At 36.2% G+C, this 72,089-nt stretch overlaps 1 pseudogene; it reads left to right on the forward strand.

The window, feature by feature from the left end:
- Nucleotides 1-8,698: 8,698 nt before the first annotated feature.
- LOC116558410 lies at nt 8,699-9,565 on the forward strand (annotated as a pseudogene).
- The last annotated feature ends 62,524 nt before the right edge of the window (nt 9,566-72,089 follow it).

Below are 72,089 nucleotides of genomic sequence, written 5' to 3' on the forward strand. Positions count from 1 at the left end.
TGATCTTAGTTAATTCTTGTCTTTTGCTAGCTTTTGAGGTTTTTTGATCTTGCTCCTCTAGCTCTTTCCAATTTTGATGATAGGGTGTCAGTTTTAGCTCTTCCCTTGTTTCTACGATTTCCATTTTTTTGCATTTGCTGAAGAGTGATTTACTTCCAATTATGTGGTCAGTTTTAGAGAAGGTGTGATGTGGTGTTGAGAAGAATGTATATTCTGTGGATTTCGGGTGGAGAGTTCTGTAGATGTCTATTAGGTTTGCTTGGTCCAGATCTGAGTTCAAGTCCTGGATATCCTTGTTAATTTTCTGTCTGGTTGATCTGTCTAATATTGACAGTGGAGTGTTAAATTCTCCCACTATTATTGTGTAGGAGTCTAAGTCTCTTTGTAAGTCATTAAGAACTTGCTTTATGTATCTGGGTGCTCCTGTATTGAGTGCATATATGTTTAGGATCATTAACTCTTCTTGTTGCATAGATCCTTTTACCATTATGTAGTGCCCTTCTTTGTCCTTTGTGATCTGTGTTGGTTTAAAGTCAATTTTATCAGATACTAGGATTGCAACTCCCGCTTTTTTTTTTTTTTTTTTTTTTTGCTCTCCATTTGCTTGGTAAATATTCCTCCGTCCCTTTATTTTGAGCCTATGTGTGTCCTTGCATGTGAGATGGGTTTCCTGAAAATGGCACACCAATGGGTCTTGACTTTTTATCCTATTTGCCAGTCTGTGTCTTTTGATTGGGGCATTTAGCCCATTTACATTTAAGGTTAATATTATGGGTGAATTTGATCCTGCCATTTTGATGCTAGCTGCATGTTTTGTCCATTAGTTGATGCAGTTTTTTTCATTGTGTCAAGGGTCTTCACCCTTTGCTAAAGTTTTGAGTGGCTGTTACTGGTCGTTCCTGTCCATGTTAGGTGCTTCTTTCAGGAGCTCTTGTAAGGCAGGCCTGGTGGTGATGAAATCTCTAAGCAATGGCTTGTCTGTAAAGGATTTTATTTCTCCTTCACTTATGAAGCTTAGTTTGGCTGAATATGCAATTCTAGCTTGCAATTTCTTTTCTTTAAGGATGTTGAATATTGGCTTCCACTCCCTTCTGGCTTGTAGGGTCTGTGGAGAGATCTGCTGTGAGTCTGATGGGCTTTCCTTTGTGAGTAACCCAACCCTTCTCTCTGGCTGCCCTTAGCGTTTTTTCCTTCACTTCAACACTGGTGAATCTGACAGTTATGTGCCTTGGAGTTGCTCATCTTGAGGAATATGTTTGTGGTGTTTTCTGAATTTCCTTGTTATTGGTCTATTGAATGTTGACTTGCCTTGCTAGGTTGGGGAAGTTCTCCTGGATGATAACCTGCAGAGTGTTTTCCAGCTTGGATTAATTTTCTCTGTCACATTTAGGTACACCTATCAAGGGTAGATTAGGTCTTTTCACATAATCCTTAATTTCTTGGAGACGTTGTTCCTTTCTTTTCACTCTTTTTTTCTTTAATTTTGCCTTCTCATTTTATTTCATTGAGGTGATCTTCAATCTCTGATATCCTTTCTTCTGCTTGGTTGATTTGGCTATTCAGACTTGTGTATACTTCATAAAGTTCTCTCGTGCTGTGTTTTCAGCTCCATCAAGTCTTTTATATTCTTCTCTAAGCTGTTTATTCTAGTTAGCATTTTGTCAAACCTTTTTTCAAGGTTCTTAGTGTCTAAACATGTTCTTTAAGCTCAGATAAGTTTGTTACTATCTACCTTTTGAAGCCTGTTTCTATCAATTCATCAGATTCATTCTCCATCCAGGTTTGTTCCCTTGCTGGTGAGGAGTTCTGATCCCTTGGAGGAGGAGAGATGTTCTTATTTTTGGTGTTTTCATCCTTTTTATGCTGGTTTCTTCCTATGTTTGTGGATTTATCTACCTGTGGCCTTTGTATTTGATGACTTTTGGATGGGTTCTCTGACTGGACATCCTTTTTGTTGATGTTGAAGCTATTTCTGTTTTCTAGTTTTCCTTCTAACAGGCCCTTCTGCTGCAGGACTGCTGGAGGTCCACTCCAGACCTTGCTTGGCTGGGGATCACCTGTGAGGGCTGCAGAATAGTAAGGGTTGCTGCCGGTTTCTTCTTCTGTTATCTTCATCCCGGAAGGATACCAACCTGATGTCAGCTTCAGCTCTCCTTTATGTAGTGTCTCTTTGGATATGCAGTGGTTGGGAAACTGTTTGAGGAGACAGTCTGTCCATTGTAGGAGCTCTAGTGCTGTGCTGTGAGCTCCATTGTTCTATTCAGAGCTGCTGGGCAGGTACATTTCAGTCTGCTGCAGCAGAACTCATAACCACCTCTTTTCCAAGGTGCTCTGTCCTGGGAAGGTGGGGCTTTATTTATAAGTTGCTGACATGCTGCTGCCTTTTTTCAGAGAATCCCTGCCCAGCAAGGAGGTAGTCTAGTCACAGTCTGCCAGCAGAGGCGTTGCTAAGCTGCCGCGGCTCTGCCCAGCTGCTGTGTAAACTTCCTTGCAGTTTTGTTTACAGAGGTACAGTTAGAACTGCCTCTATAATGGCAGTCTGCCTCAGTAATGATGGACTGCCTCAGTAATAGTGGACTGCCTCGGTAATGACAGGCTGCCTTGGTAATGGCGGACTGCCTTGGTAATGACGCACTGCCTCAGTAGTGGTGGACTGCCCAGGTAGTGGTAGACTGCCCAGTAATGGCAGATGTGCTTCCCCACACTGAGCTGGACAGTCCTGGGTCCAGCTGCACTTGCTGCCAAGTTCTTAATCCAGAGCGTTTCAGATTGTTGGTCTTTGAGGGGGTGGGACCTGCTGAGCCAGATCTCCTGGCTCCCTGTTTCAGCCCCTCTTTTTCAGTTGAATGGGTGGCTCCGTCTCCCAGGCGTTCCAGGCAGCAGCTGAAGTGGCCGCCCAGTTTTGTATGAGTTTTTGTGCAGAAACTGGCAACACCAGCTGAAACAGCTGTGCTGGAAACTCGTGGTGCTTTGTGGCCCAGGAATCTCCTGGCCTGTGGGCAGTAAAAACTCATTTGGAAATGCAGTGATCACTCACCCTCTGTGTTATTCTCCCTGGGAACTGCACTCCAGAGCTGTTCTTGTTCAGCCATCTTGGATCTCCTGTCTCTTTATTTTCAGTTAGTCTTCCTTTTCTAACCAAATTCTTAAGTTTTTCTTACTTGAACATATATTTTTATATTTTAAACTGTAAACTTCATTCTAATTTTAAGGTTTTCTATGCACCAAGTAAAACAAAACAAAAAACATACATTATTAAAATGTATTAAATATTAGCTTTCCCTTTGTGCATTAGAGCCATCCTCAACAACTTAGCTCCTCCAGTCACACTTCCCTGCACTTGTGTTGGGGCTCAGAACACAATACCCCAATGTATGATACCTTGGCATACTAAGCATTTTAAGCTGAAATTGAGAGGATGACGGAAGCAAAAAGGCCACTGTCTGACCTTACCTTTCTCTTTCTCTGATCTTTTACCTCTGGTGAAGCATGGTTATAGAAGAATTCTCTGACCTACCTTGCTTGAAAGTAGGTTGTATGACCCTCCATTCCAGAGGGATCCAGCCCTATACCTGGAATCTATGAAGAATCTGGACAAATAGGCCTTGCTAAATTCCTCCCAGTTTAGTACTATTGGATTATACCCTTTTATCCTCCCATCACACTTCTGCAGGACCACCTATAAAAATACAGTTTTCTCTGGGCCTTTAGGACTTCATTTCTGAATGCTCCAGTGTCACATAATATTTTAGTTAAATAGAATTACAGTAAATGCTTTCCTCCTGTTAATTTGTCTTTTATTATAGGGGTCTCAGCCATCAATATTGCAATGAGTGAGGAAAAGTATTACAATTGACCCTTGAACAGTGGAGGGATTAAGGGCGCAGACTTCTGTGCAGCCAAAAGTTCACATATGACTTTGACTTTCCAAAAACTTAGTTACTTGTTGTCTGGAAGCTGTACCAATAACATCAACAGCCAACTAACACACATTTTGTCTGTTCTACGTATTGGATGCTGTATTCTTATAATAAAGTAAGCAAGATAAAAGATGCTACTAAGAAATTCATAATGAGGGAATATTTAATATTCATTAAGTGGATCATAATGAAGGTCTTCATCCTCATTTTCTTCATATTGAGTAGCTGAGGAAGAGGAGGCGTTGGTCTTGCTGTCCCAGGAGTGGCAGAGGTGAAAGAAAATCCACATGTAAGTGGACTCACAAAGTTCAAACCTATGTTGTTAAAGGGTCAGTTGTACACAGGTTCTGGGAAGTAGGATGTTGAAGCATTTGGGTGGCTATTATTCTAAATATCAAACACTTGAAGCAATAAAACAACTATCAGCAGAAAAATACATAAAGCAATAGCTTCAGAGACACTGAACATAAGGTAATGGATGACAGTGATCTCTGAGATATAAAAAACAAAGGAGGAAACAGTGATTTTTCCAGTATTGACACAGAACAAGCAGGGAAATCCCAGGCAAAGCCTGAGTTGAGGAGTGGAGAATCCTGGGAGATCAGAGTTGCCAGCATACAGGAAAAAATACCAGAGAAGAGAGAGGTACATAGATAACTCCAGAGATTTTTAGACGTCACCTTAGGGAATTCAGCTGAGAGCCAAACAGTGCATGTATGTGAGGACACTACCCAAGCCTCAGGAAAAAGCCATTAGAAAGGATTAGGAAGTGCCTGGCTTTCACATAGGGTCAAGAGATGTGCCCTTTTTCAGGAGACTGGCAGGAAAATGAACAGTTAGGTACAATACCAGTAAGTTTCTCGGCTCACTAACTCTAGGCTGAGTACTGCTCAATCACATATAACAAATCTTAAAAGCATAACCCAAACTTACCATTTTCCAATTAACTGCAACCCAAAACAAAACTCAAGAACGTGGAAGTACAAACATCTACTACTTACAAGTTGACATTCACATTATCTGGCATTCAATAGAAATGACCCAGGCATACAGAATAGCAGGAAGATATAAACCATAAAGAGAAAGAAAACAGTCAATTAAAAAGAACTCAGTGAGGCAAGGTGAGACAAAAATACAGTGATAATTTAGCACTGTTAACTACCTAAAATAAAACAGAATTATTACAGATAGAGTAAGTCTTAGTGTTCTGTACCATTGTAAGATAACTATAGTTAATATAGTTACAAATTGCTGGAAGGAGGACATTTAATGTTTCCAGTACAAAGAAACAATTATTGAAATGATGGATGGATATGCTAATTACCTTGATCTGATCAGTATACCTTATATGTATGGAAGCATCACTATGTATCCCCATGAATATGTCTAATTATTTGTCAGTTAAAAAAGACAAAACATGGCTGGACGCAGTGACTCACACCTGTAATCCCAGAAAGTTGGGAGGCCGAGGCTGGCAGATCACTAGGTCAGGAGATCGAGACAATCCTGGCCAACATGGTGAAACCCCGTCTCTACTAAAAAACAGAAAAATTACCTGGGCGTGGTGGCGTGCATCTGAAGTCCCAGCTACTAGGGAGGCCAAAGCGGATGAATTGCTTGAACCCAGGAGGCAGAGGTTGCAGTGAGCGGAGATTGTGCCACTGTACTCCAGCCTGGTGACTGGCAACAGAGCAGGACTCTGTCTCAAAAAAAAAAAAAAAAAAAAGACAAAACACAGAATAATTAGCTAAGTTAACAGAGCAGCATAATATATATGTTATTGGGATCCTCAAAGGTGAGAGTATGTGTGCAGAAAATATAAGCAAATAGTGACTGATGCCTTTCTGAATTTAATAAATCTACAAATAGAAGAACCTCAGTGAAGTCCAAGCACAAGAAACATGATACCGAGACATATAAAAATCAATTTCCCTAAAAGCAGTAGTAAAGATAAATCTTAAAAGCAAACAGAAAAAATGACACATTATGACAAATGAACAAATTTTAAAATATAGGAGTTTTGCTGGGGGGTATCAGGAACAATGCAAGTGAGGAGAGTTTAACAACATCTTAAAATACTAAAATAAAATAGTTACCAACCTAGAGTGTTATCTCCATTGAAAATATCTCACTAAAATGAAGGCTAAGTGAAGAGTTTCTCAGAAATATGAAAGCTGAAACAATTCCTCACTGCCAGAGTCCCAACCTGAGACCCATCAAAGAAAATCCTTCAAGAAGAAGTAAAATAAGAGCAAAATTGAAATACACATCTATACAAAGGAATCAAGCCACAGAAAATGGCAATTATATGAGTAAATACATGTGTTAGTATTCTAGGACTGCTGTAACAAAGTACTTCAATCTGGATATCTTAAAACCACAGAAATGTATTGTCTCACAGTTCTAGAGCTAAAAGTTCAAAACTGAGGTGTTGAGAGGGCAGTATTTTCTATGAAACATTTAGGGAAGAATTCTGCCTTGCTTCTTCGTAGCTTCTGGTGTTGGCTGGCCATTCTTACCTTCCTCAGCTTGCAGGTGCATCGCTACAATTGAGGCAGGAGGCAACACACAACTCCAGAGGTGAGGCTTGGACAGTGGACCAAACTGAGGACTACCTAAAACAGGGATGTGGTGGAAGCAGCTTTTCATAAAACATGCTTACCAGTGTGTGTGCCATGTCAGTTCACCATTGCCATGGCAAAACCTGGGAGTTACTGCCCCTTTCCATGGCAATGACCCAACAACTCCAAAGTTACTACTCTTTTTTTTTCATTCGTGTATGAACTGCCACTTAATCTGCATGCAATTAAAAGCAGATATAAAAATGACAATAGAACTGCCCTGAGCTGCTACTCTCTGCCATGGAGGCTGTCCTACTCTGCAGGAGCAGTCATGGAAGCTGTTTCCTTCCACCACTGGCTCGCCCTTGAATTCTTTCCAGGGCGAAGCAAAGAACCTTCCCAGGCTAAGCTCCAGGTAGCTAAACTCCAGTGTGGAGCACACCAGCCCTGCATCACTGTGTGTACCTCTGTCTTTACATGACCTTCTCTCTCGGGTATCTGTGTTTCTGTATCTCTATATCTGTGTGCCTCTTCTCCTCTAAAAAAACATCAGTCACATTTGATTGGAGATCCACCCTACTTTAGGATGGTAACAATTAACATGACATCTGTCGTGACCCTATTTCCCTTGCAGTTAGGACTTCAACATATCGTTTGGGGGAATACAATTCAACCCATAAAAAGACATAAGGATTTTTTTTTTACTCAAATTTCTTTAAAAGAGAAATGACTAAAATAATGCAGTGTGGATTTATTCTACTTCAAAACTCCAGGCATTCTGTTCCATAGGTATAATTATTTCTATGTTGAAGTTATTTCAGTTTAAAAAGTATATATTCATGGGTGCTTTTTTCTGTTATTTAATTAATTTTAGTTGAGCTCTCAAGAAAATCTAGCCAGCACCTACCTGATGTGAACCCTTGAATATTGTACGTATATTAAAGTCACAGCATTAAAAATAAGTTGGTAACTCAAAAATATGTGGCTAAACAGAAGGCAGTATTAAACTAAATAGAGAACCCCAGGAATGTAACAGATTCCATAGACAAGAAAATGCTTCTGGCTCAGTGGTTTGCTTCAGTTTGTGGGAGAGAATCCTGTAATATATACACCAGTAGTGAAGGAGAAATCTCACAGACTTCCAGGAACAAAAAATATGAAATCAGACCTTAAAATATCAAATGCCTTTTTTTCTTCCAGCAGTCTCTGCCCCTACAGATTTTATCTCATAGTGACTACGTTTTATTAATTGGAGCAGGAGAAAAGAGGGTGAAGAGGGTATTTTCTTACTTTGCCATTTGAAAATCGTAAAACTTTGCAATCATAATGCCCCTCTGTACACTGCCTTCTCGGCTTCATTGCCTGATTGCCTTCTGTTACGTGCATTAGCACTACTACCCTTGAATTGGCTGGTGCTCTCATTCCTAAGTGAAAACACACATGTGTATACATGCACACACACATACACACACACACACACACACCCCCCACATATACATCACTGAACTTTTGGTTTAACCACCCAGCCACAGTTTCACGGTCATAAACCATTTAAGTCAAAAGCAATCACCATTACCCTAGACACCACCATCATAAAAGCATGGAATTACTTGACCTGGGTCAAAATGTGCCTCTTCCATGCTCCTTGGACACTTGGAAAAAGATTTCTATTACTTATTCCCAACACCTGGAAATGCTATATTTTATGGAGAACTAGGGGGAATTTTAACTTGTTATAATCTCAGAAGGGAGATCTCAACATCTCAAAAGAGAGCTCCCACTCTCATTATCACAGAACAGATTAGGTCAAAGTGGCTTAACAGATTCTATAGAACAAAACTGGCCTACAAGGACTGATTCCACAAAAATTAATAATAAAAGACAAAGCAAGGATAAATTCAGAATGGAAATAATTAGGCATTGATAACACTTCTGAAATTATTTTTGAAACAGCAGTAGCTGTTTGCAATACTTGTCACAAATTAAGCCTTGAGGACAATTAAAATCCATCTACATCAGCTGGCAAATTAAATGTGCAACAAACAGTAATGAAATGGAGCAAAGGAAATGCAAATTTTGTCAGAGGCAATTTGAAGATCCTCAAGATTTTATAGACCACCTTAATAGACACAGCTATCCAAATGTGTATTTTTGTTTGCATTTTAAATTTAGTCATTTAAGCTGCCATTCAGCTTGCCCAGCAGACAAAAAGTCACAGGGTGTTTCAAGCTCAGTGTAGTTTTCCAGAATGTCATGAGCTTTTTGAAGATCTTTTTGTGCTCTATGAACATGAAGCTCAGCACTATTTAAGTAAAATACCAGAATCATCTGCACAACCAAGTGAGACAATGCTTTGGGATGTTCATACAGATTCAAATTCTAATCATTAGGAAAAAGACTCATCTAGTAATGAGAAACAAATTGCCTGCCAGTTTCTACTAGCCAATCAAGGAAAGATTCTACAGAACCAAAGACATGTATAGAAAGCATGGAAAGGAAAACTGTTTAGTTCAGAATGGAAATGAATGTTCTGATAACACCTTCAAATATAAGCTTAATAGACCAAAAGATGCCTGCCATAGTGCCAAATTCTGAAAATAATTGTAGTAGTGATTTAGTTAATGGACACAGTGAAATAGAGCAAACACCTTTAATTTCGTCAGATCCTGCTTTGAAAATTGATAGGACAGAACATGGTTCCATTATACCCAGTGTTATACCACGAGAACACAATACGTTGCCAGTATCTCAGGCACCTCCCCAACCAAATCTGACAAGTGAACATACTTCATATGGCTTAATTTTAACAAAATCATTTACCTTAATCAATGGTATTTTAGTATGCCAAAATTCAGAAAATTTCTGACTGGTAGAGTAGATGCCTGTTCTGATCAAGTTAATCTGTGTTTAAAAGAAAACAGTGAAAAGACTAAGATGTGGCAAATGCCCGACCACCTACTGTAAGGCAGAAGCCCTTGAGGCTCATCTTGAACAAAAGAAATGTCACACATTCTTTGGATTTGATTCAAATAGCAAAAGTGCCTGATAAAAATGTTTCAGAAAGATCCATCAAGCAGTAGTGTGAAAAAAAACACTATATGACAATGCATCATCAATTTGCTCTTTCCTTAATGGCTGTAATTTTAGAGTGATCTTGGATTACTAAAGTTCAGGACAAAACACATTTTCTAGAATGAACTCACAGAGATGTGCTGACTTGGACTCCAAAAGAGTTATAAAATTCCCAAAGTACCAGTTTTCCAGAAAACCACATTTTAAAAAACTTTATGATAATTAATAGCAATATGTTCAGCTTTACTTATATGAGAAATACATTAAGCAGCTAGTCAGAAAACCACCTATGGCCTTACAGAAAGGGAAAAGTTAACCTATTACTAAAAAGTGTGGGGGGGGAGGAGGGCTGGTTTATAATTGTAAACAATTTAAAGTATTTTACAAATGGGGTTTGTTTTCTTGTCACATATAAACAGATTATGTCCCCTCCCTTCTGGTCAAACATAGTTTAAGGAATCGGTGCTGTTTGGTTTGTGATAGTATTTAGAAATTTACAGGTTAACTTGGCACAGGGCTATCAACTGAAGATTTTAACTGGTTTCCAGATGATTAATTACGTCAAAGTTCAGTGAATGGCATGGCAGCCTTGAAAATTAAACAAAACAAAACAAAACAAAAAACCATAGTACTTTGCTAATCAGCTCTTGAGAGAACCTCCCACTAATCACTTTTGTGGTACAAACTAGTTACATTTAAAGGGCACGGTGTCAATAAAAAAGAAATACCATCAGTAACTCTGGGGAGAGATGAAAGGAATCTAAGACCTTTACAGGCCTTGTAGTTAAAGGAAAACACTGAAATGCAAATTCTTCAATGTGAATAGTGGTAAAAGCACAAAGGGATATTTCTGTTTGTATATATGTCAGGACATTGCTTGATGATTCATAGTAAGAAACTTTAGACATTAATTTTAGTTATCTAAGTACAATCCTATTAAAATAACTGGCTCAAAAAATCAGCTAAGAATCAGATTGCAAATTCGTTCATTTTCTATTAGGAGAGGTAATTCCAAATAAGCTGTATTACTCCTGTTTTTTACATCATTACTGATGGATATGGTCTGAATAGCAATTTTTATATGTAAAAGGAAGTATTTACACAAAAATTTGCACAACAGGAACACAATAAGAGATACATCCGAGCATTGTTTTCCTTGGTGATAAGTTATTTTCCTGAAGAAGATTTTAACTTAATAAATTGTTTTAAAAAAGTAAATATTTAAAAAGAATATTCTCTCACACGGTTTACACTTGTCCATTAATGAAAGGAAGATGGTTAAAGACTCCCTTTTACCGAATAGTGTGTAAATCTAAAACAGGGATTAAAAAAAACAAAATGGTAAACTGTTTCAAAACAGACCACCTGATGTCCTAATGTCAAACATTCCAGTTATTCTAAATAATAAAATCTTTGTTCAAGGCAGATAATCTCATCAGACACTATATTAGAGCTTCTTTAATGAGACTACCTGTACTGTGGAAGTGAGAAATTTCTTCCAGGTAGCAATATTTTATTAAATTATAATTTCCAGGTAATGCTTGATCAGATTTTTTTTTATTTCCCCATTTTATTAGTTTATTTGTAATCAGCATTCACAACTACGGCAATGATGGTCATTAAGTACATTCCAAATCTAATTTTGTTTTTGTTATGAGCTTACTAATGTAAGCTCACATATGTTATGAATTTATATATATGTAAATTTATATATGTAAATTTATGAATTTATGGAATTAATCTATGAATTGTGGCTGTGGAATTTACACTTGGTAACTAAACACAGTTCATAATCAAGTTTTAAAATAATTTAAGGTCAACTGAAAATGTTTTCTATATTTCTTGATACTAAAAATGTAATGATTTTTATTTCAGTTCATTCTAAATATATAGTCTTGTAATAAAGTGTCTGTTTGGAAAAAAAAATCCATCTACATCAGTTGGCAAGCAAACCTATTAACGGACGTTAATTCTGTAACTGACCCTAAATTGAATGGATTGCTATGATAAGAAAAAGAAAGTAATAAAGCTAAATGCATGGCTTTATAAACTGAATACTTGGAGACCACAGAAAAGCTAGGAGGAAATCACAGGGGCGGGTAAGGAAGCCAGGGTATAGTAAGACTGGGTGAGGCTTTCATTAAAGGCTTAATGCTGGGACCCTTACTGTGAGGAAGATCATTGAAACAAGTTCTCATATTGACCTCATATTCAGAATTAGCTACCGGCCCAAACTTATGATAGGCCAAATGCCCAAATTAAACTCCGACTTCTTGTGACTATCCTGGATATGCTAATCCTGAAATTTTGTCTCTGCTCTATCAATGTTGTTACAACAAGCTAGTTTTATATTCTTGCATAGTAAATGCACCCAAATCAATCACCCACATAGGTGTAAGCAATTCCACTCTTAGAAATCAAGAATTTCCTACTCTTTGTAAAGTTTTTTTTGTTTGTTTGTTTTGTTTTTTTTTTTTGTTGTTGTTTTTTAAGACGGAGTCTTGCTCTGTCACCAGACTGGAGTGCAGTGGTGTGATTTAGGCTCACTGCAACCTCTGCCTCCCGGTTTCCAGCGAATCTCCTGCCTCAGTTTCCTGAGTAGCAGGGGTTACAGGTTCATGCCCCACCATGCCTGGCTAACTTGCATTTTTAGTAGAGATAGGGTTTCACCATATTGGCCCAATGGTCTTGATGTCTTGACCTCGTGATCCACCCACCTCGTCTTCCCGAAGTGCTAGGAGTACAGGCATGAGCCACTGTGCCTAGCCTATATCTTAAATTTTTTAATAATACACACATTTTGTCCCTCACCCTACAAATATTTTTGGGTTTTATTCTGATCAACATGCAATATACAGAATACTTTCTCTCCATTATCTTATTAGGGTAGAACTAGCTTTGCAGCTTTGGACATCATTTAATAGATGTGAAGTTGAATACAGAAAGGAAGAAGAACAAAATTCCTCAGTGTTTGTTGCCTTAACTAGGTCCTCCCCTCAGCTCATTGTCCCTCTGTCAACTTGCAAGAGACTGACTTTGTTTCATTGTGCTTATGTAGTTAGATTATGAGGCTGATCATTTAGTGTCCATCAGACTGTATATTAGTAAATCTTCTCTCAAGTAGCCCCAATATCCTTTGTGGCCAGAGGAAAACATTCAACTAATCGATCCAATTTCTCTTGAAAAGAAAAAAAAGCTCAAAGTTCTGATAAAGAGTCACTGTAATACCTGTTTCACCAATTAAAAAACATGTTTGTATTTGTATGGCACCCCTGGGAACCTAATGCAATAATAACAGCTTCTTTTCTATATGTTCCTAATCTAGATGCTATATTTTTTTATGCATCCCACCTACTGTTAAGTATTTTACAATGATAAATTTATGCTCTATTTTTTATTCTGTCCCATCTCACCCTGCTAGGAAATTTTTATTTGATGTTTTTCATATCAAAGCTTCCAAGCTACTTGCATTACAAGGCCACGTGGAATGTTCTTTATTCTCTCAAATTCTCAAAGGGATGTGGATGGTACTGTGTTTTTAGTCATTCTGTAGTTATGTATATCAGTTAATCTTCCATTGTGCTTCTTTCAGAAGAGGACTATAAACAAGATGGCTTCATTTAATTTTTAAAAATCTAACCCAAAAGGGTCATAAAGGATTTAAAGTAAAACTAAATTTTAAAAATCCATATTTACTCCTTACGGCAGAAAAAATAGCCTTTATCTTCCAAAGTAAAGCCACAAGTCAACTCTGAGTTCAAACATACACATAATCTTGGGCACGGATAGCTATTGTTATTGACAGCTCCTGAGACAAGCATCACTTGTTAAGCCTCTTTTACTTGAAATAGGACTGTCATTCCAGAACAAGTATCTTGATCATAAAACTTTTACCCTGGAAGATCAGACCACATGCCCAAAGGGTTTCTCAGAGACTGTAAGGAACTTTTCATACCAAATTATTTTTTGGACTTCCTAAAAGGCTGTGTGAAGTCACTTAGGATATTCTTCTCTAAATTCATAGAAGCTAGAAGATTACACACAAGAGCAAAAAGGTGAGATGACAGAAATAGTGAAATACAATTAGTATGCTTCCAATTTTCCAGTGTGGCTTAATAGTATTGTCAACCAGCAATTGGCAAGCCCATAATACAGGCAATCTTTCAATGAAAAAAAAAAGGCAGATCAGTCTTCGCCGTGATTGCATTTTGTTACACGCCTTGATTTTATCCAGAAGACATGACTACACTTGGACTACATACCTCAGTCAGAATCTGCTGGGATGCTGGAATGACACGGTATGTTAGTCTGTTTTCATGATGCTGATAAAGACATAACTGAGGCTGGGAAGAGAAAGAGGCTGAATGGACTTAAAATTCCACATGGCTTGGGAGGCCTCATAATCATTGTGGAGGCAAGAAGGAGCAAGTCACACCTTACATGGATAGAGGCAGGCAAAGATAGATCTTCTGTAGGGAAACTCCCATTTTTAAAACAATCAGATCTCATAAGACTTACTCACTATAATGAGAAAAGCATGAGAACGACCCACCCCCCATGATTCATTTACCTCCCACCAGGTTTTGCCACAACACGTGGGAATTGTGGAAGTTTATTTTTATTTATTATTGCATTTTAGGTTTTGGGGTACATGTGAAGAACATGCAAGATTGTTGCATAGGTACACACATGGCAGTGTGATTTGCTGCCTTCCTCCTCATCGCCTATATCTGGCATTTCTCCCCATGCTATCTCTCTCCAACTCCCCACCCCCTACTGTCCCTCCCCTATTTCCCCCTACAGACCCCAGTGTGTGATGCTCCCCTCCCTGTGTCCATGTGTTCTCATTGTTCAACACCCACCTATGAGTGAGAACATGCGGTGTTTGATTTTCTGTTCTTGTGTCAGTTTGCTGAGAATGATGGTTTCCAGGTTCATCCATGTCCCCACAAAGGACATAAACTCATCATTTTTGATGGCTGCATGATATTCCATGGTGTTATAATTCAAGATAAGATTTGGGTGGGGACACAGCCAAACCATATTATTCCATCAGTTGCTTCTCCCAAATCTCATGTCCTCACATTTAAAAACCAGTCACACCTTTTCAACAGTCTTTCAAAGTCTTAATTCATTGCAGCATTAAATGAAAAGTCCACAGTCCCAAGTCTTATCTGAGACAAGTCCCTTCCACCTATGAGCCTGTAAAATCAAAAGCAAGTTAGTTACTTCCTAGATAAAATGGGGTTCAGGCACTGGATAAATACACCCATCCCAAATAATAGAAATAAACCTAACCAAAGGGGTTACAGGCCCCACACAAGTCTAAAATCCAGAGGGGCAGTCAAACCTTAAAGTTCCAAAATGACATCCTTTGACGTACGTCTCACATTTAAGTCACACCAATGTAAAAGGTGGATTCTCATGTTCTTGGGCATGGGAGCTGTGGCTTTGAAGGATAGTCATCCTACAGCTGCTTTCACAGGCTGGCATTGTTTGTGGGCTTTCCAGGCACAGGGCACAAGCATTTGGTGGATCTACAATTCTGGAGTCTAGAGGATGGTGGCTCTCTTCCCACAGCTCTACTAAGTGGTACCAAGTAGGGACACTGTGTGGGGGCTCTGATCCCACATTTCCCTTCCTCACTGCCCTAGCAGACGTTCTGTGTCAGGGTCCAACCTACAGACCCTCACCCAGTGAGAAACAAATGCACTCAAACACAGAATACAGTGAAAGAGTAGGCTACGGGTCTATGACCACAGACACTGCAGAGAGAGTTAGCAGCCATCCCCCTGACTGGCTGGCCCTGTGGGATTTGATTTTGTACAGATAAAAGGACAGAGGTCTTTGGATAAACACCATTAGAGGGTAATTAACTTCTGTCCCCTGAGTAGAAGGCAGCTATGCATGCATGGATGATCAAAGGTTTGCTAATGGAGGTAGGGGTAAACAGACTTACCTGGGGAAGCCTCTTTACAATGCCTGGTATTTATGTCCTAATGCCCTAGGGTAAGAACCAGCAGCCTTTGGCCCATTCTGTCATTTGAACCTATGCAAACTACCTGGCCTTCCAAAGGTGTTCTGTGACTATTTCCTAAAACTTGCTCTAATATATTTCCTTTAATATTTTTGCCACCACCCTCACTGAACTCCCACACCTCCCATTTTTCTGTGTGTGTGTGTGTGTGTTTTTTTTTCAATCTGGCTTTAGTCATTGAAGAATGGCAACGTGTGCAGCAACAGGTCCATCAGTCGAGGTGGTCATTGCTCTTATTCTGGCTTTGCATTCTAGAATCAGCAAATAACATAAGGCAAACATGACTATAATTAGCAACATTATTTTCCAGTCTAGGAGCAGCCTGTAGTGGTACTTGGCATCTCAGTTCACTGTATGCCATTAATGAGGAACCTTACTGGGTATATGTTAATTTATTTTTGCCAAGCAGTTGCACTGTTAGAAGCTGGAAAGGGGGTGATTGTCTAAGTAACAGGGCAGAGAAAAAGGCAGATACAGAAGATGGGCTCAACAGAATGTGGCAGACACAGGTTGCAGGCAAAGTGAGAGAATAAAAAAAAAAATTATGTGGAGCGAATGGTGTCTGCGTCTGGAGCAAGATTCATTCCTCCTTTTGAGTTTCCTTCTTTAGCATTGCCCAAGTGATGTCTGGGCCAGTTTTGTCCACAGAAGCAACATTGTCCAGTGCTGTGGGTCCTGTAGGGTCTTTCCTAGGCTGGCTAAACATTTTTCTTCTTCCATCCTTTGATGAGGACATAGTCTTGAGGCTGGCGCTGGTGTACTGGAAACTAAGGGTGGTACCTGTGCTAAGAGACCTTTTATAATCTTTGTTAAAGAGCAGGTTAGTGCTTTAAGGAAAACCTGTTGCGCTTTATTTTAATGTCTAGTTTACATAAAAACTGGATGATACTTCTTTAAATTTAGTCAATATGTTTACACACAGAATTTCTTTTACAACTAACGTTTTAAAACTTGCTTAAACCTTCAAAAATAGATAACATTTCTTGCATAAATTCCTTTTTATAACATATTTATGACTTTCACAATCTTCGACATGCCTTAACTTTGTTTTATTACCTTCATTACTAAAGGTGCATTCTTAGGTGTATAACTTTCTTAATATTTATTTCATTTCTACTTTATCTCTCTACTTTGTGTTACTTTTTGTGTCTCTCTTTGAGCTGTCTCTCCTCATCTCTTACTCATTCTATTTCTCTCCAATCTTTCTGTTTGTCTTGAGAGGTTTTAGCAAAATGCTTTCCTATAGCTGATTGAAATTTGTCATCTAAATTTTAAAAAATTAAGGGTAAATAAGGCTTGTGCTAGTAGTGTTGCAAGGTCCTTACCTACACACCCCCTTTATTGAATATATTTTTAAGAGTGGAGTGGATATTGCAGTATAATTTGTTTTGCTAGTCTCTGGGTAAGTTAAAATTGCTTAAATAATTTTCTCAAATTTTGATGGAAAAACACACTACTGAGTGGCTTGGTCAAGCAGTGATGTCATAATCTGATGATCTGCTTGTTAATTGCCATAAACCAGTGGGCCAGACAATAAGCTGTGGACTTGAATGTGTACAGTAATAAAAATAGAACGTGTATGTTGATCTTGCAATTGCTGAAGTCAAAGAAAAAAAGCATACAGGGCAGTCTCCAGTTTATATCGCCCAGTAATTTCTGATAATCATTTAATGTGTGTAAGTTGGTAGTAGTTAACCTTTTGAGGGCTTACCAGGAAGTTAGTATGTCCCCAAGATATTTCCAAGGAAAGGACATTTGTACTTTTTCAGGTGAAATAATTAAATGTCTTAGCTGTGTACTCTTTATGAAAGAGGTATATAAATTTAACAGTACTGGCTCTGTGGAGGCTGCCAATAACATAATCCATGAAATGAATAATCTTACAATTAGGAAGTTTGTTTCTACTGGAGAATATAACCTTATCTACATGATAGTGACACATGGCAGGACTGTTCAGAATCCCTTAAGGAAGCACTTTCAAATGAAAATGGCAAGCTGGACTTTCATTATTAATAACTGATAATGTAAACACAAATTTTTCTGTCTTGTTCTGCTAGAGGAATCATGTAAAAAGTCTTTGAAGTCAATTAACAATTATAGGCCAATCTTGAGGAATCACCATGGGGGAAGGGAGAGGCCATTGAACAGGTCCCGTAGGCTGTAGATGAGCATTAATGGCACGTAAGTCATGCAAAACCCTCCATTTACCCTGACTCACTGGCCTTGTGGGCTTTTATTTTGTGTAGATGAAAGGACAAAGTCTTTGGAGAAACAGAATTAGAGGGTAATGAACTTCTGCCAACCCCTCAGTAGAAGGCAGTTATGCAAATGGATGATCAAGGTTTACTAATGGTGGCGGGGGTAAACAGACTTATCTGGGGAGCCTCTTTATAATTCCTAGTATTTACTCTTTGTCTTAATGCCTGAGGATAAAAATCACCTGTCTTCTACCCCTTGTTTCATTTGAAACGATGCAAGCCCAGCCTTCCAAGGGGTTTTGTGACTATTTACTATAACACTCTCTAATATTTTTCCTTTAATATTTTTGCTAACAACCTGACTGAACTGCCACAGTTCTCCATGAGGGCCTTACCTCTGCAGCAAATTTCTGCCTGGGCATCCACACCTTTCCATACATCCTCTGAAGTCTAGGCAGAGGTTCCCAAACTCCAATTCTTGACGTCTGTGCACTGGCAGACTCGATACCACGTGGAAGCTGCCAAGAATTGGGGCTTGCACCCGCTGAAGCCACGGCTGGAGCTCTGTGCTGGCCCCTTTCAGCTACGACTGGAACAGCCTGGAAGCAGGGCATCATGGCCCTAGTCTGCACACAGCAGGGAATCCTGGGCCTGGTCCAGGAAACCATTTTTTCTTCCTAAACCTCCAGGCCTGTGATGGGAAGGTCTGCTACAAAGGTCTCTGACATGCCCTGAAGACATTTTCCCCATGGTCTTGGAGATTAACATTAGGCTCCTTGTTACTTAAGCAGATTTCTGCAGCTGGCTTGAATTTCTCCTCAGAAAATGGGATTTTATTTTCTATTGCATTGACAGGCTGCAAATTTTCCAAAGTTCTGTGTTGTGCCTCCCTTATAAAACTGAATGACTTTAAATAGCATCCAAGTCACCTCTTAAATGGTTTGCTGCTTATAGATTTCTTCTACAACATACCCTAAATTATCTCTCTCAAGTTCAAATTTCCATAAATCTCTAAGGCAGGAACAAAGTGCCTCCAGTCTCTTTCCTAAAACATAACAAGAGTCATCTTTGCTTCAGTTCCCAGCAAGTTCCTCATCTCCATCTGAGATTATGTCATCCTAGAACTTACTGATCATATCACTATCAGCATTTTGTCAAAGCTATTCAACAAGTTTCTAGGAAGTTCCAAACTATCTCACATTTTCCTGTCTGCTTCTGAGCCCTTCAAACTGTTTCAACCTGTGTCTGTTACCCAGTTTCAAAGTTGCTTCCATATTTTTGCATATCTTTTCAGCAATACCCCACTCTATTGGCACCAATTTTAGCTGACTTTCAGGCTGCTGACAAAGACATAACACAAATTGAGAAGAAAAAGAGGTTTAATGGACCTACAGTTCCACATGGTTGGGGAGGCCTCATAATCATGGTGGAAGGTAAAAAGAAGTCACATCTTAAATGATGGCAACAGGCAAAGAGAGAGCTTGTGTAGAGAAACTGCCATTACAAAAAAAATCAGATATTATAAAACTTAATCACTGTAATGAGAACAGCATGGGAAAACCTAGACAAATGATAAAATTACCTCCAACTGGGTTTCTCTCATGGTGTCTGGGAATTGCGGGAGTTAAAAATGAGATTTGGTTGGGTACACAGGCAAAACATATCACATGGTGATTTTAAGAAATTAAATGTTGTGATTTATTTATTTATTTTTTTCCTTTGGACACAGGGTTGTCTTTTGTTAACTAGGTGGGAGTGCAGTGGTATGATCACAGCTCACTGCAGCCTGAACCTCCTGGGCTCAAGGGATTCTCCCACCTCAGTCTCCTGAGTAGCTGGGACAGTAGGCTCACACTGATGTGCTTGTTTATTTTTTAAATTTTATGTAGGGAAAAGATCCCACTATGTTGTCCAGACTGGTCTCAAAATCCGGGGCTCAAGCAGTTCTCCCACCTCAACATCCAGAAATGTTGGAATTACAGGCATGACCCATTGTGCCTAGCCAACTTGCATTTTTTAAGAATGAACTAATAAGTTATTCATATCAAATATCTTGCTGAAAACAACTAAAATTTTTGGATAAAATAAATTTCAAATGCCTCTTTTAAAGAAACTAAGATTTGACAAGCTTGAATAAACTTACTGGATGAAATGGAAGGGACAATGAAAACTCAGAGCTTCATTTTGGTTCATAAACCAAGAAGCCACATTGCCAAGGAGTATCCACTGGTGCTGGTATATTTAAACTTCTTTTCATGATGTGTATACCCTCCATTACCTCTTATGTCATTTCCCACTATTTCCTTACTCTTTGTGTGCTTGGTACGTCGATCTTTGTGAATATCTTGTAATTGTGCTGGTAATAATTATAGCCAAGACAAGATAATGCAAGAAATTAATTTATTCAGACAAAATAATCTACTAAATAATAAAACTGAGGTTTTCAGTGCTTGAAAATAAATGCCTGCATTAATGGCTAAATTCTCTGGCATGGCATGAAGAAGCATCCAATCATACTTCAGTATTTCTATCATCCTCATCCTTTTCAATTGTGTGCTATCCAATGACTTTCAGAAGGAAGGAAGGGCTTGTCAAGATAAAATAACTCAGATTGATCCTAGGAAATATGATATACTCTAGTTACTATTAAAATCTTGTTCAAATGGAATTTCTATGTCTAGGTCCTTGAGGAATTGCCACACTGTCTTCCACAATGGTTGAACTAATTTACACTCCCACCAACAGTGTAAAAGTGTTCCTATTTCTCCATATATTCTCCAGCATCTGTTGTCTCCAGATATTATAATTATCACCCTTCTAACTGGCATGAGGTGGTATCTCAATGTAGTTTTGATTTGCATTTCTCTAATAACGAGTGATGATGAGCATTTTTTCTTATGTTTATTGGCCTCATGTGTATCTTCTTTTGTAAAGTGTCTGTTCATGTCCTTTGCCCACTTTCGAGTGGGCTTGTTTGTTTTCTTGTAAATCTGTTTTGGTTCTTTGTAGATTCTGGATATCAGCCATTTGTCAGATGGGTAGATTGCAAAAATTTTTTTCCCCTTCTGTTGGTTGCCAATTCACTCTAATGACTGTTCTTTTGCTGTGCAGAAGCTGTGGAGTTTGTATCCAAAGGATTATAAATTGTTCTACTATAAGGACACATGAACACGAATGTTCATTGCAGCACTGTTTACAATAGCAAAGACCTGGAACCAACCCAAATGCCCATCGATGATAGACTGGACAGGGAAAATGTGGCACATACACACCATGGATTACTATGTAGCCATCAAAAACAATGAGTTCGTGTCCTTTGTAGGGACATGGAGGAACCTGGAAACCATCATTCTCAGCAAACTGACACAACAGAAAATCAAACACCGCATGTTCTCACTCATAGATGGGTGTTGAACAATGAGAACACATGGACACAGGGAGGGGAGCATCACACACTGGAGTCTGTAGGGGGGAATTAGGGGATGGACAGCAGGGGTTGGGGAGTTGGGGATAGATAGCATGGGGAGAAATGCCAGATATAGGTGATGGGGAGGAGGGCAGCACATCACACTGCCACATGTGTACCTATGCAACAATCTTGCATGTTCTTCACATGTACCCCCAAACCTAAAATGCAATAAAAATAAATAAAAAATAAATAAAATCTTGTTCATTCATATCCCCTAAAAAACATACTACTTTAATTTCCATGTTGCTATGTTAAGGGAATGTTATGTGAGCTTTACGGAATGCTCAAGGCTGACAGATGCTGATATGCTTTGGGTGTGTCCCCACCCAAAAAACTCATCTTGAATTGTAGTCCAAATTTTAATCCCCATGTGTTATGGGAGGGACCTCCCTGGGAGGTGATTACATCACAGGGGCAGTTACCCCTTGTTGTTCTTGTGATAGTTGTCACAAGACCTGATGGTTTTTATGAGGAACTTTTCCTCCCTTCACTTTGCACTTCTTTCTTTTGCCACCATGTGAAGAAGGACGTGTTGGGATCCCCTTCCACCATGATTGTAAGTTTCCTGAGGCCTCTTTAGCCATGCAGAACTGTGAACTAAACCTGTTTTTATAAATTACTCAGTCTCATGTATGTCTTGATAGCAGCATAAGAACAAATACAGATGCCCTTTTCCATCAGGAATTGCCCTCAGCAAGAGAAAGCTGCTTTATTCAAGTTTGCATTCTTTTTCCGAAGGCAGTTCACATCCAATGACTGGTAGATGCAGAGGTACAAAGACTGCCATTATCTGAAGGGCCATCCCAGGCTCAGATTTCCCCATTGAGTCTTCTGTGGTTTCTGTTGTAAGTGTAACATTGTTCAAATCCTCCCTTTTTCTCATTCAACTATTACTGCTTCCTCAAATATGATGGTCTTAAATGCACTTCTCAATTAACCTCTTGCTTACAAATCTCATATTAGAATCTCTTTTTAGGAAGTCTTATCTAAGATAATTGGTACCAGACATTGTCTTGGAAGCAGGTCTAATAATAAAATTTGGTAAATTGGATCACCCACTAGTTGGATGGCAATAATACCCTGGTGGCTTGGTCTTCCTCTGGCATGCTGTAGTGTGAAGTGGTTAATACTATCACTAGATGGGCTGACGTTGAAGTGAAATGCGATTCCTTTCAGTTGTTTGAGAAATATGGGAGAAGAAATTATTTATTTTTTAATATATATAATTGTATTTTAGGTTCTGGGGTACATGTAAAGAACATGCATGATTGTTGCATAGGTACATATAAGGCAATATGGTTTGCTGCCTCCATTCCCACCAACTATATCTGACATTTGTCCCCATGTTATCCTTCTCCAACTCCCTACCCCTGACTGTCCCTCCCCTAGTCCCATGCAACAGACCTTGGTGTGTAATGATCCCCTCCTTGTGTCCATGTGTTCTTGTTGTTTGACACCCACCTATGAGTGAGAACATGTGGTGCTTGATTCTCTGTTCCTGTGTCAGTTTTGATTTGCATTTGTCTAATGACCAGTGATGATGAGCATTTTGTCATATGTTGGTTGGCCTCATATATATTTTCTTTTGAAAAGTGTCTGTTCATATCCTTCACCCACTTTTGAATGGGTTTGTTTTTTTCTTGTAAATCCATTTTAGTTCTTCGTAGATTTTGGATAGAAGTCCTTTATGAAATGGGTAGATTGAAAACAATTTTTCCCCTTCTGTTGGTTGCCCGTTCACTCTAATGATTGTTTCTTTTGCTGCGCAGAAGTCTGGAGTTGAATTAGATCCCATTTGTCTATTTTGGCTTTTGTTGCCAATGCTTTTGGTGTTTTAGTTATGAATTCCTTGCCTATGCCTATGTCATGAATGGTTTTGCCTAGGCTTTTGGGGGTTTTTATGGTGTTAGGTCTTATGTTTAACTTTTTAATCCATCTGGAGTTAATTTTAGTGTAAGGTGTCAGGGAGGGATCTAGTTTCTGCTTTCTGCACATGGCTAGCCAGTTTATCCAACACCATTTATTTAACAGGGAATCCTTTCCCCATTGCTTGTTTTTGTCAGGTTTGTCAAAGATCAGATGGTTGTAGATGTGTGGCGTTGCCTCCAAGGCCTCTGTTCTGTTCCATTGGTCTATATCTCTGTTTTGGTACCAGTATCATGCTGTTTGGATTGCTGCAGTTTTGCACTATAGTTCGAAGTCAGGTAGTGTGATGCCTCCGTCTTTGTTCTTTTTCCTTAGAATTGACTTGGCTATGTAGTTTCTCTTTTGGTTCCATATGGTGTTAAGATGATTTTTTTCCAGTTATGTGAAGAATGTCATTGGTAGCTTTATGGGGATAGCATTGAATCTATGAATTACTATCAGCAATATGGACATTTTCACATTATTGATTCTTCCTAACCATGAGCATGGAATGTTTCTCCATCTGTTTGTGTCCTCTCTTATTTCCTTAGCAGTGGTTTGTAGTTCTCCTTGAAGAGGTCCTTTTATATCCTTTGTTAGTTGTATTCCTAGGTATTTTATTCTCTTTGTAGCAATTGTTAATGGCAGTCCATTCTTGATTTGGCTCACTTTAAGTCTGCTATTGGTGTATGGGAGTGCTTGTGATTTCTGCACATTGATTTTGTATCCTGAGACTTTGTTGAAGTTGCTTATCAGTTTAAGGAGATTTTTGGCTGAGATGATAGGGTCTTCTAACGATACGATCATGTCATCTGCAAATAGAGAAAATTTGACTTCCTCCTTTCCTAATTGAATACCTTTATTTTTCTTTCCTGTTTGCTCTGGCCAGAACTTCCAATACTATATTGAATAAGAGTGGTGAGAGAGGGCATCCTTGTCTAGTGTCAGATTTCAAAGGGAATGCCTCCAGATTTTGCCCATTCAGTATGATATTGGCTGTGGGTTTGTGGTAAATAGCTTTTATTACTTTGAGATACGTTCCATTGATACCTAGTTTGTTGAGAGTTTTTTTTTTTTTTTCCCATTTATTTTATTGCATTTTAGGTTTTGGGGTACATGTGAAGAACATGCAAAATTGTTGCATAGGAACACACGTGGCAGTGTGATTTGCTGCCTTCCTCCCCATCACCTACATCTGGCATTTCTCCCCTTGCTATCTCTCCCCAGCTTCCCACCCCCCACCGTCCCTTCCCTATTTCCCCCCAACTGACCCCAGTGTGTAGTGCTCCCCTCCCTGTGTCCATGTGTTCTCATTGTTCAACACCCGCCTATGAGTGAGGAGAGTTTTTAGCATAAGGGGTTGTTGAATTTTGTTGAAGGTCTCTGCATCTACTGATATAATAATATGGTTTTTGCCTTTGGTTCTGTTTATGTGGTGAATTACATTTACAGGCTAGCGTATGTTAGAACGAGCCTTGCATCCCTAGGATAAAGCCTACTTGATCATGGTGGATAAGCTTTTTGATGTGCTGTTGCAGTTGGTTTTCCAGTATTTTATTGAAGATTTTTGCATCTATGTTCATCATGGATATTGGCCTGAAGTTTTCTTTTCTTATTGAGTCTCTGCCAGGTTTTGGTATCAGGATGAGTTGGTCTCATAAAAAGATTTGGGGAGGATTCCCTCTTCTTGGATTGTTTGGAATAGTTTCAGAAGAAGTGGTACCAGCTCCTCTTTGTATATCTGGTAGAATTTGGCTGTGAACCCATCTGGACCTGGGGTTTTTTTGGTTGGTAGGCTATTAATTGCTGCCTCAACTTCAGCCCTGTTATTGGTCTATTCAGGGTGTTGACATCTTCCTGGTTTAGGCTTGGGATGGTGTAAGTGTTGAGGAATTTATCCATTTCTTCCACGTTTACTGGTTTATGTGTATAGAGTTATTTGTAGTAATCTCTGATGGTGGTTTGTATTTCTGTGGAATCTGTGGTGATATCCTATTTATCATTTTTTATTGCATCATTTGATTCTTCTCTCTTCTTTTTTATTAATCGGCTAGCTGTCTATTTTGTTGATCTTTTTAAAAAAGCAGCTCCTGGATTTATTGATTTTTTTGAAGGGTTTTTTTGTGTCTCTACTTCAGTTCTGCTCTGATCTTACTTATTTCTTGCCTTCTGCTAGCTTTTGAGTTTTTTTGATCTTGCTCCTTTCACTCTTTCAATTTCAATGATAGAATGTTGATTTTAGATCTTCCCTTGGTTTTCATGTGAACATTTATTGCTGTAAATTTCCCTCTAGACACTGCTTTAAATGTGTCCCAGAGATTCTGGTACATTGTGTCTTTGTTCTCATTGGTTTCGAAGAACTTCTTTATTTCTGTCTTTATTTCGTTGTCTATCCAGTCAACATTCAAGAGCCAGTTGTTCAGTTTCCATGCAGTTGTGCAGTTCTGAGTTAGTTTCTGAATTCTTAGTTCTAATTTGATTGCCCTGTAGTCTTAGAGACTGTTATGGTTTCTTTGTTTTGCATTTGCTGAGGAGTGATTTACTTCCAATTATGTGATCAATTTTACAGTACTTGTGATGTGGTGCTGAGAAGAATGTGTATTCTGTGGATTTAGGGTGGAGAGTTCTATAGATGTCTATTGGTTTGCTTGGTCTAGGTCTGAGTTAAAGTCCTGGATACCCTTGTTAATTTTCTGTCTCGTTGATCTGTCTAATATTGACAGTGGAGTGTTAAATTCTCCCACTATGATTGTGTGGGAGTCTCTCTTTTTAGGTTAAGAACTTGCTTTATGTATCTGGGTGCTCCTGTATTGGGTGCATATATATTTAGGATTGTTAGCTCTTGTTGCATTGATACTTTACCATTATATAATGCCCTTCTTTGTCTCTTTTGATCTTTGTTGGCTTAAAGCCTATTTTATCAGAGACTAGAATTGAAGCTTCTGCTTCTTTTTGCTTTCCATTTGCTTGGCAGATCTTCTTCCATCCCTTTATTTTGAGCCTATGTGTATCCTTCATGTGAGATGGGTTTCCTGGATACAGCACACAGATGCATTTTAACTTTTTATTCAATTTGCCAGTCTTTGTCTTTTGATTTGGGCATTTAGCCCATTTGCATTTAAAGTTAATATTGTTATGTGTGAATTTGATCATGCCATTTTGATGCTAGCTGGTTGCTTTGCCTGTTAATGAAATTTCTTCATTGTGTTGATGTTCTTTACCATTTGGTACAGTTTTGGATTGGCTGGTACTTGTTGTTCCTTTGTATGTTTAGTGCTTCTTTCAGGAGCTCTTGTAAAGCAGGCCTAGTGGTGATGAAATCTCTGAGCGATTGCTTGTTCATAAAGGATTTTGTTTCTTCTTTGCTTATGAAGCTTAGTTTTGCTGGATATGAAATTCTGGGTTGAAAGTTCTTTGCTTTAACAATGTTGAATATTGGCCCCCAATCTCCTGGCTTGTAGGGTTCTGCTGAGAGATCTTCTGTGAGTCTGATGGGCTTCCCTTGGCGGGTAACCCAACCTTTCTCTCTCTGGCTGCCCTTAGAATTTTTTTTTTTTTTTTTTGAGACGGAGTTTCACTCATGTTACCCAGGCTGGAGTGCAATGGCGCGATCTCGGCTCACCACAACCTCCGCCTCCTGGGTTCAGGCAATTCTCCTGCCTCAGCCTCCGGAGTAGCTGGGATTACAGGCACGCGCCACCATGCCCAGCTGATTTTTTGTATTTTCAGTAGAGACGGGGTTTCACCATGTTGACCAGGATGGTCTCGATCTCTTGACCTCGTGATCCACCTGCCTCGGCCTCCCGAAGTGCTGGGATTACAGGCTTGAGCCACCGTGCCCGGCCACCCTTAGCATTTTTAAGAGCAACTCAAGGCACGTAATTGTCAGATTCACCAGGGTTGATACAAAGAAGAAATAATTTTAAGGGCTAAGGAAATAGATGATGTTTTTGAGTAAATTCTATGCACTGAAAAAAGACAGTACAAAACTAGATATGATTATCACCAATTTAAGGCAAAATGTGAAAATCAGAAGTGCCTTGGTAGTATATTAAAAAAAAAAAAACAACCCTCATCTTCTGAAGACAAAGTTGAGGATCAGGCCCAGGGCTTGATTTTTTAAAAGTAGTTAACCTCTAGAGAAGATTCAGTTCTCAAACCAGGCAGCCTAAAGCCCTAATTTAGAAGCAGAAAACTGAAATGTGGGATTGATACATCTGGTAATGCACTTGAGAACCTTGCTTGACAATGATGCAGAAGCCTCTGTCTTGAGAACCATTTTGCTCCCATCCCCCGAGTCTGGCACTGTCTTTTCTCCTGGCCATCAGAATGATTATTCAGTTTAAGTCACAGCATAATCCAGCTGAGGAAGTGCTTGGCTGGCTAAGGGAAGGAAGGAATTATGTGCTGAAAGAGTAGTAGGCCCTAGGCTAGGTGTATCATCAGGAATTGGAAGGGGATACATAGCATTAGAATACAAGGACGTCAAATTAAGTAGGCTTCAATAATAAAGCTGGATAAGAAAGAGTTTATTTACATGAAAACACTCTACTTAAAAAATGGCACACATTTAATGCAACAGAATGTGGGGCAATACATCAGGAACTCCGGGGAAATAAGCAGACTAGAATGGGACACACTACATAAGACTGGGGAAACTACCAGTCAACTGTGTTCTACACAAAGACCCAGGAAAACTGAAAAGTACCACAATTGCCATAGTTTTAAATTATTTTCTAGTGAGAGTTGTACCAGGATTGTGAAGAAGCTCAGTGGTGGCTATGGTCTTTAGATTCGAACTGACTGTAGGAGATCATTTTGCAGAAACTTAATAGATGATGGAACCTGAAAATAATAAAATCTTGGTGGTAATAGAATCTGAAGAGATAAATATAATACATGTCTTTAGGCTTGGCAGTGATTTTTACCTGTAAATAATGAAGTGAATACAAACATCATATGAATGTCAAAATCATAATCCAGGAGGCTGTAAAGTCCTGTTAAGGAGCTCCAGAACAGGGAGAAAAATTGTTCTGTGAAATGACAAAATACAGATAAACTGCTGGCACAAGTTCCTGTTTGCAAATACCTTCTTCTGTATGTAGCCCCAGTAGTTCAACCTGGGTCCACACTTAGTCCCTCCAGCATAGTCCTATAAAAGTTTCCTCCAGCCCCTGACTTTTTGCAAATTGCCCCTTCTCTGCTATGCAGCCCATTGCACTCTTGTAACGTATATTCATACTTTCTCTTATAAATCTGCCTTTCTTTAAGACTGTCTTGGTAAATCCTTTTACCACTGACAACACTGGCCCCAGTCAGTCCAAAGGCTGAACATGGAGAAAGCTCTGGTTTCAGGTTATGGTGCTTCTAGGCAAAAGAGAGATGGGGAAACTTTGAGTTACTTAATCTGAACAGCAATAAAAAAATTAAGGATGAAAAATCAAGTTCAGGAAGCTTAAGGTCATTGCACCAAGAAAAAGAATCATTTGCATGGTTTCTGGACCTGAGCCAATTCTCAGACCCAGAACCATTGCCCTCAGGAAGAACCTTGCCATACCGTAGCAAATGTACACTGAAGTGATTTCCCCAAGTCATCCCCAAAGGAAATACAGCATTAACTTGAGTAACTGTATGCTGGGAAAAGGAGAACACCCAAACATTTCAAAGACTTTTGGATACAGAGTGTATAAGTACCTTACCTGGGAAACCAAAGCATTATCCTACCCACCCCCATCACATTAAAGAGGGATTATGGAGACAAGATAATAAATGGAATCTTGGCCAGAGTCTGGTTCACAGTGGATTTGTAGGTTCTGTGTGAATGAAGTGGCTGTTTCTGTGGTCCATGTGTATAACTGGAGTGAAAATACTGTATACTGGGTGAAACATCATAAATGATGTTTGGCCTATAGGATAAGACTATTGTAGTAGTATGGTAAGTCTGACCAAACTAATAAAACAAAATCTGTATTGCATCACAGGCAGAATGGCAGATGTTAGTGTTCTTCTCTTTAATGACCTAAATGATGCAGGGGCAATGGTCCTCATTACATCCTCATGTAATTTGTACAGTCTGGCTCCTGGGTTGTGGGTGATAACAGTGGACTAATTTAAACCTAAATGAGAAGAAGCTTCATTTACAGCTACAGTGATAAATGTGGTATCATTGCCACACTTGCCAGTGAAGCCTTGAGTACATAGTATGTGACCAATGATCTGGCATAATTTCTTCCAGTCCTATCAGGAAGGAAGTTAAAAGAGTTTTTCATACCACGGTGACATTATACGTTTAAAGTCTTGCTGAGAACTACATTGATTCTTCTACTCTCTTTCATAATATAGTCAGAAAGGACCTGCCCCATCAACACATCCTGTATAACACCATGAGTACAGTTTACCAGTGCCATCCATTAATCTTAAAGGGGCAAGATGTAGCAAATAAGTTGGAGGCTTTGGGAAGCTACAAGAATTCACTCCCAAAGTTGAAAAATATGCCCTGTGAAAATTTGGGTGTCCTTCATGTGAATGTTTCTGTGGTAGGCCTCTCTACTTTTCCTTAAAGTCTCAAGGCCGTCATTCCTAGCTAATGAATATCTCACAGTTGTGTCATAGTTCAACTTTTCCCTCTGCTCAATCTTGTTTCCTTCATTGCTTTACAGCTGTTCTTGAGTGCACTTCCACTAAAGCTCCTGCATGAAATGCCTGTCTCCGATATCTATTTCAGTAGCAGAGAATCCAGAACATTTGCATGTTTCTGAATGGTGCTTGCTCTCATATACTTGAAAGTCTTAAATTAGAGATCTGCAGGATACCCATATTTCTCTTTGGTGCCTCCTAATGAAATAGAACACAACCAGCTTGGCAGAGTTGTGTTTGACCAGTTTGTGATTCTAACTTTTTAAATATATAAAACGACCCAATTAACTTTAGAAGTTAGATATTTGGCTAATGTTTTAAAGTCAGTTAATATTAGTACAATCAATACTCTGTCACACATTTTAATGTAAATTAATGTAATGCAACTATACTTTTACAGAACGAATTGATAATTTTATTTTAGATAGGAAATAAAATGTTCTCATGGGGAAAATGCTACATGTACATTGGAAAAAATGCTACACATACATTTCAGATATTTTAAAATCTGATATGTTATTAAAAATAAAAATTCTAAAATACATATGATCATGGATTGGACCCATTATCATGGCTTGGTAGCATACCAGCACATAAGTGGCTGTAATGCTGACAAGATGCAGCTTAAGCTACATCATTAATAAAATGCAGAGAGGCTTATCTCACTAAGCGTCTGGACAAGTAGCACGTAACATATACTTGGAAAGAGAGTTGACTAGCGGGTCAAAGTAGAATGAAATTACCTTCTAAAGATTTAATTTTGAAGAATGCTGGTGTTGAAAAATCATCCAAGAAGGATTGTGGAACAAGACAGTATGTTTTCCTTTTGTTAAAATAAGGGTATATTAAAATTAAATACAGTGTTTCCCTCAAATTATCTTCAGCTACCATTAAAGAACAAACAAAAGCTCTGCACAATAAGGAATACATTTTTTTTTGAGAATCCACATATGTTACAGCTGGTATAGTCTGAAAAGTCTTAGTACGAGCTATTAAGAAATCTGTGGTTAAACAAAGGAGTTTGCTGAGTTGATTAATCAATTTGAAATAAGTTCCAAGTTAAGATTAAATCTAATCTCTGCTGTATTATGTATAAGTGAAAGGTTTTCTTCATGAGTCCTTTCAGGAAAAAAAAAACTCATTTGTTTTAGTAATGCTGTTTCAAGCATCTACAATATAATCTTTTGTTGTGTTTTCTTTTTTGGCTTTCTATATCTTTTATAATGTGATAGTAATATATATATAATGGGTGTACAGTTCATTCATTTACATAAATTAATATAATACACATTGAAGCAGAACAATTAAATTAACATTTTTGAAACTGCCACTGAGCCTTATCCGATACAGCTGATGTTCCTTCTGCCTTCTAACTAGTCTGATTAACCCCTTGCTCCCAAGAGGATGAATTTTGTGGACATAATTTTGCTTTAGTTAAGTTTCCTCTATATGAATATATCTTTAAATAAAACACCATTTTATCTATGTGTCTATATAAATGGTATCATACCCTTCTGCAACTTATTTTCTATGCATTATTTGACATTATCTTCTAAGACTTATCCACATTAAGTTTGGCTGAAATTCAGTCATTTTAATTACTCTGAGATGAATTATGTGATTATTTTCAATGACTTTTTCATAGAATATATAAATCGTTTACTATCTAATTTGAGAATATGTGACTTTAAATTGGATTGTTTAGGCAATATACATTTGGAACATGTAGAGTTAATTGAGTTTTAATCTCCAGTCATGTTATTTGTTTTGGGTTTGTCCAATCTGTTTATCCCTTTTTCCTCTTCCCAGTTTTGGGGACTATTTTTATACCCCAGCATTATCTCACTATTGCCCTTTTATTTAGTTTTTGGGGATTGCTTAAAGGTTTCAACTTACTAACTCAGTTGTCTTTTAAATAATACTGTTTATTTTGTTGAAATGCAGGAATCTTATAACATTATACCTTTACTGTTCTGTTTGCTGTTGCTGTCATACATTTTAAAATAGAGTATGTTTCACATATCACAATACAGTGTCATTGTTCTGCTTTAAATAGGCACTTAATTTTTAAATAAATAAAAAATGTGAGAAGACGCTGTGACTTAAAAATACTTTAGCTTTCCTGTGTATTGATCATTTCTGGCATTCCTGATGCCTTTGTGCATATGCGAGTTCCCGCTGAGTTTTGTTTTTCTTCTTCCTGAAGAATGCCCTATAAAATGTTTTGTAGATTTGCAAGTTAAAATTATCCTGGAGGTTTTTGAGTCTATTCATTTGCCTATAATAGTCTTTATTGCCTTAATTTTTGAAATATATTTTAATCCAATTATAGAATTTGAGTTTGACAGTTTTGTTCCCTTTTCAGCTTTTTAGTGAGTTATTTGGCTTACAAATTTTCCGGTGAGAAGTCTGTCATTTTATTTTTATCCTGGATGCAGAATAAGCCCCTGCCTCCTTTTATAAAACTGTTGCAGGATTTTTTTTTTTTTTAAAGAAACCTCTTTGTCAGTGTTTTTTTTTTTTTCTTTATTATTATACTTTAAGTTTTGGGGTACATATGTAGAATGAGAAGGCTACATAGGTATACATGTGCCATGGTGGTTTGCTGCATCCATCCCCCTGTCATCTATGTTAGGTATTTCCCCTAATGTTAGCCCTCCTCAATACCCTCACCCTCACCCTCTGACAAGCCCCAGTGTGTGATATTCCCCTCCCTTTGTCCATGTGTTCTCATTGTTCAAGACTCACGTCTAAGTCAGAACATGCAGTGTTTGGTTTTTTGTTCTTGTGTCAATTTGCTGAGAATATCCCCAAAAAGGACATGAACCCAATCTTTTTTATGGCTGCATAGTATTCCATGATGTATATTTGCCACATTTTCTTTATCCAGTCTATCTTTGATGGATATTTGGGTTGGTTCCAAATCTTTGTTATTGTGAAGAGCGCCACAATAAACATACGTGTACATGTGTCTTTATAGTTAAGTGTTTTATAATCCTTCGTCTATGTATCCAGTAATGGGGTTGCTGGGTCGAGTGGTGTTTCTAGTTTCAGATCCTTGAGAAATAGCCATACTGTCTTCCACAATGGTTGAACTAACATACATTCCCACCAACAGTGTAAAAGCATTCCTAGTTTTCCACATCCTCTGCAGGGTCTCTTGTCTCCTGATTTTTTAATGATCGCCATTGTAACTGATGTGAGATGGTATCTCACTGTGGTTTTGATTTGCATGTCTCTAATGACCAGTGATGATGAACTTTTTGTCATATGTTTGTTGACGGCATCCATGTCTTCTTTTGAAAACTGTCCGCTCATACCTTTTGCCCACTCTTTGATGGGGTTGTTTTTTCCTTGTAACTTTAAGTTCTTTGTAGATTCTGATTATTAGCTATTAGTCAGATGGGTAGATTGCAAAAATTGTTTTACTTATTCTGTTGGTTGTGGTTCACTCTAATGATACATTATTTTGCTGTGCAGAAGCTCTTAAGTTTAATTATATCCATTTGTCTATTTTGGCTTTTTGTTTAATCATTGCTTTGGTTGTTTTAGTCATGAATTCCTTTCCCATGCCTATGTCCTGAAGGTATTGCCTAGGTTTTCATCTATGTTTTTTACGGTGTTATGTCTTATGTTAAATCTTTAATCCATGTGGAGTTAATTTTTGTATAAAGTTTGAAGGAGGGATCCAGTTTCAGCTTTCTTGCACATGGCTAACCAGTTTTCCCAACACCATTTATTAAATAAATCCTTTCCCCATTGCTTGTTTTTGTGAGGTTTGTCAAAGATCAGATGGTTGTAGATGTGTGGTGTTACTTCTGAGGCCTCTGTTCTGTTCTGTTGGACTGTATTTCTGTTTTGGTACCAGTACCATGCTGTTTTGATCACCATAGCTTTGCAGTATAATTTGAAGTCAGGTAGGGTGATGACTCCAGCTTTGTTCTTTTTGCTTAGGATTGTTTGGGCTATGTGGGCTCTCTTTTGGTTCCATATGAATTTTAAAGTGTTTTTTCCAATTCTGTGAAGAAAGGCAATGGTAGCTTTATGGGGATAGCATTGAATCTATAAGTTACTTGGGGCAGTATGGCCATTTTCATGATACTATTTTCTTCTAACCATGAGTATGGAATGTTTTTCCATCTGCTTGTGTCCTCTTACTTCCTTGGGCAGAGGTTTGGAGTTCCCCTTGAAGAGGTCTTTCACATCCCTTGATAGTTATATTCCTAGGTATTTTACTCTCTTTGTAGCAATTGTGAATGGGAGTTCGCTCATGATATGGCTCTCCGTTTGTCTCTTATTAGTGTATAGGAATGCTTGTGATTTTTACACATTGATTTTGTATCCTGAGATTTTGTTGAATTTGCTTATTAGCTTAAGGAAAATTTCTCCTGAGAAGATGGGGTTTTCTAAATATACCACCATGTCCTCTGCAAGTAGAGATAATTTGACCTCCTCTTTTCCTAATTGAATATGCTTTCCTGATGGCCTTGGTCAAAATTTCCAATACTATGTTGAATAGGAGTGGTGAGAGGAGGCATCCTTGTCTTGTGGCAGTTTTCAAAGGGATTGATTCCAGTTTTTGCCCATTCAGTATGATGTTGGCTGTGGGTTTGTCATAAATAGCTTTTATTATTTTGAGATATGTTTCATTGATACCTAGTTTATTGAGAGTTTTTAGTATAATGGGCTGTTGAATTTTGTCAAAGGACTTTTCTGCATCTATTGAGATAATATGGTTTTTGCCTTTGGTTCTGTTTATGTGGTGGGTTACATTTATAGATTTGCGAATATTGAACCAGACTTGCATCCCAGGGATGAAGCCAACTTAATCATGATGGATAAACTTTTAGATGTGCTGTTGGATTTGGTTTCCCAGTATTTTATTGAAGATTTTTGTATCAATGTTAATCATGGATATTGGCGTGAAGTTTTGCTTTTTTAGTTGTGTCCCTGCCAATTTTTGGTATCAGGATGATGTTGGTGTCATAAAATGAGTTAGGGAGGATTTCCTCTTTTTGTATTGTTTGGAATAGTTTCAGAAGAAATGGTACCAGCTCCTCTTTATATACTGCTGGGCTATTGCCATGTCCCAAACTCTACCTCTGATAGAATTCAGCTGTGAAACCATCTGGTCCTGGACTTTTTTTGGTTGGTAGGCTGTTAATTGCTTCCTTGTCTTCAGACCTTTATATTGGTCTTTTCAGGGTATCTTGTACTTCTTTTATTATATTCATGTGTTTAAATCTTTGAGCACTTTCAGCATATTTATGGTAGCTCTTTTAAATTCTATCATTTATCATTCTGGGATTTATTTGTACTGACTGATTTTTCTACTGGCTGCAGATCATATTTTCTTCCTTTTTGCCAGTCCAGAGGTATTTGAATGAAAGTTAGACTTCTCGTTTTACTCTAATTTAGTGATTTTTTTTTAAAGCATTGGATTTTGTCTGGTTGGCAGTTAAGTTACATATTATTGTAATCTTTTCAAGTGTTGTTTTTAAGCTCTTTGAGAAGTGGATCCAGAGTTGCCGGAGCCCTCAAGTTAATTTAGTCACATTACTAAAACAATACTAATGAAAATCCTGTGATTTACTGAGTTTTCTGTATTCTCTGCAGTGTGGATTTGAATGTTTTCTAGTTCCACGTGAGTTCCAGGAATTATTCAATTTATAGCCCCCCCAATAACTATTCTTTCACCAGAAACTGCTTTTGCTCTGTGTCATGGGCATTACCCAATGCATGTGAATATTGGGATTCAGGCAGAAACTCCAGGGAACCCTATACTGATGTCTGGAACTCTTGTTGTTCAGCTCCCTTTTTTCTAGTATTATTTCTGCATAGTCTCAGCAATCTTAGTCTTTTCAGGTTTGAAAAACAAAAACAAAGCAAAAACCCTGCTAGCCAAGAATACTACACACAGCAAAACTATCTTTTAGAAATGAAGGAGAAATAAAATGTTTCATTCATTGGTAAGCCAAAGTTGAAAGAAGTCATCACCACTAGACCTGCCCTATAAGAAAAGTTTGAGTGTTTTCAAACGGAAATGAAAGGACAATAATTATTGTCATGAATACATATGAAAGTACAAAACACACTAGTAGAGATAAATGCATAGTCAAATCCAGAATTCTTCAATATTGTAATGGTAATATGTAAATCATACATATATTTAGTATGAAAGTTAAAAGTAAAAAAGTCAGAAATAACTAAAGCTACAAGTTATTAAAGAATATACAATATAAAAAGATTCAAATTGTGACATAACCATAAATCATGTGTGGGCAGTAAAGTGCAGATGAAAAAAATTATATGATGAAACAAAACCTAACAACATAAAATTATCAAATCTCAAAGGTAGCTGACAAAAGGGGGAAAAAAACGTTAAAAAGCTACCAAAAAAACAAATAACAAAATGCTGGTATTAACTCCTTACCTCTTAACCTATTAATAATTTTGAATATTAATGAGTTACATTATCCAAACAAAACCATAAGGTGGCTGAATGGGTTAAAAACAAAACAAGACTCAACTATATGCTACCTGCAAAAGGCCCTTTTAAGCTCTAAAAACACAAATAGGCTGAAAGTGAATGATTCCATACAAGAAATTATTCCATACAAATGGTAACTAAAAGAGAGGAGGGGTGTCTGTACTTACATGTGATAACTTCAAGTCAAAAACCATCATAAGAGACAAAGAAGGCTATTTAATGATAAAGGGATTGATTCATCAAAAGGACATGCCCATTAAAAATATATATGCATTCAACATAGGAGCACCTGAACACATAAAGTAAATATCAGTTGACACAGAGGAGAAATAATAGTATGGTACTTTAGTACCCCATTTTCAACAACGGATAGATCAACTGGATGCAAAACGAATGCAACACAGTAACGGTAGGGGACGAAGGGCTTGAAAAACACATTTTCAACAATGGATAGATCAATGAGATGTAAATTTAGTAAGTAAATACTGAACTTGAATTGCATTTTTGGTTAATCTGTTAGGACCTAACTTTCCATCCAAATGCAGTAGCCTACACATTTTTCTATAGTTCACATAGAAGATTCTCCCAGATAGATCACGTGTTAGGCCACAAAACAAGCCTTTACAAAATTAAGTAGACTGCAATAGTATCTAGTATCATTTCAGACCACAGTGGCATGAAACTAGAAATCAATAACAGCCTAATTCTAGGAAAATCACAAATACTTGGAAATTAGTCAACATGCTTTTGAATGACCAATATGTAAAGGAGAAATCTAAAGTGAATTTTTAAAATATCTTGAGACAAATGGCAATCCAAATACAACATTAGAAAAACCTATGGGATGCAGCAAAAACAGTTCTACAGGAAAATTTATGACAAGAAATGTCCACTGTGAAAAAAAGGAAAGATGTAAAATAGTTTAAAATTATGCCTTAGAGAACTAGAATAAATTATACCTCACATTAGCAGAAGGAAGAACATAATAAAAATACAGTTATAAATCAAATAGAGAACAGAAAACCTATGGAACAATTAATGGTTGCATTTTTCAAAGCATAAATATAATTGACAAATTTTTGGCTAGTCTAAGAAGAAAAAAGACTCAAGTAACAAATGAAAATGACAAAATTATAAAAGATGTTTAAGAAATTAAAAGGGTAATCAGAGACTATTATGAGCAATTATGGCAGCAAATTGGCTAACCTTGAGGAAATACATTCCAGAAAAATAAAACCTACTGATACTGAGTCAGGAAGAAATCGAAAGCCCAAATAAAATGATTGAAGCAATAATAAAAAACCTCCCCAAAAAGAGATGCCTGCTAGAACTAGCTGGCTTCACAGTCAAACTCCAGTACACAGTCAGAGAAGAATTAATGCCAGTACCTGTTAAACTCTTCCAAAATATAAATCTAGAGGGAATACTTCTCACATACATTTTATAAGGTCAGTATTATCTTGATCCTAAGCCAGATAAAGATATTATAAGAAAAGGAAAGTAGAACCAGAAATCAACATCTCTTATGAACACTGATGCAAACAAAAGAAACCTCAATAAAATATTAGTGAACTGAATCCAAAAATGCATCAAAATGATTACACATCATGATCAAGTGGAATTTATTCCTGACATGCAAACCTGGTTTAACATGTACAAATGAATCAACGTGATATATCACACTAAAGGAAAAAAGATTAAAATCACATGATTATCTCAACTGATGTAAAAAAATTGACATCATTTCTTATTAAAAATCTTTCTGTAATTTAGATATGAAAGAAAATTACCTCAACCTAATGAAAACTATGAAAAACCCACAGCTAACATCATAATCAATGGTGAAGAAACTGAAAGCTTTTCCAGTAAGATTAAGTTCAAGGCAAGGATACCCATTCTTGTTGCTTCTATTTAACATAGTACTGGAAGAACTAGCAAGAGCAAGAGCAATCAGAAAACAAAAAGAAATAAAAGACACCCAAATTGGAAAGGAAGAAATACATTCATCTATATTTGCAGATGGCATGAGCCTATATGCAAAAAAGTCCCCAAAATTTCCACAAAATTTTTATGACAATAAATGAATTCAATAAAGTTGCAGGATACAAAATCAGCACATGAAAATCAGTAGTAATTGTATAACCAAATCACAATCTAAAACAAATCCAAGAAAACAGTTTCAGCTATGGCAGTATGAAAAATAAAACTATTAGGAATAAATTTAACCAAGGTGCTGAAAGATCTGTACTAATAAGAACTATAAACCATTGATAATTTTAAGAAGTCACAAATAAAAGACAGTGCAATCCCTGTTGAAATCCAGTGGCATTCTTCAAAGAAATATGAAAAACAATTTCAAAATTGTATAGAACAGAAGACCTCAAATAGCCAAAGTACTTCTAAGAAACAAAAAATTTTATTCATCATACTTCCTGATTTCAAATTATTTTGCCAAGCTGGAGTAATAAAAGTATGGTATTGGCATAAAAATGAACACACCAGTAAAACAAACCAGAGTGCTCAGAAATAAATGCAAACATATACAGCCAAAAAATTTTTGACAAGGGCACCTACAGAAACAACAGGAACAGGTTAGTTTCTTGAAGAAATGTGCTGTGAAACTGGATTTCTACAAGCAAAATTATAAAATTGGACTCTTACTCTATGAAAAGCAACTAAAAATGGATAAAATACCTTAGAACTCAATGGCAGTAAAACAAACTGATTTAAAAATTGACAACACCCTTTATTAAACAGGGAATCCTTTCCCCATTGCTTGTTTTTTTCAGGTTTGTCAAAGATCAGATGGTTGTAGATATGTTGTGTTGCCTCCAAGGTCTCTGTTCTGTTCCATTGGTCTATATCTCTGTTTTGGTACCAGTACCATGCTGTTTTGATTACTGTAGCCTTGTAGTATAGTTTGAAGTCCGGTAGTGTGATGCCTCCCACTTTGTTCTTTTTGCTTAGAGTTGACTTGGCTATGCGGGCTCTCTTTTGGTTCCATATGAAATGTAAGGTGTTTTTTTTCCAGTTCTGTGAAGGTCATTGGGGGGAAATAGGGGAGGGTCAGTAGGGGGTGGGGAGTTGGGAAGAGATAGCATGGGGAGAAATGCCAGATACAGGTGATGGGGAGGAAGGCAGCAAATCACACTGCCACGTGTGTACCTATGCAACAATCTTGCATGTTCTTCACATGTACCCCAAAACCTAAAATGCAATAAAATAAATTTAAAACTAACTAAATAAAAAAAGTAAATAAAAATGAACAACACCCTAAATAAATACTTATCAAAGGAAGGCCTGCAAAAGCCAGTAGGTAAATGAAAAGGTGCTTGATGTCATTAATCATCAGATAAATACAAATCAAAACCACTATGACATACCACCTCATACTCCTCATTAGGATGAATGATGTCAAAAGATTACAAATGTTAGTAAGGGCATGGAGAAAAGGGAATTCTTGTACATTACTGGTGAAAGTGTGGATTAGTACAACCATTTTAGAAAAACAGTATAGAGATTTCTAAGTAAATTAAAAATAGAGGGCCAGGTGTGGTGGCTCCCATCTGTAATCCAAGCACTTTGGGAGGCCGAGGTGTGTGGATCAGCTGAGGTCAGAAGTTCGAGACCAGCCTGACCAACATGGAGAAACTCCATATGTACTAAAAATAAAAAATTTAGCTGGGTGTTATCTTTTGCGCCTGTAATCCCAGCTACTCAGGAGGCTGTGGCAGGACAAGCTTGTGAATAGGGGAGGCAGAGGCTGCAGTGAGCCGAGATTGAGCTATTGCAATTCAGCTTGGGTAACAGTGTAAGACTCTGTCTGAAGAAAAAAATAATAAAATAAAAATAGACCTACCATATGACCCAGCAATCCCTCTTCTAGACAAGTATCCCAAGGAAATAAAATCACTGCTTCTTAAAGATACCTACACTCTCATGTTCATTGTAGCATTATTCAGAATATACAAGATGTGGAAACATTGATGGATGAATGGATAAAGAAATTGTAACATGTGCCTGTGTGTGTGTGTGTGTGTGTGTGTGTGTATGATGGAATATCATTCAACCTCCAAAAAACCTTTCAGTTTGCCACAATATACACGATCCTACAGAACATTGTGTTAAATGTCAGACACAGAAAAATATTGCATAATCTCACTTATATGTGAAAGCTAAAAAGAAAAATTACATCTACAGAGAGATAGCGGATAAAACAATAGTTACCAGGGATGGAAGCTGGGGTGGGGAGGAAGTGAGGAGATACAGGTCAGAAGATACAAAGAAGGTATGTTAAATGAAGTCTAGAGATCTAAGATACAACATGAGGACTGTAAGCAATAAAACTTGCCTGTACTTGGGATCATGCCAGATGAATAGATTTTTAGCTGTTTTTGCCACAAAAACAAAAAAGCATAACTATGTGAGATGATTAATATGTTAATCTGTTTATAGGAATGATTTTATTATCTTAAGGTTGTCTATAACATGTTGCATACCTTAAATATATACAATAAAATTCATTTTTAAAAGTATAATTAATTATTTGTTACCAATTCATCCCTAATGTAGCAAACATCTTTATGTGTTTATAGTCTTTATTTTCTTCTAAATATCAAAAATGCAGAGATGTGAAATTTTAGGCAGCTTATATTGAATGGGTTGACTTTCTCAATAAGATGATGGTTCCATTGTTAATATTAGAGTGTCCTTGTTTATTCAGGAATTATATTTTAGTAAGAAAGACTCAGTTTGCACTGTACAGCCTTTTCTACTCTGTGTTCAAGATGACAAAAACCTTTATAAAATGTTTATACATTTTCTGAATAAAACTTTTATGTATAAAATTTCCAACTACATAGAAAACATAAAAGAGATTTGTTTTTTAGCAAGAGTGTGGTTGATTTTAGTTGGAGCAAAATGAAACTGAAGTTTTTGATAGAGGAATGAAGGGTTGAAACAAAAAAAAATAGGCAGCTGTAGAAAATATCAAATGTGTTTGAAGTATGAAAGTAAATTATTAAACATATATAATGACTAGTTTGAGCTAGATGCATACACATATTTTTTTTAAAAGACTACTAAAGTTGTGCCACAGAGGCTAGGACAATGGATAATTAGAGAGAGGTAGGGAGAGACTTTATCTTGGGCTTTGTTAACAATTTAGGTTTAACCCTGTCATTTCTGGAACTACAATAAATGTGATTCTTTTATACAACTACCTAACGTTTCCGTTCAGGGGAAGTTTAAATGTTTGAAATAGACTTTTAAAAATTTTTGTGGAAGGCAACTAGAAAAAAACTCACAAAAAAATTGCTGAACAACAGAAAGGGTATAGAAGGTAGAAAAAATTTGTATTGACATCAACTGACATGATGGTGAGACTTGCCCAAAACTTAATGACAGTAGATAAAGAGAATGGAAACTGGAGATTTACGTGACCGGGTGTGCCCTTTGGAATCGAAAGGACAGTGATTCTAGAGTGTTAATAAAGTGGTAGTGGAAGTGATCATGGCTCTTTAACAGGATGAGCATCAACAAGAACCCAAAGAAAGGCAAAGAGGTAGACTAATATGAGAGTGAATGTTACAGTGTGAAATAAGAATGAGAGAAATGATGATGAGAATGAAAGCTAAAGAAGTAGAATGGAAGGTGATTTTGATCACTTATAGGAGGTGGATGTTCTTTGTAACCTCTAGGGGCAAGATTATTACCACATCATTGGATGGCTGAATAAGATAGAAACAAATATCATGCAGAAGAGATTTAGGAATGTGAACTTAAAAAAAAATCTTTAATAAGGATGATGGCATTCTTTGAGTGGGAAATAGGTAATGGAGAGAGAAAGATCTGGGATGATAAAGTCACTAGGAAGTGTTGGGAGATTGCTAGAAATGTTACCAGCACTAAGAAAGGCATTTAATCCCTTGGAGATCATTGTGAAAAAAGTACGATGCTAGGAAAAGAGCTTAGTAAGCTGAAAGAGCACAGACTCAACAAGCAGAGGATGGGAGGAGTTACAAGTGCAGATACACTACTAGGAAAGGACACTTGTGAGTTGAGTATGGATTAAAGGTCTGAACAAAATAGCATCATGGGCAATTTACACACAGAGTGACAAGTTAGTAAACAGGGATTGTGGAGGCAGATGGTATGGAAAATTTTTCTAAGAAGATAAATATTAATGATGGTACTTTTGTCAGTCTTTTTAATTCATATAAAAATGTTTGTATATTTTAGCAGCACATTGTCAGCTAGAACCATATTTAGTATGTGCCATCATAATGATATATTTCATACAGATGTAGCATCATTAGTAAAACTGACTATTGCAATTTAAACTCACTCATTGCTACATTTGAAGTTATATTCATATAAAATCCAAACTGTTACTTGAGAAATAAAAGTCAACAAATGATTTCAGCGACCTTTTCCCTAAATAAATGAACTGCACAGGATGTATATTCATCATTTAGATCACAATTTTTGTGCTAGTTTTCTAAACTAGCTGTGAAATGGATTTTAGTGAAATTTGTAGGTAGATTCCATACAAAAACTAAGTTTTTTTAAAAAATTAAATTTAATGTGATCTTAGTCAAGTACAGAATAAAAATCAATAAACGTAACAAAAACTAGCATATCTTTCTAACACAGTGTTTAAATGCCATATTAACATGTTGTTTTATATTTTCCTTTCTTAGGATTTTAGGAACAATGCCTCAAAAAGTTTTTGGATGAAAGTTGCTTTTATAAGTAGAAGTGAAAATTTGGACTTCTGCTTTCAAATTTAAGTTCTGTAGCAACAACTCTCAGATTTTCAGAAAAACAGTAAGGGCCAACATTGAACTACAGGGTTAAAATATTAAACTATAGTGAAGAATAAATAGTAAACAATATTATTTTCCACTTGTGATAATTTAAAAAAATATATAAGTAAGCACTTTTGTTCTACTTTTTATTTTTAAGAAATTATACACCTTTGAGACTTTATTTTGCCTCAACTTTGTTTCATCTGCTTACATACGTCTTCATTGTGATTAGCTTCAAAATTTATCCAGTAAAGTGGGGGAAGCAATCAAACTGAACATATATCTAAGAATATTATGGAGGTCAGTTGCTCCACATTTTGCATTTTCAACAATAATAATCAGTTTTGCCATCGGGCTTTTTCTAGTTAAAATTTGAGTTTTATAGAGTACTCCTTTCTAGCTATGATGATGATCAATAAAAAACAACTAGGAAAGTCAGATACAAACAAAATACATCTGTTTGTCTACATCAAAGGGCAGTCAAGGCTTCCAGGCATCGAGGGGCAAAGAACCTAGAAAAGAAGGTACTGGAAAAGAATGACAGCATTCTGCAGGCTCTCAGCCTTTGAGGCATGTGCTGATTTTCAGAGTGTGGAAAGAGTCTGAGAACCCTGGAAGAAGGCTGCTACTAATAAACAGAAATCACACTAGCATTTTTGGAAGTGTCTTGTGTCTAGGAAGATAAATATCTAAGTTTGTGATTTTCAAGTAGGGTAAGACTTGAGAGAACAACATCATGAAGCCAAGGCTGACGTAGAGACATCAACCTAGCATTTGAGATTTTACCTCTTTATGTGTTGTATAATTAAACAGCAGTTCAAGAAGACTGAAGCCATTCAGAAAGTCTTTGGAAGGAATGGAGGTTATGTCATGAAAGAGTGCCTACTATCTGGTGGCTTTTATACAACATTCAAAAAAAGCATATGAATTTTTAATTGAACTAGATTGGTCATCATCTACTGATGGGAAAGGAGTGGGAGGGAATTACAAGAGGGATTACAGAGAGGACTCAGGAAGTTTTTGAGGGTGATGAATATGTTTCGTACTTGATTGTGTTGTTTTATGGATATACACATATTTCAAAATTTATTTGTATGTTAATATGTGGACTTCATCGTATATCAGTTCTATCAAAATACTTACACCCATAGCAAATATCATACTTTTAAAATAATGACCTATTTCCCTTCAAGAAGAAGAAAATACCTGTTACCAATCTTATTAAATATGTTATGGCATTTCTTGTTCATCAATGCAGTAAGGAAAAAGGAATATAAAGTTTGTAAGAAAAGACAAAAAGCTGTCACTATTTGTAAACAATGTGATTCTGTATACAAAAACTCAAAGAATATATAAACAACTATTAACATCTTAATAAGGTAGTTTAGCATGACATCAATATATAGTACCAGTTACATTTCTCATAACAATCCTTAGAAAATAAAAAAAAGTGAAAGATGTCAATTTCAATAAAAAAAATGTCAATTACCTAGATGGGACACAGACCTTTACAGAGAAAAACAAAACAAAAATTATTAAAAGACATTAAAGAAGGCCTAATTAACGGTGTGATAGCCAATGTTTGTGAATAGGAAGAGTTGGTCTTTTGTTGATGTCAGTTTTCTCTGCATTAATCTAGAGAATCAAGGCATTACAGTAAAAATCCTAGCTGATTTTGTTTGAAAATTTAAATTCTTTCAAAATGTTTAAGGATAAAAAGCACCAGGAATAATCAAGACAATCTTGAATAGTAACAAAACTAAAATACTTAGATGAAGATATATTAAGACATATTATACAACTATAAAAGATAGAAGCAGTGTGAAAATAGTGTAAGAACAAGCAAATAGAGCAACAGAGTCTATCGGGACATAGACATACATTGTATCACCTGATTTACAATAAAGGCGATGCTTCAGTTAATTAGAAAATCGTGACCTTTTCAATAAATTGTTACAATCAATTGAACATTGATATAAAATATATCTGACCCTTTTTTTCACACCATAAGCAAAATAATTCTAGATGGGTTATATCTAAATGTGAAAATGGAGATAATAAAACTTAAATAATAAAACATGAGAACATATTAATGACATTGCAGAAAGAAGTATTTCTCACATTGGAAAGAAAATGTTTTAGTCATATAGTTAGAAATTAATTGCGCTGCATAAAAGTACCAACTTGTGTTACTTGTGTTCATCTAAAGACATTGTGAGAAAAATCAGAGTGAGAGAAGGTGTTTGTAAGTCATATCTCAAAGATCTTATATATTGCATGTATAAAGCACTCCTGCAAATAAACATGAAACCCTATAAGAAATGGACAGCCTTGAACAGAGCTTCACAAAAGAGGATGATGGAACACCAATTATATATTACATTTCTTAATCATCAGGAAATTATAAACAGATACTACATACAGAAATGCAACTAAATGTTTGAACATTTTTGTTGATACTACTAAAATATAGAAAGTATTGAAAAAAATTTAAATTATTCTCCAATTTTTGGTGCAACTTTTGAATATGGCCTTTAACTGTGCTATGTCTCAAAACACAATCATAGTTGGGTCTTCTGGGAAAATAATTAGAAATTGATAATGGGAGAATTAGTATAATTGAAGACATTGTGAGTCACATCATACGGTTAGAAAGGAGGAAGTTTGGCCAGGTATAAATTATTACTACTCCAGATTTTATCAAAGTTGAGGTAGGAAAGATATATGATCATCTCCATTTTTCTAGCTAGCCCATAAAAGTTATCCCATATCTGGCAAGGAGAACTACAAGTTTGATTTCCTGCTGTAAAAACTTTAATGGTACCCTTTGTTTTCAAATCCGCTACAAGTGAGTTTGCTCCATTTCATTATATAATGTTCATTTTACTGACAAAACTTCAGGGGAAAAACCTGGAGCAATTAAAATGTTTGGATAAAATGCCTTTTTAATTTTCACAAATGACCAGAATTTAATTGGACTTAGATGTATTCTATTTTAGCTCTTCCTATCCCCCTCAACAAAAGAGCTTCCTACTATAATTGTTCTTTGACTAGTAGCAGTTTGGTTTTGAGAGATACAAATTAATTTTCAATTAAATTATGGACTCAGCCTAAATGCACTATAGTGATTCATATGAGTAGAGCCTGACAAGTTAGTTCTAATAAACTTTTTGTGTATCTACTTTGATGTCTCAAAACTGTAAGCTTCAAAAGCAGGATATGCAAATATGCATGTCTCGAACGTTTTCAAGAGAATTGAAACTAGGCATCCTCTGTACAGCACGTATTCTTATCACAGGTTCTCAATATTGGCTACATGTTAGACACCCCTCGAATGATTTTAAAACTCCCTGTGACCCCATAGTAGACCAATTGCGTTAAAATATTAAGCTTGGAGCTCAGGCTTTGGTATTTAGGTTCTCTTCCCCACCCCCCTATGAGATTTATGTGCAGGTAAGAATGTGCAGGTAAGAATCTAAACCATGTCTTTAGAAAATATGAAGAGCAGTCATTTCACCTGGAATAGGGCATGGTGATCTGCACTTTCACAGACAATAAAATAGATGTTTTAGACGAAAAACATTTTGGGCTCATTTCTGTTTGAAATCCCTCTGTTTTCTGGAATTGTGAGGGTACAAAACAAGAGAGGCTTCAGACTCTGTCTTAGGCAAGTAAAGACTTGCCTGAGAGAGAGCCAGGTTGTGATCAGGAAAAGCTACAGGTCTCTTTTATGATTAACAAAGACCTTAATAAACCTTAGTTATCTGTAGTCTTCATACTTGTCCTTGAAAGCTGAACAGCTATAGAAAATCATGCTATACACATGGATGGTTGGTTCCATTATAAATCATGATTATCACCCTCAACCTGATGTGTAACACTTCCAGTCACGATGGAGGTATTTTTCTAGTTAGCCTAACTGTTCATATTTTAACAATGATTATTTTAAAATAATTACCGGAGTTCTCTTATCTCAAAGACCCTTAACTGCCTTTTACTCTCATCCAATGGTCCCACTTCTTATGGAACAGAAAAAATAAATAGATGCTATTATTTTGGTAATTATCATATCAGCATAACCAGCTGTGGCTACATGTACATTTTCATGTTCCAAAGAAGTTCTCTTTCTTATCCAGGCCCAATTCTTTCTCACACATTCAGGGATCTGTCACATCTTAGCTTTTTAAGGTAATGAGTTGTCATTTACCCTCTCTTCTAAATCTCTAATTTCACTCTTACCAGCATTTAGAAGAGCTCAAAGAACATTTACCAAAAAAGAGTTTCCACAAAGACCTGAAATGTTACAAGCTGAGCATAGAATGGTATGCATGAGCTTAAAGATATGGGAAGGAAATTCATGAATGGACTTAGAGGCCATTCTGTGAAGACTTTCTAACAAGCTTAGATGTCATTCTCGATATAGGGATAATTCACTGGAAGTTTTGAAGAAAGAAAATGATATGACGTGGCGTATATACTAAGATTGCTCTGTATTTTAATGAAAAGGAGTTGAAAGGGAAAGCCAAAAGGAATCCAGTGATTAGAAGTCTTCAGCACCACTTGAAACAAGAAATGTCCATGCTTCTCCAGGATCAGTAGTAGTAGAGACAGAAGTATTATATTATACTTGATAATATATATTTGAGATATATATTTTTTGGTAAGAAATAAAATTGCTGATTGATTGCAAATAGGGTGTGGTGGAAAGGGAACATCTGAAATGTAGAGAGTTTTGAAGTGGGGCACAAATTTTAGGGCTATCCTATAGTTATGGAAGTTTGTTTCTTAACCCTGACTGCTCATAAGAAATAAAGAAAAATACAAGTAATAAAAGACACTAAAAAGCAATATCCTCCTCCTGCCTCATAATTGTCACGTGTGTGTTAGTACTCAAGATTTTCATGCATGCTCTTCTCTGTTCATGGTTATGTTCTTCTCTCGGGTTGCCAGATTTAGAAAAGAATATATATGTGTATATAAACACATATATATGAATATGAATATATATGCACATAAATACTTATGTGTGTGTATATATACATATATATATATAAATATACACACAGACATATATACTTATGTGTGTGTGTGTGTGTGTGTGTGTGTGTATATATATGTGGGCGTGGGTGTCTACTGTGTCTAGTTAAATTAATCTCAGATAAACAGTAATTTTTAAAGTAAGCATGTTTCATGCAATATTTGGGCTGCTTGTATTTTATATGGCAACCTTACTCCTTGGCTTACTTAATTCCATGTCTTTAAATTTCAGCTTTGATGCTACTTCCTCTCTAATTCAGACTAGGTTAGGTTTCACTTCTTACACATTCTCATAATGTACAGTACTGATATTTATTTAATATTTGTCTTCCTCTTTAAATAATGGGCTCCAAGTTTTCAAAACCTTATTTGTCTTCTCATGTATCAAGTACATTATTGACAGATGGTAGGATCTCAATAAATACTTTTGAGTAAACATGCAGCAAACAATAACAAAGCCTGGGGCAGTCTGGAGTATTCTGAAGGGTGTGCAAGATGTAATCAAGCATATATGTGTACCTGAATTCCAGTTTTAACAAACACCAAGTAAGTTATATTTGATAAATCTATGTGTTCTCACCAGAAAACTGAGGTGATGATAGCCTACACTGCACAACTATTGTGAGAATTAAATATGAGGCTACATAACAAATTTTCAAAGAAACGTATTGTTCTTCCTTACTTTAGACGTTAGTGAAGAACCGTGATGCAGGCTCATCACCCTCCATCTTTGTGAATCATCCACAAGTCCCTGTTGAATCAAATCCCTTGACATTGCAGGAGTCAGTCTGCTAAGTACATTCACTCTCTTATCCCGTTAATTCTGTTAACTCACAGCTTGGGGTTCTCATAACTGAAGAATGTATTCTGTGCTTCAAATTTGCAGTGGCAAGCACATGTGAGGCATTGAGGATTTGGGACCTCTGGGGTCATATATATTCCTTTGCTTTATATTTTTTGTTTTCAATATGTTTTTTTTTTTTTTTTTTTTTTGAGACGGAGTTTCGCTCTTGTTACCCAGGCTGGGGTGCAATGGCGCAATCTCGGCTCACCGCAACCTCCGCCTCCTGGGTTCAGGCAATTCTCCTGCCTCAGCCTCCTGAGTAGCTGGGATTACAGGCACGCGCCACCATGCCCAGCTGATTTTTTGTATTTTTAGTAGAGACGGGGTTTCACCGTGTTGACCAGGATGGTCTTGATCTCTTGACCTCGTGATCCACCTGCCTCGGCCTCCCAAAGTTTCATTCTGTTTTTAATCATTCTCTCAGTGTCCAACTGTATGAAAAGAAGCAGTAGGACTGCAGCTTTCCAAATTCTTTCCTTCAGGGCACAGAGCAAAAATCTACTCTACTCTTGAGTCTTGAAAATTCTAAGATTTTCATTGTGTTTCCTCCTCTTCCCAGGTTTAGTGTCTACTCCTGGGTAGTGGGCCTTAGAGGAATGCTTCTTGCTACTTAATTTTTTTTCATTTTTCTTCCTCCTAATGCACAGATTCTTCTAGTCCAGAGTAAGGTGTTTGGGGCAGGTCAAGTTGAAATGAATTCCATTCTTCCACAACTTCATTGTGAATATTCTATGCCTCATATAGAAGTGATTGACTTCGAGAATTGTGTATCCTTGTTTTTATGGTTCACGTGGTTAGTAACTGAGGAAAAGAACTCAATTTGAAGTGTTAGTTTGATGAGTATGAGTTCTTCACAAATTTCCTGCTATTATCTCTTCATTCTCCATTCTCTTCTTTCTGTCCTTTTTTTACTGTTTTCCTTCTGATTTCCTCTACAGGGTATTGCTTCCTTTGTTTGAATCACTGCATGATTTATTTACTTTGCTTTTTTTCTTGTCTTGCTCTCTTCCTCTGTCTTCTTTACCCTTTTCCAGTTTCTTCCATCTTGTAAGTAAATCTATGCCATTATTTCAGGCATATATTGGATTTTCATACAATATCAAATGCAAAATTCATACATCGCTAGGCATGCATCAGATAACTTGAGATTTTCCCAGCATAAATAGAGGCTGAGCTCAGGTCTGAAAGTCACAGCAGCCTGTAATTCTATGATCTTTAAGTGGATCAGCGTTTTCTACTTTTTGTCTATGCTTACATAGTCTATTAGCTGTTACTCTAACATTACTGCATTTAACATCTTGCCAAGAAATGTAAATAGCTAAGACTAGGTTAATAGAATCTAACATGTGAGATTGAGAAAAAAACAAACCAAAAATCTACTTCAGCAATTCACCACTCTTGCTTAGCAAATACTGTTTAAGTGATCCTTTAGTGCACTGTCAAACACATGACAGGATAGGTGAAAAACTTGTCTTAACGGAATCTACTGTGTGTGTGTGTGTGTGCGCGCACGTGTGTGCGCGCGTGTGTGTGCATGCACATGTAAATAATTGTACTGGCTTTGACTTCAAGCAACTCATGAACTTCCCCACCATGACAGAGGCTAGCATTTTATTTACATCTAAAAACTTTCATTGCAGGGGATGAGACATTGATTTCCTGTGATTGTAAAAGAAACCTTGGGGGCTATACTAGTGAGGGTGGCAATTTTTGGATGCTGTGATATCATCACTGAATGCCCAATAGTACTGGATAAAGCATCCTGTATGGGAAATGGGCAACAACTTCTATATAAAATAGAATGATCCCAGTGATAACCAAGAAGATTCATAAATCGCTTTTACAACAGGAACAGAAGAACACATGAAGGGAGGTCACCATTTTGATGCCCTCAAGATAGGCTGAAAATGAGAAAAGTGGCAAGTAATTTTGTAAGCCCTTGTCATGGAAATCAGATTTGGCCAGGGAATGGTTCACATCAGATTGGGGTCATCTCATTTCTCCTTCCTTTACTGCAGTCTTCTCTTTAAATGTCTGTTTTGAAGAATAGTATTACTTGCAGAGGTGCCTTTTAAAAAATAATTTTCAAGGTGTTTTAGGCTTGTTTTTTGTATGGAATATGTAAATAAAAGTATTATAAGTGCTATATACAGGCAAAAAGAATGAGCACCACACCCACAACAATGTCACATACTAGGGATATTCCCATAGCTTCAGAGGGTTTCTTACTAAAAATATATTTTTTTCCTTAGAAACTTAAAAATAGAAACCTAAATTAAAGGAGTTCCAGTCAGGAAATTGATCCTATTACGTATTTAAGATGTCCCTCTTTTTATCAATAAACATTCAATGCAAGGAACAGAAAACACATGAAGATTTTAAAAAAGAAGGAATAAATATGGAAAGGTGGATGTGTACAAAATAGAAAGACTGAAAGAGAGGGCTCTCAGTAGAACCCATGGAGGTGACTCCTAGAAGCATCAGGAGAGCCACTACTGCTTCTGAGGTTGCCACAGATGTGAAGCTAAAATCAGGAGCCCACTTCCATGGCCACAGAACCACTAAGAAGCAAGAGAATCAATATCCATGATTGCCATCCAGGAACTCAGACAATGGATAGAGAAGTCACAACATGGCTTGCTCTATTCTTTCTACACAAATAAGCTGGAGCAGTGCTGTCTAATAGTAATGTAATGTGAGACACATTTGTAATTTAAAATTTTCTAGTGCCCTCATAAAGAAGTAAAACTGATAAAAATATAATGACTTAAATATACAATCTATATGCACATTGATAGAATACATGATTTTTATTTATTTATGTTTTGGGGAGTAGTAAGACATCGAAGCCCACTGTGTGTTTTACACTTACAGAAGATCTCCATTTGGCCTGGCCACTTTGCGCATGCTCTGTGGCCACATGGCACTAGTGACTCCATACCAAGACAGAACAGAGATGGGAAAAGAGGCTGTTGCAGAGTAATAACTGCAGAAAAATTGTTGTTTCCCCCACAGGCTTCCAAGCAGAAGCAGACAAAATGTGACAGGGAGATGGCTTCTGCTTCATTTTTGTTTTCCAAATTTCATGCTCATGCATATGATTGGCAGATGTAATTTGCCTCCAGAACCCTTGCTTGAAAGGAATCTGGAAAACTTGTTCTTTCTGTTTTGTTTTGATTTTAAAATTCCACACTTGAAAGAAAGGTGAAATGCAGGTTGAGGAAACTAATCTACAGCATCCAGTAGTTCTTTCACAAAAAGAGAAAGGACAATTGCTGTGGGAATCTATACATCCCATTTTTGTCATCCTATAAATATTAGAATATATTGGTATTATATATATAACTATAGTATCTGTTATATACTCTATATTACTATATATTACAGTCTACGATATAGTCTGTAATACATAATATATATGTTTTATTTACATATATATGTAACACATATATGTGTATATATGTATATAAATATATATACATATATATGTTATATGCATATACACATATATATTATGTATTACTATAATATAGTCTATAGAATTAAAGTACTATAATATATACTATATATTATAGACTGTAATATATATTATACTATATTACAGACTATAATATATATTGTATATATACTAAGTACTTTAATTCTATAGACTATATATATTATAGTCTGTAATGTTATATATAATATATCTAAGTTATAGATATATAAAGTACTATAATATATATATATTATACACTAATAGTATATATACTATATATTATAGTCTGTAATATATATATTATGTATTAGAGACTGTAATACATAATATATGTATTATATGTAATATGTATTGCAGACTATATACACTATATATTGTAGACTAATAGTATATATTATGCTATATATATTATAGTCTGTAATATAGACAGACTATATAGTATAATAGAGTATATTATATATTTAATATATACTATACATTATGTATTACAGACTATAATATATATAGTATAATAGATACTATTACAGTCTATAATATATAGTATATATTGTAGTACTTTAATTCTTTACATATATAGGATATGTATTATATACTATATATTCCTCTTCCAAGATTATAGTTAAAATTAGCACTTCTAAGCAGGTTGACTAAAAAAAATCTATGCCTTTAATTTGGTTTCTCTGTTTTTAATTCTTCTTTACTATATATAATACTATTATATATGGTATATAATATATATTTACCATATATTAAAATATATAGCATATATTAGTACATATATATATATATATATATATATTAGTATTAATAAAAATACCATCAGTTCATTATTTTCTCTATTTTGGAACACTTGTAGGTAACCAAGGCCCCATTTCAGAAAGTTTATTGTGTTTTTGTAAGCAGGAACACAAAGGGGTATCTCTGAACTTCTTACCTTTGACTTAGTCTTAAAATGATCTCCGACATAAAATTTCTGAGGTTTTAATCACAACTCCCATCCCTATTAGAAAGCTTTTCCTCGGTTGTGTCTTAGGGTTCCTACACAAAAGGCATGAAAAATCAACACTTTAAACATCGTTTAGGTGGTCTGTCACATGCATGCATTCTTGAAAGTTGCATGGATACTAATGGGTAGTTTTGTCTGAGTTGGTGGCTGGCATGACTTGTATTAATACATCACAGCAAAGGAAAAATAAGAAAATAAGATGCAGGCTTCTGAAAGAAACATGAGAATAGGGAAGCTTTTAGAGATTATTTGTAACAAGTGATGAAACAGTAAATTTTAGGGCACATTTTCTGAGAAAAACATTGTAATATAGTAAAGGAGTCTACAGTTTCATCTTTCTAAAATCCAATCTGTGAGACATTACACTCTGCATCTTTCACAGCCACATTCAGTATTTCAATTTCTCACCTCTGTTCATTGCAAGAATGAGTAAGTGTCTGAAAAACCTGGATAATATTTTCCTTTTAGACACCTGGAGCGTAATAAGAGCCCAGGCTTGTCTCTAAGGAATAAATAGTAACATTATATCATCTAGCACTGCCTTGTACATTGTAGATGTTGTAGGTATACATATTGAGTAAATACTCAGAATTGTTTATAGTTTTTTAAGATGAGTGTATGTTTTTAAAATATGAAACTGATACATATTTAATGCCAAATGAATATTATAAAATATTTGAGAAGAGCACATGTTAAGCTGGTGTTGTCAGAATAGAATTCAGTAGTGCCTCTTGTCTGCTGTAAAATTGGCAGCTCCAAGTTTTTATCACCCTTCATTTATGGTCCCTGCTGAGTGACCTTTTCCAAGATTATAGTTACAATGAGAACTTCTAGGCAGGTGGACTAGAAAATCTTTGTCTTTAACTTGATTTTTCTTTTAAAATTCTTTTACCTTCCAGATTCATATTCCTAATGCTCTGATCTCCAGAGCATTTTCTGATAGGCAAAAATGTTAAATCCACATTTTCCTTTTTCTTGTACTCTTGAAATCCTCTCTTAGTTAACTATTTTTTTGTGTGTGTTACTGTCACAAGAATTACTTTTCCACCTGCCCAGGGTTAAACCTCTGAACATCTTTGATTCCTTTCTCTCTGTTTCTTACCTTCTCTTAAACTACTAGCTTAATCCAGCAAATTATTTTTAAATACAGTCTGCACATCCATTTTCTTTTCTTTGATGGAAGTGACTATTTTAATTCACATTTTTAATAATTTTGGTTAAAATATTATACAATAAACGTTTTTCCATTTGTTGTGTGATTTTACACATGTTAGTGCAAGCATATATTTATATAAACACCATCTTAAGTGATGGATTCAGAAGAGTTACGTCATCCTCAAACCTCCTTTATGCTCTTTATTAGTAGTCACGTTTTCCTTCTGTTTCTAAACCCTGAGAACTAGTCTGTTCTCTGTCCCTATAGTTTTGTCTTTTTTTTTTTTGAACGTAAATAAAATCATACAGCATGTAATTGTTTGAGACCAGCTTCTTTCATGGAGAGAAATGTCTTTGTGATTCATCAAGTTGTCATATGTATCAGTGGTTTCTTTCTTTTTAGTGCGGAGTGATATTTCACTGTATAGATGTACCACCATTTGCTCTTTTGTCTTCCAATATACATTAATTTTTTTTCTTTTATCCCTGCCATTCGGGGGCCTTAACATATGTCCTCTACCTCAGGCTTCGCTTTTTATATTCTTTCATTTGTAAAATTTAGTTCTGGAACAATGTATTCAGTTATGTGATTAGAATCAATACCTTTCTTTTTATTTATGACATTTCTTATAGTTTAAAATAACTTACCTTTAAATTCCCACCTATTAAAGTCTTGTCCATTCTTCAAGATCATTTTCTTGATTCTTTTTTTGATTTTCTTGAATGGGGTTTTGTCTCTCTGAAGATTGGATATAGCACTTTGATTTTACAATATTTATCTTATGTTGGTTTAGAGCTATGCATGCCTTGCAGATTGTACATAGATACATTGTAAAATTAAAAATGTTATCTGAGAGTAAATATTGGAAATCAAGACACAGTGGATCATTTAGAAATGTTCAAAATCCATTAACTGGATTTTCCTAAGGGTTTTCACAAAGTGGTGTGAATGTAGCTGCAGTGTGTATGGCTTGGTTTTCTGCAAACACAATTTTTGTTGTCTTTTTATAAAAGAAATTTTACTGGAAGCCCCATTGAAATGCCATCAGCCTTTTCAATTATATCCTGTTTTTGGTCTCAGAGTCAAGTATGTTACCACTTGGAGAAATAGATAACTTAAAAAGTTTAGACCTGTTAAAATGTTGGTTCATATATCTAATTACATTTTCCTTTTCTTTTCTGTGTTAGTTTTCTAGGGCCACTATAACAAAGCATAATAGAATGAATAGCTTTACTACAAAAAAACATTTTTCATACAGTCCTAGAAACTAGAAGTCCAAGATAAAGTTGGTAAGAGGTTCAGCTCTTCTGAGGTTTCTCTTTGCATTGCAGATGGCTGCCTTTTGGCTGTGTTGCCGTGTAGCCTCTTTTTAAAATACATATAAATGCATACCTCTATTGTTTCTTTGTGCTCAAATAACCTCTTCTTAGAAGGACATTAGACAGACTGGATTACAACTCACCCTAAAAGACTCATTTGAGCTTAATCACCTTTTTTAAACCTATTTTTTTAACTTAAAAAAATTAGATTCTGAGAGTACATTTACAGGCTTGTTACATGGATATATCACATGACGCTGAGGTTTGGGCTTATATTCTAGTGCACATAGCACCCAATAGGTAGTTTTTCAACCCTTGCCCTCCTCATCCTTCCTCACTGTGGGAATCATCAGTGTCTATTTTGTTTCATCTTTATGTCCATGTGTACCTCCCATTTGTAAGTGAGAACATGTGGTATTTGATTTTCTGTGTGTGTGCTAATTTTCTTAGGATAATGGCCTCCAGCTCCATTCATGTCCCTGCAGAAGACATGTCGTTCTTTTCTGTGGCTGCATGGTATTCCATGGTGTACACGTACCACATTTTCTTTATCCAATCTACCATTGATGGTTACCTAGGTTGATTCTGTGTTTTTGCTATTGTGAATAGTGTTACAATGAACATATAAATGCATGTGTCTTTTGGTAGAATGATATCATTATCTTTGCTTATATACTCAATAACGGGATCATTGGGTCCAGTGGTCGTTCTGATTTAGTTCGTTGAGAAATATCTAAACTGCTTTCCACAGAAACTGAAATAATTTACATTCCCACCAACAGGGTATAAACGTTCTGTTTTTTCTGCATCCTCGCAAATAACTGTTATTTTTCGAGTTTTGCTAATAGCCATTCTGATTAAGATGGTACCTCACTGTGACTTTTTTTTATATTTCTCTGATGATTAGTAATGTTGATCTTTTTCATGTTTGTTGGCTACATGTATGTCTTCTTTTGAGAAGTGTTTGTTCTTGTCCTTTGCCCACTTTTAAATGAGGTAATTTGCTTTTTTCCTTTTTGATTAGTTTAATAATGAAACGGGACCCCTGAGTCTCACCATATAAAAAAATTAACTCAAAATGGATTAAAGACTTAAATGTAAGGCCTCAAGCTATAAAGATCCTGGAATAAAACCTAGGAAATACTCTTCTGGACATTGGCCTAGGCAAATAATTTATTGCTAAGATCTCAAAAGCAAACACACACACACACACACACACACACACACACACACACACACACACTCTGACACTAATTAAACTAATTAATTTAATTAGTTTAATTAGGGACCTAATTAAACTAAAGAGCTTCTGCATAGCAAAAGAAGCCATCAACAGAGTACACAGACAACCTAATGAATGGGAGAAAATATTTGTCTGATGGTTAACATTAAATGTCAACTTGACTGGATTGAAGGATGTAAAGTATTGTTTCTGGGTGTGTCTGTTGAGGGTGTTGCCGAAGGGGATTAACATTTGAGTCAGTGGACTGGAAGAGGCAGACCAACTCTCAATCTGGGTGGGCACCATCTAATCAGCTACCAATGAGGCTAGGATGAAAGCAGGCAAAGGAACATGGAAGGACTAGACTTGCTGAGTCTTCTGGCCTCCATCTTTCTCCTGTGCTGGATGCTTCCTGCCCTCAAACATGGGACCCCAAGTTCTCAGCTTTTGGACTCTTGGACTTGCACCAGTTGCTGGCATGTGCTCTCGAGCCTTCTGCCACAGACTTAAGGCTATGCTGTCCTCTTTGCTACTGTTGAGGTTTGGGGACTCAGACTGGCTTCCTTGCTCCTCAGCTTACTGATGGCCGGTTATGGGACTTCATCTTCTGGCCATGTGAGGTCATACTTCTTAATAAGCTCCCTTTCAAACATATATCAATCCTTTTAATCTTGTCCCTCTAGAGAACCCTAACACAATTTGACAACTATGCATTCAACAAAAGACTAACATACAGAATTTATAAGGAATTTAATCTGAATTTTAAAGGTGCTATCTTCAAATACAGTCACATTCTGAGGTACTGAGGGTTACAGCTTCAACATAAGAACTTTGACAGGACACAATTCTATAAATAACACTTGCTAATTCGGTAACTTCCTGAAAATGTGTCTTCCTATAAAACTTGCTTCTGAGGAGAAATAAATTGGACAGGTTCATTCAGTTAGCAAGTATTGGCTGATAAAATTCTCTTGACAAATTAAGAAGTTGACCTTCTAGCAAGTATTTTGCGAGCTTTGGTTATACAAATTAGCATCTACTTGACAATCATCTCTGGGACATCAATAAAATAAAAATGTTCAGTTGTTATGCAGATGGCACACTTACAACTGTGGGAGAATCTGAAAGATAAATGCCCTTTCTGGGCATCTGGTTTGGAAAGCAGCCCAACATCTCCAGCTTACTCCTTTGAGTTGTCTCATATTGAGTAAGTTTCCACCAGAGGCTTCAACAGATATTTAACCTTCAACAAGTTACTTTGTTTCATTGATTTTAAGACAAACATTTTTCACATTTTACTGTATTTTTAATTAGAATGTATGAGATAATAAACAGTATTTCATGACTTAACTGTGGATGCTTTCCCCATTATTGATGCACAAAATTAATGGTAGCACCCACAAACACCCTCCCAAAACAACAGAAATAACCTAAAATTTATAGCACCTTAAATTTGTTTAAATATAATATATTTGACTATTTCTCTAGCTCCCTCACACAATGAGAAAAATAACGACTTCATTGATAAGAAATACTTTTCCTGTCAACATAATGTACATTATTTGAGAGGATATTAGTAACCTTTATTCGTACAAAACTTCATATGTACCTAGTGGATAATAAATGTTTCATAGAGGAGAAATTAGGATTTGGGAGAAGAGTTGCTGTTTATGACTTCAGTGATGCAGCCTATATACACAGAGACAAGGTTTGCTTATAAAAACTCATTTCCTTTAATATAGGCTATATCATAGGATTGGCTCATGCTATTTATGGAAGTTGAAAAGTCTCGGGACATGCTGTCTGCAAGCTGGAGAATGATGAAAGCTGATAGTTTAATACTCAGTCTAATTCCAAAGGCCTGAGAAGGCAGCACGGGTGTCTAAATCTGAAGACTGAATACTAGAAGTGCCAATTTCCAGGAAAGAGAAGAGGGATGTCTCCACTCAAACTGAGTGAGAAAATTCACCTTACTTCTGTTTGAGATTTCAACAGGTTAGATGATGCTCAGCCACGTTGATCAGAGTGATGTTAGTCTACCCATTTGAATGCTAATCTTTCCCACAAACACCCTCCCAAAACAACAGAAATAATGATTTACCAGCTATCTGGGCATCCCTTGGCCAGAATATTATCACACACAGAGATTGTCAGCCAAAGAGGAAGAAATGAGAGTCACAACTTGAATTACATACTTAAAAACAACTCCAGGTACCTACTAATTTCTGAGTTATAATAGGAATGTGTAGTCCTTTTGAGGTAGGAAAAAAAACAGTGCTAAAAACATAAATTCGACAACAGCTTTTTGGGGCTCAAGACAGTTTCCTTTAAGGATATTTTTCTTGTTCTTAGAAGAAAAGGACTAGAATGGATCTGAGTATTTTAAAAGTACTTTATCCAGCCTGCTGAATTCAGTTTTGGGGAGCTACAAAGTAGAAAGCACATGGAATTTTTTTTACTGAAGATAGCTACTACAGGATGTAAGTGAAATGAGCGTTGGGTCCTTTAAAGCTGAGAAGCTCTCATAGTGGCCTACTAGGGAGATGTTGTAGATTTGGTTCCAGATAACCACAATAAAACAAATATCACAAAGTGAGTTACAAAGTGAGTCACCTTTCCTAACAATTTGTGGGATGATGTAGACGTTCAAAGCCTCGGTTTTCACACCTGTGAAATGGATCTAACAATAGTATCTCATTGTTGTAACATTTAAATTGGATAACTTGTGTGAAAGCATTTAGATGTTGCCTGCCTATAGTAAGAATTCATTAAATATTAGCTATCATGGCCTGAAAACAAAACATGCTAAAAATACAGATAAAATCTAACACTGCTATTTATGTTTTTTATACAGTCAATGCCTCAAAAATTTCAGACTACCTTAGTAAAGCGATTATGGCAATAAATCATGTTTTATGATTTATTGTTTATGAATGTTTTGCTTTCCCTGTGCACATAAAGATATAGTTAACTATACTGTAGTCTAAGTGTGCAATAGCATTATATCTAAAAAACATACATACCTTAGTTTAAAAATGCTTTATTGCTAAAACTTTTTAACAACCATCTGAGTCTTCAGTGAGTTGCAGTCTTTTTGTTGGTGTAGGGTCTAGCCTCGATGCTGACGGCTGCTGAGATCAGGATGGTGCTTACTGAAGGTTGGGGTGGCTACGGCAGTTTCTTAAAATAAGATGATGAAGTTTGTTCCATCAATTGATTGTTCCTTTCAGGAAAGACTTCCCTGTAGCATACCATACTCTACGTTAACATTTTACCTGCAGTAGAACTTTCAAAGTTGCAGCCAGTCCCCTTGAATCCTGAGGCTGCTTTACCAGCAAAGTTTATCCAATATTCTAAATTACTTGTTTTCATTTCTACAGTGTTCACAGTATCTTCACAGCGTCTTCACTAGAAGGAGATTCTGTCTCAAGAAACCGCTTTCTTTGCTTATCCATTACAAGCAGCTCCTCATGTGTCCAAGTTTTCGCATGAGATTGCAGGAATTCAGTCATATCTTGAGGCTCCGCTACTAATTCTAGTTCTCTTGCTATTTCCACATCACTTGCAGTTTCTTCCCTCACTGAAGCCTTAAAACCCTCAAAGTCACCCATGAGGATTGAAATCAACTTTGTTCATACCCTATTCATGCTGCTACTTTGACTGCCTATGAATCACGAATGCCCTTTAAGGGCATCTAGAATGGTGAATCTTTTTCAGAAGGGTTTCAGTTGACTTTGCCTAGTCCATCAGAGAACTCACTACCTATGGCAATTATAGCCTGATGAAACATGTTTATTAATGAATAAGACTTGAAAGTAAAAATTACTCCTTGATCTGTGGGCTGCGCAATGGATATTGTGTTAATGAGCATGAAAACATTAATTTCTTTATACATCTATATAAGCACTCTTGGGTGACCAAGTGCATTGTAAATCAACAGTATGATTGTGAAAGTAATCTTTTTATGTGAGCAATAGGTTTGAAAAATAGGCTTAAAATATTCAGTTAACCATGTTATATACAGATAGTCTGTCATCAAGATTCTATATATATTCTGATTCTTTATATTTTCTGTCATCAAGTCTCTCTCTCTATATATATAATATAGATATATTTTCTGTCAATATTCTCTCTCCATATATATATAATATATACTTATATGGAGTGTAACTGTACACATATATACATATATATGTGTGTATATATAGATATATATGTACATATATGTATATATATGTATGGATGGATATATATGTATATATAGGTAGATATGTGTGTATATATATAGATAGGTAACATATATGGAGTGCATCTATCTGTACATATATACTATATATACACATATACTATATATATATGGAGGGCATCTATTTACATATATACACATATGTATATATACACATGCATATATGCATGTGTATGTATGTATATAGACATGTGAATCATATATATATAGATATATGCATGTATCTGTATAGATAGGCTCCATATATATACATATATAGATATGCTACATATATATGTGTGTGTGTGTGTGTGTATATATATATATGAAGTGTATACATGTATATACACATATATATATATGTGTGTGTGTATCTGTACACATGGATATGCTCCATAAATATCTATATACACATTCTTTAATATATATACTATATATAAATTCCTATATATATACACACACATATGCTCCATATATATCTATATATACTCACAAATATATAAATATATGTATATATACACATATATGTATATATGTGTATGTTTTTGTATGCATACATATATACATATATGTGTATATATGTATATGTGTATACATATGTATGCATACACACATATATACATATACATAAACACATATATATAAACATGCATATGCATATATATGTACATATGTGTGAGTATAGATATATATGGAGCATATGTGTGTGTGTATATATATACACATTTATGCATATATATGTATATGTGTGTATATATGCATATATAAACATATATATGTATATACCAACCTGTATATATACACATATGTGTATATATGTATACATGTATATATGTTTGTATCTAGAGATATGTTTATATGTGTATATATGTGTGTGTGTGTGTTTATATATATATATATATATATATAGAGAGAGAGAGAGAGAGAGAGAGAGAGACAGAGACAGAGAAACAGAGTATGTTTTCTTCTTCATCTGTTGACCTGAGAGAGCGAATGTCAAGTAATTTTCAGTCATAATGCTAAATAATCACATGGATAGCTAGATGACACTGAACTTTTGTCCTTGAGTTATTTATGTGTTCCTATATCCCTGGTCTCCCAATGGTCCCAATTCATTTGTTCCCAGCAAAAAAGTTGCAGATTATTTAGCACTGTTTACACTTTCCTTAAATGCATAATGCCTGTGTGCTCATAAAATAGGAAACCAGCCATTTCAGTGAAATAATTTTAGGATTTAGAATTTCATGGCATAATCCCAGATTTGATCTGTGTCTGAAAACAAAATGGGTATCATGGTTTAACAGAGCAATACAAAATAACTTTTGTCTTATTAAAGAAACTTGGCTGTTGATCTCAATAAAGTTCTCTCAGTAAGAATTTCAGCTGGTAGCTTGTAGATGCAGACACCATATTTTAAAACTGTGATAATTACTTCAAGATGCCTTTGTTTCAGCCACATCCTTTTCCTGATGTCCTGGCTTTGTCAATGAGGAGGGAAGCACAGTCATTATTGACTGTGATGTTCCTGATCAGATTCTACTAAAAAGTTGTTTTCTGTCCATTGTCTCTTGAACATTACTGTCAGCAGTTGCTACAATATGTTCATGAGAAGTGTTGAGGAGGTGTAGATAAATGTGTAGCCCTTTTTCAAAGGAAGCCTAGGGACCCATGATCCCAGAACTAATACAAATATGTTATTCTTCTCCAATGACGGTAGTTTATCCTGTTTTCCTAACAGAGATGAATATACTTTTTGTTATCAAATTTTATTTTCTTCCAGCTAAGAGTTTTTATGTGGAGAACAATGAAGCTAGAAGAACTTGCTGTCACACTAATTCTGCTACATCCTTAGGGTCAGTTGAAAAATTTCCTTTCCTAAACTGCATTCTCTGTGCTCCATTAATTCCCCTAGCTGCCCCAATGCTGCAGGATACAACAGCCTTCCTTCCTTCCTTCTGAGTTTTGCATTGCACTTAATGAATGGTGATTTTTAGGATTGGTCAGAGTTTCCATTTTAGAGTTGTGCAGCACCCTATTCTTGAACTCATCAAAATTAAATTCAAATTTTTAAGTACAGATGGTCTTCAGTTTATGATGGTTCGACTTATGAGTTTTTACTTTACCATGGTGCAAAAACAATGCACGTTCAGTAGAAACTGTACTTCCAATTTTGAATATTGATCTTTATCCAGGCTAGTGATATGCGGTACAATACTCTCTCAATATGCTGAACAGTGGCATTGAGAGCCTCAGCCTACAGTCAGCCACACAGTTACAAGCATGAGTCACTCATACTCTATAGTGGACTGTGCTCTCGGATGATTTTGCCTAACTGTAGGTTAATAAAAGGGTTCTGAACATATTTAATGTAGTCTAGGCTAAGTTAAGCTATAGTTTTTTTCATAGGTTAGGAGTATTAAATGTATTTTCAACTTATGAAGGGTTTATTGGGGCATAACCCCATTGTAAGTCAAGGAACACCTGTAATTATTTGTAAAATATCTGTGTTCCCCATTTGATGGTGAGCTCCATGATAGCAGGCACCATAGAGAAAATAGTTTGTCATCAAAGGGTAATAAGATAGTATTTATTTAACATATGGTATACATTCAATAGAGATTTGTTGGAGGAATGAATACAATTAGTAAATAAATGAAAAGCTATACCTAGATGAACATGAATTTGAGATATGCTCCTAATTTTAAAAAATAATAAAATTATGAAGACTTTCACAATACAATGAATAGTTCAATGTAAGTATATTTAAAACAGTTACATTTGAGGGCTGCCTTTTCTAATCTTTCCTTAAAGGGATGTACAGAAACAAAGTAAACAGTTTCTTTATTCTTTTGTGTCTACATAGTGAATATGAGAAGAGCCTTTGGGCCTTACCCATTAGGGGTGTGACCTCCCTGAGCCTGCCTCCTCTGATTGTTTATAGTCAGCGTCACCCAGCAGCCTCAGTCCTGCCAAGGTTTACTCACTGTGGCTGCTTTGACTGGTAAAAGGCTCTCTGAGCCACACAGCATCCTTTCTGTCCCCACCACCCAACCATAAGTTGCTCATGGGAAAAAGAAAGAAACTTCCATTCTTACAACGACTTGCCAAGCAGTGATTTAAATTTAATCATAACCAAGATATGTTTTCAGCCACTAGCTATTTAGACTTTTTTAGAAATTTGATTTAAAGCTACAATGATCATCTTCAAAATTTTATTCTGGTTAGCATTATAAATAGGAAGACAACTGTTATTCTTGAGATTTTATTAACATTAAACAAAAAGGCATTTTAGATGCCAAACAAGTCATTTATTTGGACATTGTAAAGGATAAATGATATTTGCTTCTCCATCTGAAGTTAATTTTATAATTGACAGATTTTTCCATATATTTTTATAGTTTTATTAGCATTTTATAGCATGCTTTGTATTGGAGAAAATGGCTTTATACTCATTTTAATTAGTTACTTTTCATATATATCAGTTAGTTTCAGTAATAGAGTAAAGTCAGAAAGATTTTGAAAAGCAAGATGTCACATATGCATACAAATTAAAGTTTAATGACTTCCATCTGGGGACTATTACCCAGCGTCACAAGTGGTTTTAGAGAAAAACTGTATGAATGACAAATGGGTCCTTCTAGTTTCCTCATTCCATCCAGAAGAGGATGAAATGACTTAGTCTCTGAACATTTTTCAGGTTGCTTATGAATATGGGCATTTGGATAAGTGGAGAAAAGAAACAAAATGAAGCAGTAACACAGCCACATGATGCATAGCCAATGTGATGATACGGCAGCCATTAGATGCTCAAAAATACTGGCTTATGGAGTGTCTAACCTGGGTTTGATCTGGGCTTTACTGCTTACCAGCATACCACAGAAAGCCAACCAGCTAATCTATTTAAAACTAGTTTTTCACGTATGGACAATAAAGTTCTCAATACCCATTTTGTGGGTTGTTTTGAAGATTAAGTAAACTCACTTCTACGAAGTACAAAGCTCAGTATCTGACGTGCGGTCAGCTCTAAATAATAGTAAATTATTTGTATTCACTGTCAAAGGGTTATTTTTCTTGTACAATGTCATTGATCACCATTTCCGCCTTGACCTTAGCATTTGATTTTTATGAAAACACTATTAAACAGCACTGTTACCAAATGCAAAATGACACTGTGACTTGATCATTATGGGTTAGAATCTAAAATTCTTCAATCTCTGACTCTTACAAAGAATAACATATCCCTTATCTGGAAGGAAAATTTTACCATCAACTTAAACTTTGTTTACCTCCCAAAGGTCCATGTAATCAAACTGGTCCTGTCAGGGAGTATAAATATATTTACAAACATAGATAAATAATATAAATAGGTATGTGGAAAAGCTCCAAAAGTTTTCTGATGGCTAAAGTGGGCAGATGCTTCCTCTTATGACAGGTAGTGCTATATGGGATGTGTGAGGGACACCATCATTTTATGTATAGTTGATGGCATTCTGTTGCCAAATTAAGCCAGGTTTCATCTGGATGTCAAATAAACAATTCTTAGTGCCTCAAAGTTCTTCTAATTTCATGATTTTTATAGTTTGAAATGTAACTGATAATTAAAAACTGGCAACAAATTAGAAACAGCAAGAACATTATTGTGAAACTGAAAAATATTCCAGGCTGGCAGCATCACATCAGTGTTCATCTCAGTTTTATTGAATATTTATGCATGCCATCTTTTTTTCTAGGTTTATGACATAGCTGAAGTACCTAATGCACATTAATTGTGCCTAGGTAAAAACAAATATTTCATCGAGCATCTTAACATATCATAAAGGATTGTATTTTTTCCTCATGTAATGTCAACAATTATCAGGGCAACATGTAGAGATAAGTTAAACTAGATAAGAAAATGTGGTATAAGAAATTATTTTTAGGGATGGATAATGTGCATGATTTATATATATTTTTTACCTGCTTATTTTTCAGCAAGACTTTATATTGCAGAAAACATCGAAAGATAATACATTAAAGTTTCCATGTGAATTGTTGCATTATAAATTGCAGCACTCATTGAAAATGGAAGTAGCATACAGTGAGAATCCAAATATGAACATTAACCTAGCTATAGCCAACATTTGCTTAATGCACCAATGTTGTGCTGGATACAATGAAATCTAAAGAAGTAAATTGCTGTGCAAAGAGTGTCTTTAAAACTGATGAAAATGTGCCCAGAAGCAGGACACTAGACCTTTTAATTTTCTCCATGACTATTAACCATTCACATCAGTTACTGTCTGTCAGTTACATTCCAACAGTAGCTTCTGCTTTATTTCATAATTCTGGCTGGTGTTTATATCACACTCATTCATGAACTTTGAATCTACTTTTCATTACTATCTGCATCAGGTATGTAATTTTCCATTACTCTTGTATATGGAACTTATTGCAAAGATCGACACCTGTCACATGAAGCTGATTCTTCAGCCTTGCCAAGTCTCTTTTTCTGTCCAGTCCCTGCCTGGCCCCAGTTTTTTGTTGTTCTCACTTCTAGCTTGACAGTCTTAGTGGTCTCATTCTTTCATGTAACTCTTGCAGTGTCAAACTACAAGGTAGCAAAGGATTCAAATAGACTTATATAAACCAATTTAAAAAGTATTAATCTATAAATGTTAAATTTAATGGCACATATAATAGTTGTTTTTGAGATTTTAAAGAGGCTGTCTATATATATATATGTGTGTGTATGCGTTTATCTATTTATACAACATCTTTGGGCAGCATTTATATACCACAGGCAGGTTTGATGAGTATACACACACACTCACACCCACAGCTGTGGATATATATATGATATTATATGGCCATATGTATTATATACCAATGAACGTATGGTCAGTGAGGTTGACTGCTTAAGTATAGTTACATAAATTATTACTAGGTCAGTGAAATGGTTCGGCTGTGTTCCCACCCAAATCTCATCTTGAATTGTAATTCCCATAATCCCCATGTGTGGAGACATCTGGTAGGAGGTAATTGAATCATGGGGGTGGTCTCTCTCATGCTGTTCTCCTGATAGTGAGTTCTCATGAGATCTGATGGTTTTATAAGCATTTGGCATTTCCCCCTGCTGGCACTCATTCTCTCTCCTACCACCCTGTGGAGAGGTGCCTTCCACCATGATGGTAAGTTTCCTAAGGCCTCCCTAGGATGCAGAACTGTGAGTCAATTAAACCTCTTTCCTTTATAATATAACCAGTCTCTGGCAGTTCTTCATAGCAGTGTAAGAACAGACTAACACAGTCAGCCACACTTATTCACATGCTTTTGCTCCCTTATTGCTGCATTTTCAAATATGCTCTGAAAAGTAAAGGCTATTACTGTTGATTTTACACTGTTTTCTTTGCATCTGTCTCTTTTTCTCTTTTTGGTAGAGACATTCTAGATTATTCGGTCTCACCCACCTATTCCAGGAGACTAGAAAATGACTGAATGATCTCAAGAGTAGACTAAAAGTAACTGATGTGTAGAATTATATAAACCTATTGTCCTTCAGATATTTGGTTGGCAGTTTGATAAGGAATCTTCAAGGACACCATCACAAGTATTGGGGAAATAAGTGATTTCCTGTTAAGAATGGAGGAAATGTAATCCATCAAATCTGTGAGAAACACAAGTTTCTTCAACAGAGAAGTTAGAGGAACAATGTGATGTGTCCCACTTGAATAATAGAGAAATATTTTTAATTAGGTTGCTCTCTATGAAAATCTCCGTGGCATAACTCTTTTAGGGGCAGTTCCCAAAACTTAAGGCCACAAGAGTCTATAATTTGGCACTCTCTTAGATGGAAACCATTAAGAACTCATAAGATGAACCTTATGCACAGTATTCATAAAAAATAGCAAATAATTAGGGTTGACAGACAAAATACAGGATGCCTATTTAAACTTCAGTTTTAGATAAACAGTAAATTTCTAGTGTAAGTATATTCCATGCAATACTTTTATTTGGTAAGTCTTATAATGCTGCCAGTATAAATGCTGCAAGTAATGATGTATAAATCCATTATACATCATTACATTCAGTAGGCAAATCATTAGAGAAGGAGAGGGTTATCATAGAAAAAAAGAAACATTTATGTATGAAATATTACTGACCTAGTAAAGCAAGAATTTTCCTGAGAAGTCTTTGAGATAATTTGCCAAAATCAACAATTGAGAAATATTATGGAACAAGAGCATTTTGGCTGTGGTAATTATAAAGAAATTTATAAATAATAATAATCAGTTTATAATTAATTACAAAAATTAAATGTGGGCATGGTTCCATAAATGTTCATAATTAGTGAAGGCATTTCTTCTCAATGAAGGCTTCATATGCATTATAAAATTTGCCTAGGTAACCATATCAAATTAATATGATACTTGTGATCCAGTTTTATCCTGAGCTCAAAATGTTATATTCAGGAAAGTTCTTAAAGAAGGGAAAACTTTTGTGATGGGCTTATAGGATTGTGACCTATAGAAGCTGTGCTGAAGTCGTTGATTTACAAACTTATTGATACTGAAGCTTACAAATTTATCACCATATTTCTTTAGACTAGCGATTTTATTAGCATGTTCATCATTAACAGGTTGAAAACATAGAACTTAAAAATACAAAAACCAACCAACAGTTTTATGGCTTACTCACTAGGAGTATGCTTGAAAACATTTATCACGGCCATTGGTGGTTGTGGTCATGAACATTTTGGTTCTCAGCGAGTATAAGAAAAGTATCTTATGTTTTTTTTTTTTTTTTTTTTTTTTTTTTTTTTTTTTTTTTTTTTTTTGAGACGGAGTTTCGCTCTTGTTACCCAGGCTGGAGTGCAATGGCGCGATCTCGGCTCACCGCAACCTCTGCCTCCTGGGTTCAGGCAATTCTCCTGCCTCAGCCTCCTGAGTAGCTGGGATTATAGGCATGCACCACCATGTCCAGCTAATGTTTTGTATTTTTAGTAGAGACCGGGTTTCACCATGTTGACCAGGATGGTCATATCTTATGTTTTTATGTTAATCTTCTAGAATGTTTACTGTATGTGTTTGTTACTAATCTTTAGTGATGATTTTGTTAAAGCAAAGCTTTAGGGTGCAGCTGTCTTAAATTTCTAGAATAAAAAACGAATGACTCCCCTAAAACAAACAAACAAAAAAAAATGAAAGAAAACTTAAGTAAGGGCCAGGATAGTTGTAAAGTGAAGGGGAAGCTTGCACTAAGGTTGGTTAATTCTGTTAAATAATTTTAACTACATTCTTGAACTGTGATAATCTGATAAAAATTCTAACTACCTCATTATAAAACATGAAATAGAATTTAAAATAATGTTTTATCAGCATCACATTTCATTGCTTGAGTTTGTGGAGGCTAAATGCTGTTTTCCCATTTCAGGTTACAATTGTTAAAACGTTTGCAGGTCCAAAGGAAAGTTAGATGTGCTTATTGCACTTGAACAGCATGGGTACTGGCTTTTCCTTTTCCTGGTTGTTTACTGGCCTTTTCCTTTTCCTGGTGCCATAGTTCCCTTTGGAACTATGAGAAAGATTATGCCATGCTGTGAATGAGTGCTAATAAACGGCAACTGGAACTGAGTTGAACTATAGAATGGTATCCTGTTGGGGCTCTGGGCTTACCCCTCTTCTGCCCATCTTGTGATATTTCAACCTTATTTCTAGCTCCTGTTTACAAGATTTTCAGAATCTGTCCTTCAAGTCACTGTTTTGTCCTCACTCTTCTCACCTGGGCTGTTTACTGGACTCACATTTCATGCTCCCCCTTTCGCACTGTTGGTCTTTACCCTTGCATTTAACCATAGCAAAAGTTTATTGCATCACTTTGATATTCTTCCACTGCAGCTCTTATAAACCACTTCAAGAGCTCTCTATATTTCTACCCAACACTGCCGTATCTGTTCTCTGTGAATTTAGTTCCATAACAACTGTCACCTTGGAAGGAGCTTTGAGAAGATGAGATCATGGATAGGTAGAATGTGCCACACATAATGTAAGTTTAAGTATAGTTATGAGCCAAGTTTTAGCATTAGTCCTTTTTCTGACTCTATTTTGGCAGTGTTCTAGTTTATTCTTTTGACGATGGGGATTATGCCCCGTCCACCCACATGACTAGTCATTGGTAGGTTCCAGCAGCCTCCATGACCAGAAACTTGCCTTCTTCCCTGATTGGCATTTTGTGACAATATCTGTTGGTTAGTTAGATAAAGTTATTATTGTTAACATGAGGGAAATAAATGCTTGTCCTTCATTTCATGTCTTAACCTAACTGAAATACACGTTTTCTCAAAAGGATTACAGGGATTGACTCAAATGGCAGGAAATAGAGGGGAGTTCAAGGTCCCTGAGGGACCTTGGTAGGCAGACACGTCTTTCGTTGCCCTTTACAGTGTGCTTTACAATCAAATAACTCTGGGGTAAATATATGAACCAGTCTTGGGGAACTCAGGTGAGCCCTCTAGGAAGAAAGAACATTCTCCTTTGGCCCCATCACCTTCCTCCACTCTCTCAGAAGATGACCTTTCTTCCTATTATGTAAAGTAAATGGAAGACTTGAAATAGCAATTACTCTAACCAAATCTATAAATTGACATCTATTCATTCACATTTGTTTTTTCATTTGAGTATAATCCAAGAGCCATCCTCATGTTATATAACACAAATCCCTCAGTTCTTCCCACTGTACTGTGTCTCAAATTCTCCCTCTCTCTGGCTCCTTGTCGTTTGAATATTCTAAAGTTGATCTAGGCTGGGCACAGTGGCTTACACCTGTAATCCCAACATTTTGGGAGGCCCAGTTGGGTGGATCACATGAGGTTAGGAGTTTGAGACCAGCCTAGCCAACACAGCGAAGACTTACCTCTACTAAAAGTACTAAAAAAATTAGGAGCAGTGGCATGTGCCTGTGGCCCCAGCTATTTGGAAGGCTGAGGCAGGAGAATTGTTTGAACACGGCGGGCAGAAGTTGCAGTGACCTGAGATCACGCCACTGCATTTCAGCCTGGGGAATAGAGCAAGACTCCATCTGCAATAAATAAACACATAAATACATAAACTGCACCCATTTTGAACCTCATACTCCCTCCAGGTTCTTCTACTATAGTAGCAAACTATATGGACAAGTTATCTATAATGACCAGTTTCACTCTTCAGTCTCTTAAAATCTGATTTTCTCCATACACCCTTTGTATTGTCCAGTATGCAGCTACTAGTCACACATGCAATTTATATTAACTAAGCTTAAGTAAAAATAAAAATTACATTTTTTAGCATTGCTAGCCATATTTCAAGTGCGTAATTGCCAGATATGGCTGTCATATTGAATAGTGCAAATACATAACATTTGTGTCATCTCAAAATGTTCTGTTGGGCAATGCTGCTGCATAGAACTATTCTGGCTTAAGCCACCATGTTCTTGATGTTGCTATGAAAGGGACATTTTTCAATTACTCTATTTGATCTCTTAGCAGGGTTCGGCACTATTGACCACTCACTGATTTTAAAAATGCATCCTTTTCTTCACTTCCCTGACACTATACCTATATGAATTTGTTTTTGTCTCTCAGCAATTTCTGAGAATACTTTGACATTTTTCCTTCTCTACATTCAGTTGCTACTTTCTTGGATTCTAATCCCTTGTATTTAAGTTCCATTTGTATGCTGAGAGGTCCCACATC

Source organism: Sapajus apella, unplaced genomic scaffold (assembly GCF_009761245.1).
Source record: "Sapajus apella isolate SASKATOON/1434 unplaced genomic scaffold, GSC_monkey_1.0 scaffold21, whole genome shotgun sequence".
NCBI classification, from domain to species: Eukaryota; Metazoa; Chordata; class Mammalia; order Primates; family Cebidae; genus Sapajus; species Sapajus apella.